The 70,898-nt window shown below is 49.2% G+C and overlaps 2 protein-coding genes across 6 annotated transcripts in view; one reads left to right on the forward strand and one right to left on the reverse strand.

Moving 5' to 3' along the window:
• The first annotated feature begins 21,414 nt into the window (after nucleotides 1–21,414).
• Nucleotides 21,415–56,248, forward strand: Vipr1 (vasoactive intestinal peptide receptor 1). Of its 2 annotated transcripts, none has more exons than XM_008849448.2 (13): nucleotides 21,415–21,495; nucleotides 31,100–31,205; nucleotides 35,901–36,008; nucleotides 41,123–41,229; nucleotides 43,449–43,555; nucleotides 43,971–44,103; nucleotides 47,299–47,452; nucleotides 47,898–47,958; nucleotides 48,189–48,255; nucleotides 48,593–48,684; nucleotides 51,409–51,538; nucleotides 51,792–51,833; nucleotides 52,441–56,248. In XM_008849448.2, the coding sequence occupies exons 1-13, from the start codon at nucleotides 21,418–21,420 to the stop codon at nucleotides 52,630–52,632; spliced, it is 1,377 nt and encodes a 458-aa protein (XP_008847670.1). In that variant the 5' UTR covers nucleotides 21,415–21,417; the 3' UTR covers nucleotides 52,633–56,248. The 2 variants fall into 2 exon arrangements, with proteins under 2 accessions (XP_008847670.1, XP_008847671.1); XM_008849449.2 differs by having other exon boundaries at nucleotides 21,418–21,495; nucleotides 43,452–43,555.
• An 8,667-nt stretch (nucleotides 56,249–64,915) lies between these two features.
• The window catches only part of Sec22c (SEC22 homolog C, vesicle trafficking protein), a 34,438-nt gene continuing 28,455 nt past the window's right edge, over nucleotides 64,916–70,898 (reverse strand). For all 4 annotated transcript variants that reach the window (XM_029554252.1, XM_008849450.3, XM_029554253.1 and 1 more), the window contains one exon: nucleotides 64,916–69,536. In XM_029554252.1, the coding sequence (XP_029410112.1) occupies nucleotides 69,336–69,536 (201 nt within the window). In that variant the 3' untranslated portion in view covers nucleotides 64,916–69,335. The remainder of the gene's footprint in view (nucleotides 69,537–70,898) is intronic.

Below are 70,898 nucleotides of genomic sequence, written 5' to 3' on the forward strand. Positions count from 1 at the left end.
TACCATGAGATTAGTTCTTTATGGCAGAGACATGCTGTCTTGGTTTTTCATGTTGTTTCTGTTTCTGTGCTTGGACTTGCACATCTGGAGTTAGTTCATTGAGTTTTTCTTCTGTATCTTTTATTAAATTCAAGTCCCTTTTTTCTTATTGGTGGTGTTTGCAATGTTCAGTGGAGAACTAAATCACAGTACGGTTGAGGTGTTGTTTTCCTCTGTAGACTGGTATTTAGGGCCGGAGGCTCTATCTCTAGTCTTCTTCTGAGCATCGGTGTTGTCCTGTGCCAGATAGGGCCTCCTTCTTGGATCTGCAGCTTCTGATGTGAGTTGTGGAACTCTCCAGATGCCTGTGAGCCTTACTCTGAGTCAGACCTATTCCCCACCCTGGGACCTCAGCTTCTGCTGAAGCTACTGCAAGATGTGGTACTGCCCTAGCACCAATAGGCCTTATTTAGGTTCAGAACTTGTCCCTACCTTGGGTTTGATGTTTCTGCTGAAGCATCTGGGAGATATGGACCTTCCTGAGGACCTGTGAGCCTAACCCAGAGTCAGATCTGGTCGCTGCCCTAGGTCTTCAACTTCTACTAAGGCTGCTGCAGAATGTGAACTCCTGAAGCACCCATTATAACCCAAATTTGTTTTTAATATTTTTGAAAGCTATGTTTCAACTCATTTTAGTAACTGTATTTTAATTCATTTTCATCCTTTATGTTTTGTTTGTTATGTGTTTAAAATACTATGCTGGGCTGGGCATGTAGCTCAGTGGTAGAGCCCTTGCCCAACAGTTGTGAGGCCCTAAGTTTGATCCCCAGCTAGTAAGTAATATCTTAACCTAAATCCACAAGCCTCAGAAGATCTATGGCTATAAAAGGATCTAGGCTTCTGCAATGAAGACACCCCCAGGAAGAGGGAAGGAGGTGACCTCCAGTTAAGAAGGAACCTCACTCCATCTTTGCAGAGGTGACTAGGGAATCTCAGAAAGCCATGTTCTGGAGCAAAGCTAGGCATGTAGCCTGGAAGTGGACTTTATTCCATTTTCTTTTTTTCTACTCTATTTAAAATATTTATGTGTATGGATGAGTGTTTTGCCTGAATGTATATAAGTGCACCACATGAGTGTAATGCCCATGGAGGCTAGAAGAGGGCGTTGGATCCCCCGGAACTGGAGTTACAGATGGTTATTAACCACCATGTGGGTGCTGGGAACTAAACCTGGGTACTCAGCAAAAGCAGCCAGTGCTCTTAACCACTAAGCCATCTCTCCAGCCCCTCTATTCTTTTTAAAGCCTAGATTTATGGCTTTGACTTCTGCATGTTTCCTCTGTACCCAGCATTAGGTTGGGCAGGAAAAGAGGTCCTGGGGGGAGAGAAGAGGGGAGAGAGCTTGGCAGGCACCAGATATACCTCCCTGGATTGGGTCTGGTGGTAGCCAGGGACCACATGGCAGTCCTTAGTCTCCCAGTGGGAGCCTATAAATGGCAGAGCCCACATCCCAAGGTTTTCCTAGAGGGCAACCATAGGCTGGTGAACAAAATGGAGAAGTGGCCTGTGGGTATCCACTATGGAAAGCTTATTGTACCTGTTCCAGCAAGTCAGTGGCTAACACAGCCTGGACCCCTGTGCTCTAATATATGGCTATGGATAAAAACATAGTTATTTATAAGGCAATTTAATGGGCACATCATGTCCACTTATCAAAACAAAGGCAGTATCCATGCCACTAAAGCCTATGAGCTTTATTAGTAGGTTTTTTAAGTCTCTAACAAAGGCTGTCTTTTCCTCCTGGGAGCTCATACATGGCCATGTGATCACTCACAGCAAGTAGGAGATGAAAATAGACCACTGTGCACTTGCAAGACATCCCCACTAATAGGAAGGGGTGTGCCCTCTTCTTTCCTATGGCCTCTTCCTCCTGACTGGAAAGCAGAAGTAGTGGTGGCCAACTCGGGCCATAAAGACAAGCGTCTTCTCCTGGTACTCATACCCTGTGGAGCTTCCTTCCCCACTTTGGTCTAGGTGGAGGAATCCAAGCCTCCTGCCAACATCCGTGTTAGTGAGTCACCTTGGAAATGAATCTCCCATGACAGCCAAGCCCTCAGAGGACCACTGCCCTGCCATCTACCTACAAACTGAGGAGAGAGAGGTCTCCAGCTGGAACTGCCAGCCAAGTCATCTCTGAATTCCTGTCCCACAGAAACTGAGGCAGACAACAATGATTTATTAAAACCATTAAAATTTAGGATCATTTGCTAAATAAGGTAACTAACTGTTAAGGGTTCAGTTCTGTTCCTCCCAAACACAGTCTTCACTGAGGTAACCAAGTTCAAATGAGATTATAGGATAAATCCCAGTCCAATATAACTGGTGTCCTTATAAGAAGATGATATTGTTGGGCTGGGAAGATGGCTCAATTAGTAAAGTTCTTGCTGCACAAGAATGAAGTGCTGAGTTTGATCCCCAGGAACACACAGAGAAAGGCTGGAAGTAATCCTAGTGCTGGAGAGTCAGAGACAGGCAGAGCCTTGGGGTTCACTGCCTGGCCAGCCTGATTGAATCAGTGAGTTACAGGCAAAAGTAGATATCCTGAAGAATGACACCCAAGGCTGGCCCCTGGCCTCCATGTACACACTCTACATACACACACACACACACACACACACACACACACACACGCACACACACACACACGCAAGGGCATTAGAGACAGACATAATCTGCACAGAGAAAATCCACGTGGCCATGAAAGAAGAAATCAGAATGACTCTTCTAGAAGTCAAGGAACAACGACCAAGATGGCCAGCCTGTCACCAAAAGCCAAACAAGAAACAAAGGGGTCAGGTTGGGGAGGTGGCTCATCAGTTAAAGTGCCTGCCTTGCAAACAAGAGAACTGAAGCTTGTATCCCCGGGACCCACACAAATGTCAAATTGACATGGTGCCTCCAGCCTTGGACCTCCAGCCTTGAAAGGCAGAATCGGGATCCCAGAGCAAGTTGGCCATGGATCCTAGCTATATTGGTGAGCTCTGGATTTGACTGAGAAACCCTGCCTCAAAAAAATTAAGATGGAAGATTCCCAATATCAACTCTGGCCTCCACACGTACACATAGCCATGTGTCTGCATACCTACACATACACATGCATCCACACATATGTGAACACACACACACAAACACATAAAAAGAAGAAAAAGAATTTTTTAAGACTCAGGCCAGGGGAAATGCTAGTACAAAGAAGACAGCCTCTTCATGCTGACCACATGTGGCCTCCATCTGTTTGCCTTGGGGACTCGTTTCCATGTGGGAACACATGTGAGGAAGTTTTAGATGCTGCAGTACAGGAACACAGCTTCAAACACATGTGATAGAGATCAACAGAACAACTTATATAGGCTAGAACTTTGTTTCTTTTTTAAATGTTTTATTTATTTTTATTTCATATGTTATTATTTTTATTTTTTGTGTATGAGTATTTTGCCTGCAGGTATGTAAGTATAGCACGTGTATACAATGTCTGAATCAGAAGAGGGTATCAGATCCTCTAGAACTGGAGTTACAGATGGTTGTTCCCCACCATGTGGGTGCTGGGAACTGAACCCAGGTCCTCTGCAAGAGCAAGTGCTCTTAACCACTGAGGTATCTCACCAGTAGCTAGAACTGTTTCTTTATTCCCAGAGAAGGCCTAGCCAGTAGGGAGGCTCCTGCTGGGATGCTGAGGGCCCAGGATGCTCCTTCCTCAGTGTTCTACTAACTATCCCTTGGATGTCACCGGGACTAGTTGTCATGGTGGGTTGCCAGGGTTGACGTGAAGAACCACAGAGTGGCGAAACAACAGAAATTGATTTTCTGTTAATTCAGAGGGATTGACATCTGATACCAAGATGTTGGTGGCCTGGCCCTGATCAAGTCTGAAAGATGTCATTGCTCTGTCCTTTTGGGCCCTGTCCAGTCTCAGGCAAGAAGAGACCTAGGGACAGGAACAGTCGGCGAGTCTCTTGGACCTGGGGCAGGATCCAGGACAGAGAGGAAGTGACAGAGGAGTGCATAGATGAGGCTATTTTTACCCAGACCTGTGCAAACAGAGGTGCAGGCTGGTCCAGCCAGTTCCTCCCTCCCCTGGCATCCTGCCTAGGCAACTCTTACCAGGTAGACAGTACCTGCTGGGTTGAGAGTCACAGAGGCAGGATGGAGAAGGGGGCAGGTATAGGAACTGCCTCCAGATACCCCAGGGACTCTCTGCCTGGAGGCCCTGGCTTCCTGTAAGTGAGGTGGGCTCAGAATTAGTGACTTCCAGCCAGGACCCAGCCTCATCCTAACAGTTCCCATGTCAGGTATGTGGACTAGGCTGCAGGCAAGGCACTGGGGTCAGAAGTCAGGCTGGACTGAAGGATTACAGTCAGGTGTGGTTCTGAGGTCATGGATCACTCTGGACTGAAAAGCTCATACCAGGATCAGGGGTTAGTCTGAATTGGGGCCTGTGATCAGGGTCGAGGGTCAGGCTAAGGTCAGAAATGAACCCAGAGTCATGGGTAACTGGGTGGAGGCCCAGGACTGGGGCTAGGGATTAGCCTTTAGTCACGAGAGAAGCTTGGCCATGGGCCAGTCAGAGAGAGAGAGAGAGAGAGAGAGAGAGAGAGAGAGAGCTAAGCAAGGAAAAACTCCCAACCCAACCTTTTCTCTTGCTTCTCCACCCTTCACTGATACCCTCTCCGGGCCTGTCATCCACACTGTAAGGCCCCTCCAGTCTTTCCAGAGGGGTGGCTGACTGCAACCCAGAACCTAACAGGACAGTCTTCTCTGAGAGATGTGTGAAGTAAGACCATCCTGACAGAAGGTCCTAACACCCAGCAGAGGCAGAGGCAAGAAGGCCTGAAAATCAGGGCCAGGGTAGGATGAGGAAGGAGCCACAGGATCCAGTGGGAAAGAGTACCAAAGGCCAGATGAAAGGCTGGCTGGACGAGAGGGGGTTCCCCTGAGCTAAGGAGGAGTGAACCATTAGAATCCCAACCCACAGACACAGGGTCAACATTGGGTTCTAGAAAGATCCATCATTTATTTCATAAATACAATTGACCTAGGATAGTCTGACAATCTGGGAACTCAAGTTATTTTCCTGAATTCCGGCCCTCCTGGAGCTTATGTTCCTGCGTGGAGGGGTTGGGAGGGAGGGTGCTAAATAATGAATGCTCTGAATTCACAGATAATTAAGTGGCATGGTCCCTTAGAAGGTGATAAGAGCTTGGAGAAAACTTGGCCAGGGTGAGGGCATTAAGAACTGCAGTAGAGAGAAGAAGCAATTTGTGATATTAAGCAGGGAGGCTTCCAGCTAGAGAAGAGAGAAAGGGAGCCATGGGGACACCCTGGGGAAGCATATTCAAACTAGAGAGGATTCTAGAGAAGATTCTCAGATCAGCCTGAGGCCAGAGTGGCCGGAAGGGGAACAGGAAAGGAGAAGGGGGAAAAGGCAAGCTAAGAAGAGTCAGCACATCACTGACGTTTTAAGATACTCAGTCTGAGAGAAAAGAGGTTAAAGAACACCAGAGAGAGACAATGAGCCAGCTATAACTGTGGCTCTATAAACTGGGGCCCTATATTAAGTCCTAGTGTGTGATGTGTATTTAAACAAAAAAACTGGTTTTTAAAAAGAACTGTAAGGGGCTGGAGAGATAGCTTGACGGCTGACAGTACATACCGCTTTTGTGGAGGACCCAAGTTTGGTTCCCAGCACCTATACTGGGTGGCTCACAAAAACCTGTAATTCTACTTCCAGGGGATCCACAGGCCTCTTTCTGGCCTCTGGGAGCACTATACTCACATGCACATAACACATAATCAAAAATAAAAATAAATATTTTTAAAAGCACTGCAAGGTAAGGAAGCAAAATTTAAAAATTAAATAATGAGTATGTTTCTGAAGCTGTTAAGGAATCTCAGCATTTTGCCAGTGTAGAGAGCAGCATTCTGGTAACTTCTTTACCAGTTCTCAATCTTCAGAGTAAAGCTCCTTAAACTGGGGGTCTCAACCCCATATGGGGTCACAGAACTGAATATGAGGGTCACAAAAATTGGCAACAGTAAAAGTTTATGAGCTGCAATGCTCAAAAGTTAATTCATGGACTGGAGAGACAGCACAGAGGTTAAGAGCACTGACTACTCTTGCAGAGGACTCAGGTCCAGCTCCTAGCAGTCTATGTCAGCTCACAGCTATCCATAACTCCAGTTTCAGGGGATCCAATGCTCTCTTCTGGTCTCTGCAGGCATTGCATACATGTGGTGCACATACATACATGCAGGCAAAACACTCATATACCTAAAATAAAAATAATTTTTTAAAGTTAATTCAAAGTCTAACCTGATGTGAATTCAAGGTGTTTCTGGTAGTGCTCATCTTTGGTTCTGAACACACATGTGCACTTTACACTGCCCATGGTGTCACCCCATGCAGTGATAGTAAACATTACCTAAAAATTTTGGCTCAGATTCAGGGCTATTGTATTTTATGAAAACAGTGTTTTTACTGTGCATGTAAAGTTCTCTGCTCATACAGTTTCATTACAGAAAATGAACACTTTAAATACTTTTCCTTCTGTTGTTCCTTGGAATACATCAAATTAATGTATCTTTGTACTGTACTGTTAGACAAACAAGCACATCTAGCTCATTAGCATCCAAATTTGCTTTCATCTTTAATAAATGGTAAACTAATATATCAAATAATTGTTTTAAAATAAATTTCTTTATGATTTACTATTGGTAAATATAAGATTTGTATAAATACTTGATGTACCTATATCCCAGGTCACATAAAAAATTCTCAAGTGAAAGGGGTCAAGAGTGCAAAAAGTTTAAGAAATGCTGCTTTAGCTGGGTGTGGTGACACACGCCTTTAGTCGCAGCACTGAGGAAGCAGAAGCAGGTGGATCTCTGTGAGATCAAGGGCATCCTGGTCTGCATAGCAGAGTTCTAGGCCAGCTGGGGCTACAGGGAGATCCTGTCTCAAAAACAAAACAAAACAAAACAAAATAAACAACAAAAAATCAGTGCTGCTTTATAGATATATACTTAATACAGATAAAATGATAGCTTCATGATCTGACTCAAAGTTAACTGTGGCTGAGGCAGGGCCGTAAGGAAAGTAAAAGAAATGAGGAGTGGGGGTGGGAGGCTCATATTGTTTGGTTCACTTCATTACTTTAAAGCGCTCCTTAAGGAATTAGAAAACAATATGGGGGCTGGGGAGATGGTTCCATTGGCAAAGTGCCTGCCTTGCAAGCATGAGGACTTGAGCTCGACTCCGCACACCCATGTAAAAATTGGGTGTGATCATACATGTCTAACCCTAGCACTGGGAGGAAGGGGGATCCCTGGAGTTCACTAACCTGCCAGCCTAGCCAGCTGGTGAGCTCTAGGTTCAGTGAAAGATCCTGCCTCACAGGGATAAATCTGAGAGCAGAGGTGTAATACACCAAAATGACCACCAGCCTCTGCAGGCACGTACACACACACGTGTACCTGCATACACACACACCCCAATATGAGTACTCAACCCCAATACTACAATGGGAGAATGGTGTACCACGGAGAAGCCACAGGTTCTCAGGAAGCTATTGTGATGAGCAGAAGAGGGGTGAGAGAGAACATGGTGACCTGGGGCAGGAAGCAGAGGGGGGGATGGGACAGAGAAGTCATCCCCTTCCTCTCTTGCTCCAGTATCTGGCTTCCTCTTGCTGCCCACTAGTTTGTTCTGTTTTTCCCTCTTGAGTTTCCGTCTTCCACACTCCCTCTCTTATTTCCTCTTCCCCAGTACTCCTCCATTATCTCTTTTCCTCCACTCTCTCCATCTCCAGGCCTGGCTCTTAGTCCTGGGGAGAGGTCCTATGCAGCAGCCAGGTTGCCAGGCAACTCCAGCATGGGTTCTCTGGTCCCCACCACCCTCATCCTCCTGAGCCTTCTATCTTCTTGCTGGGGGTGTCCTCCAAAGGAAGGTGCTGGTGGTTACCTATCCTTCAGAACTAAGGCTATCCTGGCCCCACTACGGAGAGTCTGGGGATTAGGGATGTGGGGGTGGCTGGTAAGGCCCAACTTAGCAACAACAACACAAAATGTCTTTGCTGTTCATCTCCCTAGAAATGATTCCTTTGTTAGGCAGATGATCTGCCACCACAGAGGACAGAGGCTTGGGAAAAGCAGAAGTGGCTCAAGGCATTTCCGGACCAGGGGTTTGTTTTGGAGTGCCAAGCCTGGGAACTCAGGAAGAGAAGTGAGGGACTTCTCAGTGATCCCCAATTGCCTCCTTTGAGCAGCACTGGACTGGCTCCCAGCCCCCAGCATCAGGCAGATGACAGCAGGGTACGCAGGACACCAGCCTTCAACCCCACCAAGATTCTCAGGCCCCAAAGCTTCAAGTTTTAATCTTGCCAGAACCTCCCAGCTGGGTTAATGCAGGTCTTGGCACTAATTGTGGAAGGGGCAGAGGGAAATGGTTCCTTACACCAACCCAGTGCAAACCACTCAGGAACCAAGAAAGCTGGCATGTTTCAAGCTCTTTTACTTGGATGCTGGGAATGGAGCTCAGGTTCTTATGCTTGCACAGAAAGCACTGTATCAACTGAGCCATCTTCCCATCCCTGGTAGCACTATCTTTGGAGGTTGTGGAACCTTAAGGAAGTGGGGTCTGGCTGGTGGAAGTGGACTGCTGGGATGGGCTCTAGAAGGTTCTAACAGCCCCTGGTTCCTGTTCTTTTTCTGCTTCCTGGTTCACCATGATGTGAGGTACCGCCAATATACATTCTTACTGCCATGAACTCTACCCTACCTCCCCCATAATAATGGACAATCCTCCAAAACCACAGACAAAATAAATCCTCCCTTGAGTTGTTTCTGTCAGGTATTGTAGCCACCACATTGCCAGGTCATGGCACAAACCCAAGGTTTTGCAATACGTAGAAGGAAGTTGGATGGATGCTCCTACCCCTGCCCTGAAAGGACCAGGAGAGCAGCTGGGCCTAGCATTTTCCAGGGCTGGGCTGGGAAGCCCAGACTCTAGGCCCATCCCTGGCCAGAAACATCTGGCTTATGGATGTCTGCCTCCACCACCATGCTACTCCCTCTGGTCTCAGCTCCCACCTGGAGGATGCCACATGCTTCTGCAGGGATGTCTCCTGAACCCCAGTGCTCTCAGCTCTCCAGGCGTGGCCAGCAGCACCCTCCCTGAAGCCCCTTAGCTGGAGAAGAGCCGCCTAGCCCTTCCCCAGGGAGGTGGCTTTGCCTCCCTGTTGGGAACTGAGATGGTGGTTGTACAAGTCACTGCCCTGGTTGGTGTTTAATTGTTGCTTCTGTGTTTCTGTATGAACGTGAATTAAATTTGTGTTAAATGAATTCATAAGTACATTTATTTATAGCTACTAAATTATAACATGGAATTATGCCTGTCCTACTCTGGCTTTGTTTCAGTTTTCTTTTCCTTCCTTTCTTCCTCCACCTCCTTCCCCTCCCTTTTCTCCATCCTTTCTTTCTGTTATTTTTTAAAGGTTTATTCACTTTTAATTATGCACATGTGGAGGGGGGGTGGGCATATGCATGTGAATGCAGGTGCCTGTGGAGGCCAAAGGGTATCAGATCCCCCTGGAGCTGGAGTTACATAAAGTTATGAGCCACCTCAGTGCTGGGCATTGAACTCTGGCCCTGTAACAGAGCATTACATGCTCTTAACTGCTGAACCATCTCTCCAGTCCCTCTTCCTTTCTTCAAAAATAATTACTTATTCAGGGAGTGCGTGTGTGGCGGGGGGAGACTTTCAAGGGTCATGTCTTACCTTCTACCTTGTTGCTAAGGCAAGGCGTCTCTTGTTTTTTCTGTCACCAAGCACCGTCCTCCAAGCTAGCTGGCCAGAAAGCTTCCAACTGATTCTCCAGTCTCCTGCTCCAGTCTCCAGTCTCACCATAGGTTTACTGAGACTACAGTTGCTTGCCATCCCATCTGGCTTTTTACATGGATTCTGGGGATTGAACTCAGCCTTCAGGCTTACAGGGCAAGTGCTTTTACCTGCTGAGACATCTTCTCAGCCCAGTCCACTTTGCAGGAGAAAATGAAACCAAGATGATGATAAGCTAGGCCTTTTCTTTTCTTTTTCTTTTTCTGCCTTTGAGACCGAGTCTCAATATATAGCTTAGGATGGCTTTGAACTGACCATTCTCACATCTCATCTTATCTCTCTAATCTGGGATTAGAGAGGCCTGTGCTGCCATACCCGGCTTCTTGCTTCATTAATATGAGAGTTATGGTACCTCATGTTCTTTGCTGGTCATCTATGTATTAAAAATTCTCCTATAATACAACCTGAGTCTCGTATATTTTCACAGAGTAACTTTAATCATATTTCTCTAGAAAATCATTCATGTCACCTAAACATTTGCATGACATCAGCATATTAATATTCTCTTCAAGTTTTTAAGCATTCTGTATTCCTGGAACTATACGCCTTTTCTTTTGTGATCCCACTTTTTGTTAGTCCTTCGTCTATTTACTGGTCTGTTAAAGGGAAATTTCATTCATTCAGTCATCCATCATTTTATCTGGATTTCATTACTTTGTATTTTATCTTCACTAATTTCTTCTTTCTTTGGATTTAATTTGTTGTTTCTTTTCTGGTGTTCTTAGTTGTGAACTTGGCAAAATTCTAAGATAGCACCAAGATTCCTGCCCCTAGTGTCTGTGTAATCTCTCTTTGGGCATGGGTGGCCCTGGCTTATGACTTAATCAAGTGAGCTTTTCTTGGTTTTGTTTGTTTTTAGACAGGGTCTCATGTCTCAAGTTGGTCACTGGCTATATAGCTAAAGATGACCTTAAACTCCTGATCCGCCTCCTTTCATTTTCCAGTTGCTCAGATTATAGGCATGTTTCACTAGTTAGGAGGCAGAAAAATCTAGAGGTTCTCTTGTTAGCCTGTTTTTAAAAATATTTTATTTATTATTTTTATTTCATGTGTATGAGTATATTGCCTGCATGTATGTAAATGCACTCATGTCATGCAATGCCCAAGGAGGTCAGAAGAGAACATTGGATTCCTCTGGAACTGGATTGTTAGCTGCCAGGTCCTCTTCAAGTGCAGCCAGTGTTCTTAACCACTGTGCAATCTCTCCAGCCCCACAGCCAACTGCATGTAATTTGGCATTAATCACACATGGTCTCCTGGATTTGGGGAGGGCTAAAGTATACAATCTGGGGAAGGCTAGGAAGAGAAGGCTTGACCCATGCTGGGTAAAGGCTTTCCAGTGTGCCTACCCTCAAGTCATTCATACACCTCATCAACCCCTCAGGTATCTTAGTAAGTAATCTCAATAAATTCATTGGTTCCCTAGTAAAACTTAATCAAGCATTGGTTTGATACTAGAACCTTAAAAGGGAATAAGCATTGCTTAGTATCCCCAGGAAAAGAATTCTCACAACAAATGGAAATTTTGTTAATGTTATTATGTCTCATAATTATTTAAAAAAATGAAAATGTAAAAGATATTAAAAGGATATGGGACTGGAGATATTTTCCAAAATAGACAGAAAAAATGAGAAAGCCTAAGCAAGTGATGAAGGTCTGTGTAGGTTTGTTATGATATATAAAGGATGAGATAAAAATAATATACACGTAATCTTAAATTTTCTAAGGTCATAGTTTAGTCAACTAGTTTAAGGAACAAAATATATATCTAGTCAAGGTTTATCTGAGAACATTCATTTTTTTTAACCAAAGCTTTATCTACATAGCACATGGTAATTAAAAGTACCAGACTGGTGGAACTAACTTTATTGGATGTTTAACAGCCATGGGTTGAGGCCTATATAATGTGGTCAGAGGGACTTAAAGGACAGTTTTTTCCCCTTGCTCTCCAAGGTCCACTAAGTTCCAGGGGACAATGGAACATCTCTCAAAATGTCCTGTAACTGTGATGAGCCACCTGTCCTCTTATTCAGGGAGGCTGTGGAAACCCCACCAGATGGACTTGAACCAGTGTCCAGTCTACAAAGGTGAGGGTCAATTCAGAGAAAACATTTCCTCCATGCTTCCAAGTGAAGCCAGACATGGTCAAGCAGGACCTTTGACTTATCTTCACATAGATGGAACTGGTAAAAGAAAGGAGCCAGGAGCGCCTCCCAAGCCCATGTAACCCCTGAGGAACAGATCCTCAAAGGACCTTAAGTGTAAAAATAAATTGATTTATTTGGGCCAACTGTATGGTCTTAAACACCCAAAAGGAAAGCATAACCAAAGAGTAAAGTGATCAGTATATTTCTTTAAGAGTTTAGGGTATTACACTTCCCAGATATTAGGCTTAAGTCCACATAAAAAGTTATTTAGACAATTACTTCTCATCGATGGTTTTGTTCCTAATCAGAAAGTGCTGCTCAGATGTAAGACTTCAAATCTTGGTCTCCAATACTGTAGTGCCCACCTGTAGCTAAGGGGGACAACCAGCTATTGTTCTAAAATGATGGATTAATTTGTTTTCTCCCCCCATCTAGAAGCCTTTGAGAGGGAACTGACACTGATTCTAACCACTCCAACAGTTATCAAAATACCTGAAAGCAAACCATGAATCCATCACTCTTGAGTCCAGCCTTGGCTGACAAAAGAAAAACGAGGAGGAACCCAATAGAGGGATGTTTTTGGAAGCTCTCAGTAAAAAATTCCAATGGACTTTCATGTGAACATTTGAAATTTGCCCCATTCTGACTTTTTTCTATTTCCCTGTCTAGAACTTGTAATGCTAATTACTCTTGCCTTTACTTCTCCTTCACATCCCCTATTCGCCAGCCAAGGGCTGTCTTTTCCACCTAGAGATAAGAGTCACACAATTTGGGAGTCTTTTAGATAGACCCACTGAAGGGGTACCCCAATCGCCTCACCCTGTGTCCCTGTTCCACATGGAAGAAGCCGGAGCCATCTGTATCCTGATTACCTATCCACAAACTGGGTAACCTCTTCAGAGGATGGTGTGATAAGAATGGGAGGTAGGAAGTGGCTAGGCAGTTAGGGTAAAAAGACCCCAAAGAAAAGTAGCCAGTTTCTTGGCTAAAAGTCAAAATGTCCTTGGGCCTCTTAGCAACATACTCTATTTCAAAGGCCAAAAATGTTGAAAGTATTTGGAAGCTTTTATCTAATCCTTAAAAGATTTTAGGGTTACCTCTTCAGAGAGGGATATGTTAGAGTAGCCAGAATCCCCATTAAAAAATAATAAATCAGGATGGAGAGATGGCTCAGCAGTTAAGAACACTGGTTGTTCCTGTAGAAGACCTGGGTTCAAATCCCAGCACCCACATGGCAAATAACAACTGTCCATAACTCCAGTTCCAGGGGAGCCAACAGCCTCTTCTGTCTTCTGAGGGCACTGCACGACACAGGTGCACTTACCTACACACAGGCAATAAACGCATATGCATAAAATAAAAATAATATAAATAAATAAATCAAAGAAGAACGAGTACATGAAATTATCAGAAAAAAAGTGATGTGGAGATATGGGAGGAGTTGGAGGGGACGGAGTGGGCATGGATTTGATCAAACACCTTATATGCATGTATGAAATTCTCAATAAATTATTTTTAAAAAATAAAAATCAAACATGTCCCCCAAACAATAGAGGCCATTGCCAATGAAGACACTGCTTGATGTGAGTGTGGGAGAGAGAGAAATCAAGCTTGGACTAAGCTGGAAACTCCCTACCACTGGATGGGTGGCTTTCATGGTATCAAAAGGTGATATGCAGATGACTGGAGGAGAATAGTTCCCTATAATTCTCCTCAACGATGGACCCCATGTGTTGCACTATCAACATACCAAACAAGATGTTCCTACTGGTGCAATAGTGGAGTGTCTAGTGTATGTGCAACCAGCAAATTTTTGCCTGGATATAATGCCCGCTCCTAGGGGTGGAACACACATCTGGTACTGTAGACCCAGCCAACCCCCTGTGGCAGAGGAGAATATAGGTCCCAGTGGAAAGCCACTGCAATTGTTTTTTTAGATGGATGTGATGCACCTGCTAAAGTACCGACCAAGCATTTATGTTTATACCCATAGGTTAAGTTACTATAGCAGCCACTGTTAGATGTTCTTGCTTCTTGCTGTTTGTGTTTTTATAGTAGATGGAATCCCACTGAAATGCCTACAGCCCATGGAAAACTCATGATGCAGAGACTGGAAAGTTCAGTGCCTTGCCTACACCTACCACCCACTCCAAGACTCAGGGACTTTTGCAGAAGAGGTTGGTAGAAAGAATTTAAGAGCTGGAGGAAGGGCGGAGTGTTAACTGGAAGTGTCCTCCAACCACTGTACCAGCAAGCTATAGTCACACCTCCTTCCCATGCTCATCAAGGAGTCAAGAGGGGAGCCAGTTACCCTCCCACCCAATTAGTCGATCTTAGCTGTATGTGAGGGAGGGGCTAAGGATATATAAGCCAAGAACACCACAAGGCACTTCTCTTACCATTTTGTGTGGCTGTCGGGAAGTCACAGGGTCTATATTTGAGTGTGGACTTTCCAGTGCAGCCATAAATGGGGGACACCTACTCTTCTGTAAATAAACCCTCACCCTATGCTCTAGCAAGCCAAATAAACTAGTTAGGATTTTCAAAAAACTTTGATTTGTTATTTTTATTTTGTGTTTATGACTGTATTGCCTGCATGTGCGTAAGTGCACCCATTTTGTGCATGGTCAGAAGAGAGCATTGGATCCCCTGGAACTGGAGTTATAGATTGTTATTAGCTGCCATGTGGGTGCTGGGAACTGAACCTGGGTCCTTTGCAAGAGCAACCAGCACTCTTAATCACTGAACAATCTTAACTAAGATGCTGTCACTTGAATTAAAAGTGAATAACTCTAAAAAAAAAAATCAAACATGGTGGACCACCCCAGCAATTCAGCACTTAGGTGCCTCAGGCAGAAAGATTGGGAGTTTAAGTTCAGCTCAAGCTACACAGAGAGACCCTGTCTCAAAAAAGCAACCAAACAAAGGAAGTTAACATCTATGAAGCAGGTCCAGAGGTCAGTCTCTAGGAGCTGATAATGAACCCTACAAGTTGCCATCAGAAGAGTCTTCAAGGGTATGACCTGACAATCCAGAGAAGGTTCCACACAGAATATTTTAGCACAGTGGACTCAATGGGGGTAAATGAATGTGAAGTTGGGTGGATAGGGAGGTTGGGAAGGTTCTGGGAGGAGTAGGAGGAACAGGGACATATGATCAAAGTACATTATATGATGTTCCCAAAAATTAATAAAAAAATTTTTATAAAAAGAGAGAACTGCAAGGATTGAATTCCACAAACTGTCTGAAGAAACTTGAACAAAGACCTTGAGCTGTATAGAACACATCCCTGCCTGACACCTTGATTGATTTCAGCAATCATGTGGACTTCTGGATACAGAATATGTGAGACAATAAGTGGGTGTTGTTGCAAGCTGTTACATGGGTGCTCATTCATTACAGAGCGATTGAAACCAAGTATTGCTTCCTCCAGCCCATCCCCCTCCTCTTCTCTGCAGCATTAACCACTAACATGACTTAGGTGATTATCATTCCTGGACACTTTTTATACCTTTCTACATATTTATATGTCCATAAAAGTCACATAGTACTATGTTGAGGTTTTAAATTCTACCTAAGTAACATTGCATCATACATACTATTTCTGCCTCCTGCTTTGGTTGCCAATAGCATATTTTAGTTATATATACCTCTACCAACATACCACAGATGTAGTTTTAGTTCATTTATTCAGATGGCTAAATAGATCTTTGATTGAAGACTTCTAGGTCTTTCACTACTATGATTCTATATAGATTCTATAGATTCTATATAGTGCACCCATTTTATAATCTTGACACTACAGATTAGATGCACAGGTGTTTGGAGTTCTTATACCTTCTTCACAGATGGGATATTCTAACAACAGCAATATTAATTTTCCTTGTGCTGGTTGGTCTTAATTGTTAACTTGACAAGATTTAGAATCACCTGGGAGACACAGCTCTCTGGTTGTGTTTGTGAGGGCTTTTCTTCTTGGGGAAGAAAGAACCCTTCTCCTCCTCCTCTTCCTCTCTTCCTCCTCTCCCTCCTTTTCCTCCTCCCCCTTCTCCTGTTCCTCCATCTCCTACCTCTTTCTTCTCTTCCTTCTCCTCCTCTCCCTCTTCCTCCTAGTTGTTTGGTAATTATACAGGAATTTCCATTGGACAGCTATAAATTTTTAACACTCACTAATCTCTGATGGCATTTATTATGTTACTGAAACTCCATGTGAGTTTTGTCCAACTTGCACAATCTCCCTCTTCCAGAATCTCTGCCCAAGGTCAGCTGTGCTACAAGTCACAAGAATACAGGGTTGGGACAGAAGGAGATAAGAACTCTGAGATCCCCTGCAGAGTCAACCTGAGCTCTCCCTGGGGTGGGAAGTGGCTGACAGGGGTCCACTGTACCAGAAATGAACTCTGAGACAAAACTTGGTGCTGTCCGTTGCCTTGGGCACTGCTTCTGCTCCTGACCACCCAGAACCTTGCCCCTAAGCTCTACCTCCTCCCAGCATGCACCAGCTAACCCTTCTCTTAGACCCCCAGCTGGGAATAGATGTGTCTGGGCAGATCCCATACCCAAACACAAGGACACGTACTCACACACTGGCACACATGGACACATATAGACAGGCACACATGAACACATATGTGTTTGTATACATACACACTTCAGTGATCATTTGTGGCTGCCAACAGAGAGTAAATTCAAGAGACACCCCTCTCTCTAGCATCTCCAGACTCACTGCACCATGAATTCCATGCCAACAGGCCTAATGGCTGACTGCTGACCCTTGGGGTTTGGTGGAAGGGAGCTCTGAAGTCATCCCTCTGTGTTCAGACTGGGAGCTCTAAGATAGAATCTCAGTATCTTACTCTATTCCCTGGAGCAGGACTGAAGCTCTTCTACTCCCTTCATTTCCCATGCTTCGGGTTCTTCTCGTGAAAGCCAAAGAGGTGTATCACATGAGCCTTCCTCAAGAAAGAACTTGTGGGGATGTGGATGTAGCTCTGTCAGCAGAGTGCGTGCTTACAATGCATGAAGCCCTAGGTTCAATCCCCAGCACCTCATAAACCAGGCCCATAACCTGAGCACTCAAAAGATAGAAACAGGAAGACCAGAAGTTCAAAGTCATCCTCAGCTACATAGCAAGTTTAAGGTCAGTTTGTGTTGCATGAGACCTTGTCAAAGAAAGAAAAAAAGGAGGTGGGAGAGGAAGGGAGGGAGAGAGGGGGGAAGGGAGAACTTGTCATTCAGCTCTGAGGAAAGCCAGAACTTCTAGCCGTATTGCCTTGTGTCTTGCCGTAGTGTGTAAAGTCATATTCTTCCCTGACAATCCTGCCCTCAACCAAGCATGCAGACTTCTATGAAATCTTTGCTCTGGAACCCACAGTCAGGTGGATGAGAGTTTCAGATCTATAGCACAGTCTGAGAATCTCACCCAGCCCCGCTTTCTCCTCCTTTACCTTTCACAAGAACCCCCTGCATCCAATAAACTTCCATTTTCCTAGATCCATCTTTGCATCTGCTTTCTGAAACACCTCAAATGAGACATCCATTGGTGGCACCAGCCCCTCTAAGGCCCAGACTTCAGGACAAAGGATGATCATTTCAAGAGTGGTCCCTGGGCTTTGTTGCTATACCTACCAGTCTGGACAAGGCTTCCCCAACTCCCTCTACTCCACGAACTTTGTTCCTGAGTGGAACTGCAACACCACTATAAGATCCCTCTGTCCCTTGCCAAGCAATGCTAGGCTCCCTAGAAAGCACAGTCCATGTCTACATCAAAATCACAAGCCTTGCCAGGCACAGTGATAGATGAGGGAGGGGGAGATGTATGTATGGATGGATGTCCACACTATCACAGAAGACCCATGAGGGATACTTCTTTAAGCATCTACCCAGGCCTCCCTGCCTTCTACCAAGCCATAGCACAAAGTTGAAATGCATTTGCACCCAGGAAGGACTAGTCCCCAAAGAAGGCACACCCTGAGGAGGCTGAGGCAGCTGTCAGCCACCATGGATATAGACCTAAAGGTATAAGTTCCTTCAACTCAGAGGCTCAGAAGTGCAAAGCTTGGCCCCATCCAAAGGGCAATGTGGATGGGTCCACTGACCAATCCCAGAGCAGTGGCTCCCCAGGGAAGGGTGTTTGTCACCTGGCCTTGGCTTGGCCCCATCACACAGCTCAGAGGCACTCTATGTTCCACAGCCACCCTTACTATTCCAGCAGAACCCACTGGCTCCTGAGCAAGAGCGCAAAGCACTGAATGAGGAGTTCTGAGAGGTGACTGAAGCCCTGGAGGAGGCGAGGGTGGCACACGCAGCAGGGATACAGCAGGCAAGAAGCCAGACAGGCTTAGGATGAGTAACTGCAGATTCTTCTGAGTCTGCTGTCACGGGGGATAACAAGTGACTGTCTTCCTCTCCCTGCTCCCACCTCCTGCATCAACTGCACCCCTGTGATTCTGGCAATAATCGGGGGGGGGGGATTGTGCAAAATCCTAGGAACAGGTTGCAGTGATCCAGGAACTGATCAGTCCTGCCCAAGGAGGACTCATGCAAGAAGGACTTGGGGGAAGAGAGAGCAGGAGGCCCAAGCTCTCCTCTCCAACTGGACCAGGGGCACTTGGGCTTTGGACAAGGTGGGAGAGGCCAAGTAACTGGTCCCACCACCTCAGGCACCTGCTCCCACCACCTCAGGAAGCGTGTCTATCCCACCTCTGCTTCTGATTTCTCTCTCTCCCCTCCCAGAACCCTTTCTTATCTCCTTAATAGACAACAGATGACCTCCTCCTCAGATTCCCCAAGATTCCCCGAGTGAGCCCATGGCTGATCCCCAGTGTCTAAGCACACAGGACATTGGGAAACAATGAATTGAAACATGATCAAGTGTAGCCTGAGTTCAATTTTTCGAGTTTTTGTTTTATTGTTTTCTTGTTCCTGATCCTGTCACTTCTGAATGTGTTTTGTGTCTTTCAGAAGGATAGCTCCCCCAGGGGAACAATCCAGAAAGACATAAGGTAACTTCCACTTTGAAAAATCTGAAGGAAAACTATTCTTCCTGCACCATCTTCCCTTCCTGGGGGGTTGGGTGGGAGGGCACCTAGAGATCCTGCCTGCCCCTCTCAGCTCTAGCCTGGCACCAGCCCTCCAGCCTCCAAATGAAGAGGGATCAGTGTGAACAGGGTAGCCATCCCTGTTGCTGGCCTTTCCTTCCATCCTATCCTACCCAGTCATCTGGTAAGGGTCCCAGGGCAAAATGGGCTCTGGCTCCCTTCTTTCCCCAACTCCTATCCCCCTCAATGCATCCTCAAGTCTCCACATTCTCTGTCCTCTGAGAGAGCAAGAACACTTTAACAGGCTACTAAGGTGAAGTGTTACTGTGTCTTGCTATATGGCCCTAACCATGTATCCCAGGCTGGCCTCAAATTCACAGCAGTCCTCCTGCCTCAGCCTCCCAAGTGCTGAGATCCCAGGCATTGTCCTCCAAGACCCACTTGAGGGTGGGATATTGTTATTCTGGGGGGGGGGGTTAATGCTCACATCTAGGTCTGAGGACACCATGCCATCAGACATGACTCCCCAGAATAAAGTTATGATCCCACTGCCCTGTTAAGGGATGGTGGCCTGAGAGGAGGGTACCCAGGGTCACAAGAAGGGGCAAGCCCTCTGGACTCACAATGGCTTCTGAAGTCCTGATAGCTGAGGAGCTGGCTGGCAACCACTCCTTCCACTGGTAAGTGGAATCCAAACCTCAGAAAGACATAGCAGTGCCATATCTGGAGAAAGCTGTGTTCAGCTAGCCTGCTTTCTAGAAGGAGGAATAATCCCAGGGTGTGCAAGGGTTCCTGAGTCTGCTTACCCACCTCTGTGCTCTAGCACACAGCAGGATTTGGCTCAGGATCTGGACTAAAAAGCGGGGGAGGAGACCCAGGCAGTTACGTTGGGATGATGGGAAGAACTAGAGGAGGGTAGTCAGAAAGTACCCCCCACCCTTCCAACCCCCCACCCCCGCCCCAAGCTAGCATAAATGGAGGAGGGCCGGGGTTCCTTTTCCCTGTTTTCCTCAAGGCCACACCCACAGCCCACATTTCCCCAGTTACAGGTTAGGAAGTTCCAGGCGAGTCCTCCTGAAATTCCTGTGCACCTACTTGCCGTAGGTGCCTGAATTCTGACCTTCTGCAAGCTGGCAGCAAGTCCCACTTGGCGCGCAGAGACACGCGGCCTCCTCCTGTTCACCGACTTCCTCCCCTCTATCCCGTCTATCCACAAGCCTCCTACACCCACGCAGTGCTGGCTTGAGCCCTAGGAAAAGGGACAAGACAGCCATCTGCGCTCCTTCCTTAAGAAGTTGAACCAGGGACTTCTCGCCCCCCCCCCCAGAAGCAAATGATCAGAGCCCGAAGGACAGGCGTTGGGGAGAGCGCAGCCAAAGGCCACCTGTGGCAGACCTTCCGGTGACTGGCAGCCTGGGTCCTGGCCCCTGGGGACTTCAGACTCCCTCCAGTGAAGCCAGGCAGGCAGGAGGAGGATGGGTCTCCGAGCATAGTCCGCGCCCGCGAGCCCCAACAGGCCTGTACTCCCCGCGCGAGGGCGCTGGAACCCGAATACCGCGTCCCTCGGGAGCTGGCCGCGTCCATCTCCAGGCGCACGCATGTGCAGTGCTGGGGCGCTCCCCGCTTGCCGCCCTTGTCCGGGAGGAACCTGCAGTCTGGCCTCTTCGAACTCCCGAGGTCGCGGACCAACGCAGCAGCGCACCCTGCCGGACCCGGGTCAAGTTCAGTCTGAAGCCGGGAAAGCTGCGGCGCTTTCCGTCCAGGAACTTGATCCGCGCGCCTGGGGCCCCCAGGATGCAGCCGTGGGACGCGGGGAGGTGGTGGCAAGGACTCCCGGAGCAGGCGGCTCGGTACTCAGACCTGAGTACAAGCTGCTCCGCGGCCAAGGGCGCCCCCAGGGCCAGAGGACCTGGGGCTGGGAGAGGTCGCGGGCGGCGTAAGGAGGCCATGCTAGGGCTAGAGCGTCGGCGCAGCGAAGCCTCCAAGGGCGCAGGCTGGTGAGCAGCTCCGGACCGCCACCGAGGTGAGCAAAGCTCACAGCATTCTAAGACTACCCACTCACTCCATGGGGGCACCCAGGCTCCGCCCTCTACCTGCACCGAGGCCCCGCCTCCGCTGCGCCATTGGCTGGACCCGCCGCTCGTCAGACGAGCCCCCGCGGCCCGCCCGAGCCCTGAGCTGTGCCTCTTACAGCCGGGTCTCCCGGCCCGCGCCACTCTGCTCTGCTGCGGGCAGTCCCGCGCTGCGCCACCCGCCTAGTCCGGAGCCGTGCCACGCCGCCGGCCGCGGGCCGGGGCGCACTATGCATCCTCCGACCTCGCCACCCACCCGCTGGCTGTGCGTGCTGGCAGGAGCCCTCGCCTGCGCCCTCGGCCCCATGGTGAGTGTCCGCCCAGCCTCCCGGATCCCGGGGATGGGGGTGCCGCGTGGGCGGCGGAGCTGGGGCCATCTGGCCGCTCCTCTGTGTAAGGCCACAGAGGGGGCAGTGGGAACCCCGGGCTCTCCTCTTCCCTCGGTCCGGGACCGGATCTAGCATGGGATCTACCAAGGCGTGGGAGCTAAGTGGCACCGGGTTTCTCCCAGCGCAGCCCAGAGCGCGCACCGCGAGGCGATCCCAGGCAGCGGGGAGGGGTTGGAGGAGAGCAGGAGCCCCAGACTTGCTTTGGGAGGGGTGATTGTGGGAGTGCGTGGGGAGAAGAGCCGTGCGCGAAGAGTCCGGTGAGATGGGAGATCCGGCAGACTGTGGGTGGGAGGGAGATTGTGAGGGTTCAGAGATGTGTACTTGGATGATGAAGTCCCAGCAGCGGACCCAGCGTTGGTGCCTGGGCCTAGGAGGTACAGTTGGGATCTGATGAGTGACGGGAAGTCTCCTTCCTGCACCCTACCTTCAAGGAGCACAGTTAAGTAGTGGAGAACAGGACGGTGGACTGCAGGAAGAGGTCCGGGCTAGTGTGCGGGGGAGGGGGTAGAGAACAGGTATGTATCAGAAAAAGCAGGAGGCCTCCCTCTGCCTCCGACCTCTGCTTCTTCTACTCATGGATTTGTATGTTTGCCCCAGTGTGTGGGTATGCTCTTATGGCTGTTGATGGCTTACCAGGGACACTGGGCAGTTGCTGGGTCACCTCATCTGAGAATGGGAAAGACCTCAAAACTTAGTGTCTACCCAAACCCATTTTGCAGAAGGGTAAAGTGGAGCCCAGGGACACCAAAGCTACCCATTCCTGTTCCTGCCAGTCAGTCTGGACAGAGGCTGATCTGCCCCTGCCCTGGGCCTTGAAAATTGTGGAGCTGTTGCTTCAACAGGGCCTAAAATGTAAGTAGGTCTCTGTCTGGGACCAGATCCAGGCTGCCAGGGACCAGATCCAGGCTGCTGGGAGGAGGGTGGGGAATCTGGTCACCTAGTTGGTTTTATCCCATGGCCACCTCTCATATTATCACTTCCACTGGGGCAGGAACCAGGTCATAAGTGTTTTACCTAGCTGGTTTCTTGCACATTGTGGCTGCAGGAAGCAGCTCATCCCCTAGCACAGATGTAGTCTTCTCAGAGTTGGCAGGTGCTGCTCCTCCTCTTCTCTCCTTGATAGCCCCATCTCCTCATACTCTAAGCTCACCAGCTCTGAACCTTAGTATCAGTCTCCAGGCCACACCAGCAACCCTCTAGCTCTCCCAAACCTGGGTCCTAGCTACTCCTAATTCTTTTGGGGTAAGCCAGAGGTCTTGAAACCTCTGTTGACTCTCTGGTCCTCTGTCCCTGGAGGCCTCTGAGCCCAAGGCACATTTGCCCTCCACCTAGACACAGACTAAGCCCAACTCCTCCAATACCTGCCCTCCCATCTTCCCACATCTTATTCATTCAGAACCTACTCCTCTAAACAACCTTCAGTGATTGCTTCTGACCTCCCACCTGTGATCCACCCTTCAGCCCTACTAGCCTCCCTGGGCTGTTCTGCCCATCTTGTAGGGTCAGAGTCACCATCCTCTTAGGCCAGTGCAGAGCTGGGCCCATAAAACAAGAAGGATCTTAGCCAGAACTGGACAGGGATTCCAGTTCCTGCCCTGTTCTGTCTCTTCCTCCCTTGTGGAACAGGCACCCAGTCCTCTTGCTCCAGCCAGACTTGGGGGTGGGGGGTACATGTTATCAGAGTCATAAAATGGCAGCTGCAAAGTTCATGTTGAAGGCCTAGAGCCTTATCAACTCCGTTTATGGGGCCCTGCCTCAGCCTGGGAAGGGAAATCTTTGAACAGGGAAGCCAAAAGAAAAAAAAAAAAGGAAGAAAACCTCCAGTGTTACAGGAGGAAGTGTCTTCCAAGCCCTTCCTTCCACAGCTCCCACCTCCTGGGCAGCAGACAGATGCCCAGTGCCACACTGGGGTCAGGCTGGGGGACATGAAGAAGAGGGACAGTCTGAGATCCTACCCTGGGGATATTGTCTGCAGGAGGAGCACATCATACCCAGTGACCCAGGAAGAAGAGCTCAGGGAATATGGGATACAGCCTCCTAGAACTGAGGGACAGAGTTGCTCTGTCCAACAGCTCCTTGTGGGAGGCATGACATTGCCCTGAAGAGTTTAGCCACATTGGCCAACCTTCCACCCCAGGCTGTAAAATAGCCTTTGCTAGCCTGATTCTAGAGAGTAGAGGGAGCCCCAATTTCCCAGCTGCCCTCAGACTCTAGATGGCTGGGATGAGGCAGAGTGTTGAGGGGTCAGGGGAGCTGGCTGCTCTGACTGCTTTCCTACCTGACCCTGAAAGCATCACCTTACCAGAAGTGTCCTTCCTGGACACCACTCTCAGCCTTACTAGGGTCTGTCCACTTCTGACCTCTCAAAGGCAACCCTGTGTGCTTTAGGAAACAAGGCTGCCGCTGGGCCAGGTCATCTTCTGAAGTGGAAAGACATCCTCTGTTATGCCTGCCCAGGACTCCTGGGGACCATGCTGAGCAAAAGGGCTCTCTTTCTAGAAGTTTCTGTCTTCCTAACCTGGAGCCCTAAGACTCAACCTTCTCTGAGGCTTCTATTCTGGAGCTGCAGCTTGGGACAAAAGTCCTGGTCCCCGCCCCACTGCATAGCCATGGCCAGCTGCCCTAGGGAACAATTTTAATCTCTGTGGAAGGCCCCAGTTTCCTCATCTCTGAAGGAATGAAAAAACCCTTGGCCCAGTGTGAGGAAGGAGTGGGAAGGTAGGACTGGGCTGGAGTCAACTTTACCTTTTCCCTGGGGCCTGATCTTCCCTGAGCCCCCAGGTCTACATGAAACAGGGCTAGCATCCAGACAAGACCTGTGTGAACTAAAGAAAGAGAGAGAGAGAGAGAGAGAGAGAGAAAGAAAGAAGAAAAGAGAGAGAGAAAAAAAGAGTGGTGAAAGTACTGTGGAACCTGTGTGGCAGGTCATCCCTGCCCCTTGGTCCCCCAGTCTTATCTAGCCATGGCAGGCAGGATTCATGTGAGTGGGTGGGTGGGTATCCCTATGAAGAATCCTCAACAGTGTGACAGAGCCTCTCAGAGAGAGGGTAGTGGGTAGTGGGACATCTTACAGCAAAGGCAGCCTTGGTGAGAATCCAACCTGTGTCCCACCAGTCTGTGGTTCCAGCCACCTTCCTGCCATCACCAACCCCTCCATTGTGCTCTCTTGGGTTACGGATGAAGGATGGAGCCTGAGAACTAAGAATTAAGGGAAGTCTTGTCCTTTCCTCCCAGTGTGTTTGCTCAACCTCTCTCTCAGATTCTGCCCTCCCATTTGGCTTCTCAACACAGAAGGTTGACATTGCACCCAGGAAAGCTACAGTACACATAAGCTCTCATACATCTTAGAAGTACTTCTGGAAGAAAAAAATTAATCTCTCCACAACATGTACAGTTAGGTTTTTTTCAACTGTAAAATATTTCAAACACAGTCAAATAGAAACAATAGCATAATGAAGCTGTGAGTGGTGGGTCATGCCTGTAATTCCAGCACACAGGAGGACTGAGCGTTCAAGACTAGCCAGGGTTACCCAGCAAGGTACATGCCAGCCTGAGCTACATAGTGAGAACTTTTCTCAAAAAAAAAAAAGTAAGACTAGCCTAATGAACATGTGAATACTTACTAAATCTGACATTTGTTAACGTTTACTATTTACATCGATGGCTTATTTTGGCTAAAGCAAGTTCAAGTCAATTACAGACATGCTGACCTTTTACCTCATAGTGCCTCTCTGAAACCAAAGAATATTTTCCTGTGTAAGGACATTATTGTCAGACTTAACACAATTTGAACGTTAGTCTCCCTCATATCCAATATTCAGATACTTCCGGACCACACTTAAGCATCACAAGGTGAATGGTGTCATTCTTTTTTTTTTTTTTTTTTTTTTTTTTTTTTGTCTTTTTGAGACAGGGTCTCCCTGTAGCCCCAGCTGTCCTGGAACTCACTATGTAGACCAGGCTGGCCTTGAACTCACAGAGATCTGCCTGCCTCTGCCTCCCGAGTGCTGAGATATGGTGTCATTCTTAAGGGTTTATCTCATCAGTGGTTGCTCCTGTCTGACTGATGGGACTAGGCTGGACAGTGAGCTGGCAGGTGGGAGGGGGGCATGTGCAGAGTGCACTGGCAGCAAGCATCGAGGAGGGCTTCCCAGGCAGGGCCAGCCCTCCATATGGTCTATTTTGTGTAGCTTAAGATATAGAGAACAGCATCTCTCAGGAAGTGCCTTCTCCTAGCTCCCTTCCAAACAAGTTCTTCCTGCATAGCAAGTCACTGGAAGAGAGGATGAGGTCACCAACCTGCATCTGTAGCTCAAAGACTCCCAGCCCAAGGCTCCTCAGCTGGCATTCAACCTTCCACGGTGATGCCAACTTCCGTATCACCACAGACACTGGGTGCGCTAAAGCCCGTTTCGCCAGGAGCACCCAAGATGACATTGAAGGGGCAGAGAGTTTGCATTGAATACAAGCTCTGAAAGGCCCCTGCCAATTTCCTACAAGTGCCCAGAGATGCATTGGGCTAGATGTCTCTTATGAGATTCTACTAATTATGAGAGCCCTTGTCCTGACACTACTATGAGCCCTGGGAAGTTCTATGGGTGTGTGTGTGTGTGTGTGTGTGTGTGTGTGTGTGTGTGTGTGTGTGTTTTGTTAAAAAGAGTAAGGTATTTTGTCACACACCTGTATCTCAGCACTCAGGAAGCTGAGGCAGAAGGATCACAAGTTAGAGGGTAAGCTCTGGCTACATAGCCAGCTCCTGTCAAGAAACAAATGAGAGATAGTAATAAAAGTGTGTCTGTGTCTGTGTCTGTGTGTGTGTCTGTGTGTGTGTGTGTGTGTTTAAAAAGAACTGGGCATGGTGACAGACACCTGTAATCTCAGCTCTCTGGATGTTTAGCCAGGAGGATTTCCAGGAGGCTGGTTTCCATTTGGGGCAATTACACATAATCAACCATATACATTCACAGGAAAGTTTTCCTATAAGCATATATTCTCTGCTTTCTTGGATAAATGTGTAGACTGGATAGTCAGATGTGTGCCATTACACCTGGCTTTTACAAGGGTGCAGGAGATCCATACTCAGGTCCTCATGATTGCAGAGCAAACCCTTTATGGACCAAGGCATCTCTCCGGCCTCCTGGAAAATGTTTATACCCCCAAGACAAACCTATATCCTGATTTCCCCCTTCTTCCTCACTTCACCTGAACACACACATGCCAGTTCTCTCTCTACTCATCTCACTCAGCCTTCCCAAAGAGGAACCATGGTTTGAAAACTGTGGATTCTGAGAGAAGAAAACTTTTTCTTCTTGGGAAAGGGGCATAACAATACAGGGAAAGGGAAGAGAAGACAGATGTACTGCGGATGAAGGGAGAAAACAGGCTCAAGACTCACCTCAGGAGGTAATGGCTGCTACTTGCCAGTGAGTAGGGCATTCAGACTGGGCAGCTACAAGGCATTAAGGCTGGGGCAGGCCCAGCCTTGCATGAGGACTGGGCTGGGGCTTTGGCAGTAACTGTTCCCTCTGCCACTACAGGTAGTAGGGTTGGTGTCCTTTGAATGTAACTGTCGGCAGGCTCTTAGAACTTGGTGCTGCTACTGTTGATCTCATTGTACAGATGTGTTTGGGTAAATTGCCAAAACCATCCAGCCAAGAAGTAGCAAACAGTCTGATCCAGAAATTGTGGCCTTCACCAGGCTTTGCCACCTCACCATAATGCTCCTTCTTCCAGAGGGAACTTGGTGTGCCACATGCTGCCCTAAAGTGCCACAGATCTCAGTGAATTGTAACCTGTGTGCACATTGTTGTGGCCACCACTCAGGTCAACATTCCTGTCAGGCTTCCTTGGGCCCTCACCATCAAGATGAGGTCTTTGTTTAGTCTTCTGCAGAGCTGAGGACATGTGCCTCCTCTATCCAGGTCCTCAGCTTCCCTCTCTGCCAATTACCATGTGATTTGGGAGTAGAGGGATTAAATAAATCTTGGCATGTGCTATGGTTTCTGTACAGGGCTAGAGAGATGGAAAATCGGATCACCCTGGAATCCTACCAACCACTGCCAATCCACCACCTCCTCTGATGGTCCCAGGTCCTATGACAAACCACAGCAGCACAAGGAATTCATGGTGACTCCCAGTAATTGGTGCCCTGCAGGCAGGACTCTCCTTCCTGCCTTTCATACTCCCCTTGGAAGCCAGCTATCCGCCAGACAACTTTTATCCCCTTGCACCCCACCACCTACAATATGGCAGGCCTTTGCAAAATGTGTATGTACCCTCCACCCTCATCCTCTTGGTCCACATCTTTGAATGTCCCCCATAGCCTAGGAATCAAAACTGGCATTCAAGGCCCTTCCCAAGCCAACCCCTACCTGCATCCCCTGAATTCTTACCAAATGCCCCTAGAACTCCTCATGGTAGCCACACAAGTCTTCTTGCAACCTTGAACATGGTGGGGATTTTCATGTGCACACCCTGGGATGCTGGCTCCACATTGGTTATCTAATTCTTTCCCATTTTCCTTGAGCTTTCTCTGTGACCCACACTAATGCCCCCTTTCCAGCTTGATCCCACTCTGGAGCTCAGCCAGGGATCAGCAGACTTGGCTGTGTTTGGCCAGGAAATTTTCCTATATCCTCTGTGTGCCTGGACTCCAAAGGGATAATGAGGATGTTTAGAAAAAGGAAACTAGTGGGAGAGGAAGTCCAAAGTCTGCCTGAATTCCTCAGTGATAAGGCTAGAGGGAGCACCCTGGTTCTGTCCTCCAAAGAGCCATAGTTGATCAGATGGCCAAAGGCAAGGGCCCGGCAAAGGATTGATGCTATGTAGACTGGGGTCAGAGATATGGGTCCTCTCTAGGAATGTGATTTGCTGGGTGGCCTTGGGTCCTTCTCTAAGTCACTATTTCCCTATTGCTCAACTAAATTTTGGCAAAGATAGTTTAACTTTTGCATGCCATACTTCCTTTTGATTCAGAGCTACCCAGAGCTCCTGATTACCCTGGGGGCTCTTGGACCCCATAACTCTCTCCTCCACCCCAAACTGAACTCTGGGGCTATGCTGCTGGGCAGACAGTCGGATGGTGTAAGCCAGTGTTCTCCTGTCAGATAGTGGCAGGAAGAAGTGGCCAGGAACTTACATGTCCCACAGTGATTCAAAAAGGACTGTCTTAGGCTAGGGCAATGACTGAGTTGGTAAGGTGCTTGCATGCATGAGAACTTGAGTTAGACCCCCAGAACCCATGTGGAGAAAAAAAAAAAAAAGGCTGGGCGGATAGTACAAGCCATTGATGGGAAGGCAGAGATGGGTAGATCCCTAAGGCTTGCAAGCCAGCCAGCCCAGCTTATTTGGTGTGTTCCAGGCCAGTAAGAAACCCTGTCTCAAAAAGAAAGGTAGGGGCTAGGCAGCCGCATTCAGAGACAGAGGCAAGTGGATATCTGTGAGATCTAGGCCAGCCTAACCTACATAGCAAGTTCCAGGCCAGCTAGGGCTATAGGGAAACCCTGCCACAAAAAAACAAACAAAAGAATAAGGTAGATGGCACCTGAGGGGCAATGCCTGAGGTTAGTCTCTGGACTCCACATGTGCACGTATGTATATGTGTATATACACACATACACATATGGAATACCTCTTGGCAATTCATGTGGCCATCACCCTGGCTCACAAGGACCCCAGAAGTGAGGACAAGTGTTGTCTGTCCTTAGATCACAAGGCTGGACACTTTGGGTTATAAGATAGGAAATTTAACTGGCTTAAGCCATAATCAGAGCTATTGGCTTGGGTTGTGGGAAGAAGAGCTGGCTTCAGGCAGAGCTGCCTTCAGGGGCTCCATGTCAAGCAGATCTGTGTTTTCTCCATGTCTGTCATGCTTTCCACGGAGTGGCCTTCATCTTCCTGTTCTGTTTGTCAACAAGATCACCAGAGGAGCCCCAGACCCTGGTCCTTTGAGGTTTCTGGTCCAGTAAGGAGAAGTAAACCCACTTGCCTTCTAGCTTAATCCAAAGTCCCAGGAGTGTGAGCCTTCTGGCTCAGAGGAGTGTGATTTGGGCCATGTGCCAGGCACTGAGACTGGGAATGCTCCGATCGCCTTAAGTCTTGGTCATACATGTCCCCTACCAGAGGGTTCACCGGGAGCAGGAAAGAAAGAGGATTTTAAGATGAGAACTGGGCAGTAGAAGAGAGTAGAGTGGAGGGTATGGGTGAGGGGTGGGCAGAAACAGCAGGTACCACACTGCCCACTGCTTTTGTGCCAGGAGAGAGACTGTCAGGAGAACCCTGAGAGGCTGGGATGGGACCAGAAAACAGAAGGAACCGGCTTCTGGTAGACTGGGAGAAGGAGAAGTGTGCTTTTAGACAAGCCAGATGGAACAGTGATGGACACAGTCAAGGGGCCACCTCTGGGATCCCTCTTGGCCACCTCTCTCACCATACTTACCTAAGGATGAGCCAACCATGGATCCCTTAAACCATATCACCACAAGCATTTCAGCTGAAAGAGGGGAAGCCCAAAGTCCCAAGGAGGACACAGGCACAAAGTCTCCTTCAAGTCACATGGCTGTTCCATGCTCTGCGATGGTCCCACATTACTTCCTATATGTCAAGTTGTCGGCTAGCAAAGTTAATGGTCTAAGATGGGACCTATGTTTGCTGTATAACTCCAGGCCATCAGCCCCTATGCAGAGAAGACCTGGATGCTCAGATAGTGTGAATGAGGTGGCCAACCCCTGGGCCTGGGCTACGACAGCCATGGTGCTAGCTGCATATGGAAAGTTGGACCACAGGTGACCACAGGAACAACAAAGCAGCTAGACTCCTGCATTCTGCCCAGGGCAGAGCCTGGGATCTGCAGGCCAGGATCCAACTTAGCAGAGAAGCACTAACAGGGTCCCATCCATGCAGGGAAACTGAGGCAGGGACAGAGTAGTGGAACCTAGTAGTAGGCTCAAGACTCTAGGTAGAGGCCCTTTGACCTCTGCCTGGGGCTATGTCCGTGTCTCCCCCCCCTCCCCCCATCAGAGTCCTTATAGCAGCAGCATTACTCAGGAGCCAGGTGGCCTGAGAGCGTCCTCAAGGCAAAAGCAGGGGCACAGTGACAGCGTTTGGGGCCTTGCAGGTCAGGATTGGGGTATTGCCTAGGGCTAAGGTAGAGTACAGCCTGGGGTTGGGATGGGGCTAAGTCTGGGCCTGTGATAGGTACAGACTGGGGCTAAAATAGGGATTCAGTCTAGGACTAGGATGGACATTCAGTCTTGAGCTAGTATGGGGTTCAGACTGGGATTGGAATTCGGGTTCAAATCTGGGGCTAGGATGGGAACTCTGTATAATGTTAAGATGGAAGTCCAGTCTGGGGCTGAGGTAGGGTGCAGATTCAGGCTAGAATGGGAGTCCAGTGTGGAACTCAGATTCCCTGGGTGAGAACTGGTTCAGTCTGGGCTGGTCCTGCTTCCTGGGCTGGCCTTTTGTGGCTCCCTGCTCCTGGAGTCTATGCATGACAGCATCCCCTTTCTGTCTCTGTCCGCAGGGTGGCCAGGCAGCCAGGCTGCAGCATGAGTGTGACTACCTGCAGTCGATCCAGGTGCAACACCAGCAGTGCCTGGAGGAGACCCAGCAGGAGAATGAGACCATAGGTGAGGCCCCTGGGAAAAAAGGAGCCCCATGTCCACTCAGGTCTAATCCAAGCCACATATCTTCACCTTGGCCACTCAGATGGGGATCACAGGCAGAGATCACACCATGAAGCTGCCCGGTCTGAGGCGAAGTCAGGGGACAGATAGAAGGGGATTCCATGCTTTGCTGACCCTGCCCCGGGTCTGGGTTGCTCTCAGCTTTAAGCTGAAAACAATGTGCTAAACTAGGACCCTGAAAAAGCAGCCCCCAGCCAACTCTGCCATTGCGGGTCCAGGAAAAGTCAAGATGATTCCCATGGCTGCTGGCCCATCCAACATGGGTGGCCTAGGGTATTAAGTGGTAGAAATTTACATGCTGGCAGGGGGCTGGGGGCTCCCAGGCCCCAGCCTCCCACCATGGAAGCACTCCTGATCAACTTCCTCAGTCCCTTACTTAGGCTGGAGTCAGAACTAGACCTGGCCCCTGAACTCCATGCTCTGGGATGAGACTGTTGTACTGTTAGTATCTCAGAAATAGGGTGCTCATTTGCAAAATGTCACCTATCACAAGGGACCACACAGAAGCTCAGAACCATGTCGGCATTCCAAAACAAGGAGTAGGCCAATCTGAGTAGGTCTCACCTAGAGGGGAAACTGAGGCCCAACTGCTTCTCAACCCAGAGTTCTGCTGCCACGACTCTCAGAGGATAGAGACAGAGGCACATATAGATGCCAAGGCCCATGTGAGCAAGTACATATGGTATCCACAGGCACACACAGTGCACATGCACCCCTAAGTCATATGGTCGCACTCTGATCTTCTCTTCCCAACCAACCTTCAACAGGTCAGGAAGTGGAGGTCAGCCTTGGAGGCTGAGCACATGAGGGTTCCTACTGCTCCTCTTTGGTGGTCTCAGGGTCACACAGCCTGGCAGTATGAGAGCTGCCCCCAGCTGCTCAGATCCAGCAGCAGGCTCTCAGGACAACTGTCAGCACCTTCTACTTATCTTGGTGGCCCAAGGTTGAGCAGATTTGGAAAAGTGGGCAGGTCTGGGGAGGCAGAGAAGCTGGGAAAGCGGGAGGCTCAAGGCTAACTGTGGTAGGGAAGAGCTAGCATGGAAGGACAGAGACAGAGAGGCAGCTGGGCCTCCTTTGGGCCTCAATCCATCTCCTGAGGCTGGGCTTACAGTCATGCAAGGGGATCAAGAAGCACCTGTCCAGCTTGCTGGCTCCTGGGTCCTGACACCACTATGAGGCTGTTATGCAACCCCTTTTGGGGTACTCCTTGACCCTGGGGCCTGGCCCTAGTCTCCTGTGCTCAAGAGTACATGTGGGTATGTAGCCTCTCTCCACATCTCATGGAAGGGTGACCCCTGACTTCTATGGCCCAGAGACAGAGGCCTGGGTGCCTATGTGCCTACTATGTGCCCCACCCTACCCTGCCAAGACTACAGACTTCACCTATAAGTACAGGCCTCAAGATCATGGGGAGGCCTAAGAAGCCCAGACTCTAGACCCTAGACCCTACTGCATTGCCTGTGAACAACCCTCCAGGGGGATAGACAAGCCACCCTCATAATCCTAATGAGGTCAGTGCTGGCACAGGGTGCGTGTGGAGCGTCATTCCCTGTCACTCGGCAACCAGCCTGAGATCTAGAGGAGGGCAGGCATGGGTCTACAGGCTGTGAGTCTGCCCTGACTTCTGTTGGAGCTCTGTGCGTGTTCCATGCATGCAGGTGGGTGCTCCAGACCCATGTCTATCTGGGACTGTCTGGGCCTCTGAGGTCTGTCACTCTGTCTGCTTCTGAGTGTCTCTGTGATTTGGAGGCCTATGTCTCTTTAAACTGGAATGTACCTGGTGTGTTGTGTTCTCGAGTGTCTGCCTGTAAGTGTATCTGTGTGAATGTCCACAGTCTACCCATGTCCGTATCTGTGTATCTCTCCATGCATGCCCATGATTGTGTGTGTGCATATGTGTCTGGGGTCAGTGTGCCTGTGAATGTGTATATCTTTGTATATAGGAAATTCTACAAGGCTGATTCACTGGGAGCTTCTTCCCTCCCTGTCTCTCCGTTCTTCACCTTAGCCTCTTGGCTGGGTTTTCCTGTCCGGGGTCCTAGGCCCGAGTGGGCACATGGGAAAAATTTCTAGACCCACGGGTACCAAGCATTTTTGTGACTGTCATTCCTCCATGGCTTTCTGACTCTGCTGCCCCAGCATACCCCCTCTGAGTCGCCTCCTGCAAGGTGCCTCCCCACCCAAAGCCCACACAGCCCCCTTCCTTGACTCCCTTGCCTGCTCTCTGTCCTGCACCCAGCACTAATTCACAGCATGACCTTGGCTGTGCTGAACTTCTCTGAAGCTAAGTGCACCCTCCCCCAGGGCAGGACCCAGTCCCCTTCCCTTCTATCCCACCTCTGGCAAAACTTTGCACAGGGCCAAAACCCACCCCCACACTCCAGCCCAGGCTGGCAACTCTGAGAGCTCAAGGTCTGGCGGGAATCCAGATACAATAGCTGGCCTGCAAAACAGGGTGTGCCCAGCACTGTCAGCAAGGGTACACAAAGTCCAGCAGCAACCAAATTCCTAGAGAAATACCACCAAGCCCTGCAGACCAGGAGAGGAGCATGTGACTAGGTGAGAGACTTACCAGCAAAGTGACTCCGGTCATGCCTCATTCTGCCACCTCTGTTTCCTCATCTGTGAAATGGACTGGTTATATAAGCTACTGATTTAGAAGCTAGAATGATTTTGGAACATTCCAAAGCTGGTGCTTGCTGATGTTTTTAAAACAGGGTCTTAAATCATGAGCAGGATTTGCTTGGCCTAAGGGGCACCTATAGGTCCTCCTGGAAACAGAAGAGAGACTGGAAACCAGAGCAAGACCATGGGGTTCTCAGGGACATTTAAAATGATGGGGCCCACAAGAAGAGAGGCTGCACTCTGAGGCCAGGTGTCTTCCTCGGCCTTCAGCTGTAGGTGCCACGCAACTGCTACAGCCCTAAAAGTTCCCTCCCCCTGCCACCTCCCTCCCCTTCTCTGCCACCCCACCTCACCAGCATTGAGAGTCTCGAGGTCCTTTCTGAGTGGGTGCATCCATCCCTCCTCTTCCCAGGCCCCTTTCTTGGGAACTCAGGAACCTTCAGACCTGGGCTGGGCTGGGCTCAGCCCAGCTGGCATTGACTTTGGCTCTGGGGTTGGTTTTCCTGAGCAAATCTATGGAGCCGGCAGTGTCGCAAAGAGACAATTAAGCCTCCCTGAGGAGAGGGATCCAGAGGTGTCCTCATCTCCCCCAGGAGGGCACCTGGCTTTGCATTTGGCTAGTAAAGCAGACCTCTTGGAGACATCCCTAGGCACCCTCACCTGCCAGTCCCTGAATGCTAATAGATCTTTGCTCACAGCCCACCTGAGCTGGGGACCTCCACACTGCTTTACAAGTTCTGTGAAGAACTATCTGTCCCTAGAGTGCTCATCACCCCCTTGTACCCAACATCTTACAACAAATATTTCCAGTACTGCCTTTACTATTATAAAATGAAATTCAGAAGGTGCATACTCATGTTTTAAAACAACAATGATCTCTAGTATATCCTCTTAGGATGAGCCTTGCTTTTTTTGAATGTAGAATAATCACCTTGTTTGTGTCAGGAACAAGGGCTTGAACAGCATGGTGAAATTGCTCAAAACTGCTGCTGGTAATTTGGCAATATAAGATTTGGAAATCTAAATGCCTGTTTTACAAATCATAAAACGAAGGCCACTCATTGTGCTGCCAGAAATATATATATGATGTTCTATAAAAGAAAAAAAAACAAAAAGGAGAGTGGTTTATAATCGAATGCCATGTCCATGTGCAGGCGTGATGGCAGTAAAAGATAACAAGAGGCAGTATGAAGGTTGTGCCTATAAATATCAGCACTGGGAATGAGAGGGCTATAAAGGCAGATTGAACTATACAGCCTGTACTTGTCACTGACTTCACACAGCGCTGCTATAAGTGACATAAACTTCCAAAACTTTTAACAATTCTCAATGAAGTTCAGAACAAAATGAAATCTAGGCTTCGGGCAATTTTCAGTGATATATTCCCAGAAAGCACCAAAGAGCTGAATCTTCTACTCTGAGTACCTTGGGTTTATTAATAAGATGGAGCCAGAGCCTCAGCTCTGGTCATTCCAAAAGAGTGACACCTGTACAAGTGCTCAGTGGCACATCCAAAAATCAGTCAGAATGAGAGACAGTTCATTATCAGGCAGAACCAGCTAGGCTACCTTCCTGACATCTCTGGTGCCTATCTGTCAAATGCCAGTTGAGGGCTGGGGATGTATCTCAGTCAGCAGAGTGCTTACCTAACATGATCCTTGGGTTGGATCCCCAGTACCACATAAGCTGGGTGTGGTGGTACATAAGCAGTACATAACTATAATCCCAGAACTTGGGAGGCGGAGACAGGAGGATCAGGAGTTCAAGGTCCTTCTTAGGGCCAGCTTGGACTACAAGAGACCCTGTCTCTTAAAAAAAATATATATGTGAGGCCCCAATACTGAGGGACCCTTCATTGTTCATGGAGGAAGGACCTCTCTCCTCTCTTCATCAGCACGGGACCTGGGCAGGCAGAGACTCTATGAGGACAGAAACCCCTCCAGGCTGGGCCTGGCAAGAGTAGGAAGAAAACAGTCACTGTGCTTATCTAGTGATATGTCCTTACCCCCACAGGCTGCAGCAAGATGTGGGACAACCTCACCTGCTGGCCAGCCACGCCTCAGGGCCAGGTAGTGGTCCTGGCCTGCCCCCTCATCTTCCAACTCTTCTCCCCAATTCATGGTAAGAGCCCTGGGCTGAAGAGCAGAAGCTGAACCATGTGTTGTGCATGGGGCCAAGAGAGGGGCTTACCATTCAAGGAAATGAGAAAGCCTGGGCAGAGAAACCCGGGGCGGGTGGCAGCAGTTCCCTGGCCAAGGAGGCCATGGCATTGGGTCTTTGGAGGGATTTGATTAGCGCTTCACATAAAGATAAGTGTGTGGGAAGGGCTCACTAAATATTTGCTCAGCAATTGATAACTGATTGACTGACGGGTCTGATTGAGTTATGGCTCCCATGTTCCTGTTGTCTTGGTTGTGATTCAATCTGTTGTGGCCTGGAGCAGATGACCTTTGGGGCCCTGGGAAACCACCACACACATTTGCTGACACACCTTGTCATGTTCTATTTGAGTAAATGTTCACATATGAGACCAAAAGGAAAGGGAGCCCTGTAGGATTTGTAGGGCATGCTCAGTCATTTATTTAGTCAGTGGATAAGTACCTCCTGTCACACCAAGCACACACAGTGGGAAGAAACCTTGGAAGCTGCCACCTGCCTGCTCTCTGGGAGCCCTGGTGCTAGCTGGAGACACATTTAGTGAGACAATGAAAAAATTTATCATAAACAGGCAGAGGTGCTAGGAGGAGGAAGAGGAAGGTAGGGACACCATAAGCAACCATTTACACAATAGGTGGCGGGCCCTCTGCTGGTCTGAGTGCCTGAGGGAAGGAGGGACCACTAGCACAGATCCTGTGTCGGGGCAAAGTGGGGAACTACAGCCCATGGAGCAGCATTTAAGGATCCCAGCAAAGGAAGGCTATGTGCCTGGAGCTCAGGACCTCCAGGAGGAAAGTAAGGTGGGCAGAGGCCAAACCCTGGGCTCTGATCTGAATGGAGTTGTGTTCTAAGGTGGTGAGGGAGGACTGATGAGGAGCAGGAGGATATAGGACTGATGAGAGGAGGAAGATGGGGAACTGATGAGTAGGAGGATGGAGGACTAATGAGGAGCAGGAGGGTGGGTGGTAGGACTGATGAATAGGTGCATGGGTGGGTGGGGAGGAGTAAGGGAAAATCCGGACTAGGTGGGAAGGAGTGGTGAGGAGCAGGACCCACCCAGATTTGAATCTCCAAGTGAGCAGAAGAATTCTTGGGCATCTCATTCCTGGTTGATCTTTTCCTCCCTAGATCCTAGCTTCCCTGGTGATGAAGTGGGGACAGGAGGTGGGCCAAATGGACCTTTTGGGGTGGCTAAACTGGCTCCTATACTTGTGATCCACATGGTAAGGAACAGATCCAGCCTCCCTCCCAAGGGGTTGGGGAGCAGCCAGGGCATGCCTCAGGGGACCCTCCTGGATAGGTAGCAGGTGAACCTCCAGTAGGTCCCCAGCAGCTGGCATCAGGCATCTCTCCCATTCCGGGAGGAATCTCCCAGGTCAGCTCTTCCTTCTGCCCATGTTGGAGTAGGTCCAGACAGCTCCTCTGTCTAGGAACCCATACTTCAGTGCACCATCTGGTTAACCCCAAGGCTGATGGCCTCAGTGGACTCAGTCTGGAGCCTTGTGCAAACCAGAACCAGCAGTTCTTCCTCAGACACAGTCAACCTATCCCCAGAATTCACCTGAATATGAAGTAGATTTGAGCCCCCATTATCCAACAGCCAGCTGCCTTTGTGCCGTGAACAACCGACATGACTATACTCAGTGAATCCAGTTCTGAAGATGATGGAGAGAAATAGAAAACTGTGGCCTGGAACTGAATATGCATGAAAGAGAGTGGATGAGGAGGGTGTAAGCAGCTGGATTTCGATTCCAGGGAGAGCATTTGTAAGAGTAAAGATGTTAAGCCAACTCCCACTCCTGCCCTTTGAGGTAGCAGGACTGAAAGCATGCCCCCCAAAGAGAACCTGGTTCTTTAGGAAAAGCTGAAGAAATCTTATGGAAGATAAAAGCCACAGAGGAGTAAAAGGAAGTCAAATAAATAAATAAAACTCAGACTGAATAAAATACCTGGAGGAGGCTGGGGTGACGGCTTAAGTGGGTAAACTACTCTTGTTGTACAAGCATGAGGACGTGGGTTCAGATCCTGAGAGCCTATGTAAATCTGGACATGGTAGAATGCATATATCATCCCAGAGCTCAAGATAAGAGAAACCCTGGAAACTGGTGAGCCAACTAGCTGGGCATGTGCAGCAGCAAACAACAAAGAGCCTGTCTCAAAGAAGGTGGAAGGTGAGGACAAACACCAGAGGTTGTCCTCTGACCTCCACATGCACACTATGGGGGCACACTCAATTGACTGGGCAAGAGATTTCTCCTCAGGGGATCAGAATGTCTGTGGTAGCATGAATTAAAAAAATTAGGGCCTGCAAGATGGCTCAGTGGGTAAAGGTACCTACCAACCAAATCTGACCTGAGTTCAATCCCCAGGACCCACATGTTGGAAGGAGACAACTGACTCCTGAAATTTGTCCTCTGACCTTTACATTTATGTCATGGCACATACATACATGTGAACACACACACACACACACCAACTAACTAACTAACTAAATAATTGTTTGGGTTGAGAAAATACAGTCTGTTAGCAATGCCTATGGCTCTATGGGACACGCCTGTCCCCACCACCTACACCAGGATGCTGTCAAGAAATTCTTGTCTTTCTTTTTATTGTTGTTGCTTGTTTGTTGAGACTGCCTCAAGTAGTCCAAGATGACCTTGAACTCTCTGTGTAGTTGAGACCAGCCTGTACCTCCTGATCCTTCTACCTCTACCCCCCAAATTCTGGGATTACAACCACTGTCCCTAACTTAAAATTATACATTTTTTTCTATTACTGGGCATTTTACACAGGCCAAGCAAGCACTATATCTCCAGGCCTATGAACAAGAAATTCTTGATGTCAGCCTAAGAAATCTACGCTCACTGGTTGCCCTAGGCAGATTTCAGCAGGGAAACTCATGATGGGGTCTACATGCTAGAACTTCGTGTACAACTGTCTCAGGGTTCGAAACTGGTTGGAGTCAGTAGGAAGGCAAGGAGATCCATCTGGAAGCTTCTGCCTAAGCCAGGGGAGTTAGGATGGTGATGGCATGGAGGAAAGGAAGCTGGGACAGGACTGGTGGCTGCTGGGGACAGGAGAGACGTAGGGAGAGAAGGATTTCCCGATGTCTGCTCCAGCTTTAGGAGACAGAGGACCACAGAGCGGGGAGTGATTGTCTTGAACTGTGGTAAATGAGAGGAGACTGAGAGAACAGGGTAACCCCTCCCACTCCACCACCTTTTCCCACTTCACTACTACCCCGTTTCCTCTGAAGGCCCAGAGCCAGACTACAGGGACCTGGCTACTTCTCAGAGTTTCAGGGTGGTGGCTTTGAGGTCTCCTCAAGAGCAGCTCCCTCTAAGGCCTGAACTACCATCCCATCCCAGGGTTCCTGAAAGAGGCTATCCAGCCTTGAAGATGGTCCACTGTACCCTCACCTCCCTCACCATCCAAGACAACCAGGGCCCCAGGGCACAAGGTACCCTTTTGACTGCTGTTGGAAACCCAGAAAGATCTGGAGTCAGGCTGGCCCAGGGCCACATCTCTAGCCTGAAGCTTCATCACTGTGTGGCTGCAGACACATCACTTAACTCCTCTTTGTCTTGAGATCCCTATCTTTTAGCAGGACCCACAGAACGCCTAACCTTACAGGTGTCCATGTTGATATCTGCCCTGTCTCTCACACACGCACACACGCACGCACGCACACACACACACTCCCAGGGCGTGTGATGTTGACCTTCTGCAGTCTCCCAGACTTGACAGTATTATTCATGACAAGAACTTGTGCCTGCCTATCACAGGGCCTGACCTCATTTGAAGCCATCAGGATGATGGAACCCGGGCCTGGGAATGCAGCTCAGTTAGGTAGAGTGCTTGCCTGGCATGCATAAGGCCCTGGGTTCCATCCCCAGCTCCATATAAACTGCGTGTTGGCACATGCCTATAATCTCAGTCCTCAGGAGGCAGAGGCAGAAGATCATGGGTTCAAGGTCATTCTTGGCTACAAAGCAAGTTCAAGGCCAGTCTGAGCTGCAAGAAACCCTGTCTGAAAAAAATGTGGTAAAGCTGATGATGGTGCCAGAAACAGACTGACAATTCCTCTTGATGGCTGATTGTTGGCAAACATGGGCTCTTTTATTCCAATCTTTATTATTAACATTAAGTAACTCTCAGGTCACAATTACACTTCACACAGGTATATACATGGAAGTTACAGAATTGCTACAAAGGGGTTAAAGAGGCACAGAATTCAGACTCCTGACCAGAAGCAGAGCTGACACAGAAACAGAAAGAAAGTAAGGATCCCAGTTGGAGGACTCCCAGAGGCACAAAGCCCAGCCACAGAGTCCATCCCAACGTAGAGGTGCAGGACCTTTGAGGGAAAGCATAGGACCAGATGGCCAGATGGGCAGGTGGATGGATATACAGATGGATGGCAGTTTGAATTGGCTGTGCCAAACACGGGACCATGCTGAGCTGCAGCTGCAGGACCAAGAAATTGTGTGCATGTCAGTCTCTTGACACACACACTGGTGGCCAGATGACAGGTCAGTGGGGCCATCCTAGAGCTAGATGTCCTGCTCTTTATGGGGTCCAGGTGAGGGTGTTACATGCTTCATTGGTTTGATATGTTTTGTAAGTTTTGCCTGGTTCTTCTGACATGCTTTTTTTTCTGACATGCTTTTAATACCCCTATGGGCTCCTACTTTCCCAATCTACTTTGATAAATGTATAATATGGCTCCCTTTTGTTTGTAGAAATAAGTTATTCATCATCCTGTGCCTCGTGCTTGGTGCTGGACAGGTGGTGGTAACTATTACACAAACCATTTGCACCCAAAATGGAGCCAAATTCTGCTTTGTAAAATGGAGTCACGGGAATGTCTGCTCTGAGTCTGTTACCTAGGCAACAGGGCCCTCAGCAACCCTGTCGGGGTTTCTCCCCTCCTCAGGGGTCCCCAGAGTCTTGGTCAGGTCAGCTGGAGACTAGCAGCATCAGGAGCTGGGGAGAACAGGACTAAGCTCTCTGGCCCATGCCCTACCTCTCTGCTCCAGCCTCAGCTCAGCGTCTCTGCTTTCTGCACCTGTTCCCAGGCTACAACATCAGCCGCACCTGCACAGAAGAGGGCTGGTCACAGCTGGAGCCAGGCCCTTACCCTATCGCTTGCGGCCTTGATGACAGAGCATCCAGTCTTGATGAGGTAAGGGGGGCCTTGTGCCCCTGTGTACCCCAGAGTCCACCTTCCTCATGACTCCCTCTCCAGTTTGCATCTCCAGAGGCCTATCCCCTGGCTCCCTCCACAGGGTGCACACAGGGCTTTCATGGGGATCAGACCCAAGGAAGCATACCCAAAGCAGCCAAAACTGAAGTAGCACCCCAAGTGGGTTTTCTCTGCCTGGTGAGAGCTGAACTCCAGCATGTAGGTGGCAGGACAGACAGACACCATCGCCCCTACCCCCTCCTGAGAGGATATTGAGGGAGGGAATCAGCTTCAGATACCAACAGCAAGTCAGGGTCAAGATGGGGCCTGTTGGTTCCAGTATGGGGATGAGCCCTGGGATAGGTTTCTAAGGACTTGGGGAATCATTGGGGTCTTCAGCTAGGAGCCCCTCACTGCTTTGAGTGTCTGTCCATCCATCATTTTTATGGCATCTGTCCCACCCCCAAATGCCCTTCTCAGACTGGGCTTCACCTCTTCTCAAGGAAGCACACCTCAGAGCCCCTCCAAGCTCACTTGAGTCTTGGAACCTGACTCCCTTAAATCACTGTTAACCAGAAGCCTCTACTCAGGTACGGAGTCAGAGGGGAGAAGGTTCCCAGTGGCTGTAGCTCTGTCTACCTGTCCACAGGGAGAGTGCTTTAGCTCTTTTTCTACTTGTGATAAAATATCTGACTAAATCAACTTAGGAAGGAAAGGTTTATTTTGGCTCACAGTTTGAGGGTGCAGCCCATCATGACAAGGAAGTCTTGACAGCAGGAGTGTGGCATTGCTGGTCACTTTGCATCTGTATTTAGGAAGCAAAGAGAGATGAATGCTGGTGCTCAGCTCATTTTCTCCTTTCTTATTCATTTTGGGACCCCAGATCATGGGATGGTGCCACCCACATTCAGGATGGGTCTTCTCCCCTCAGTTAAACCTCTCTGGAAACACCCTCACACATATACCCAGAGGCACATCTCCCAGATGATACGAAATCCAGTGAGTCTGACAATGATTGGCCATCACAGAGAATATTGGGAGTGGGAACCAAGAAAAAAGCCGTTGGGGTCCAGGTTATCCAGTCCCCTACAAAAGCCTTGTTAGCCTCCACCTGTTGACCCCAACTCCTGAGAGTACCATCGTGGTCTTTAATGTTCCTGGCCACACAAAGAGCCTGGGTGAGGCTCTGAAAGGCCACCAGTTTCAATGCCCCAGAGTGCTAAGTCCAGAGTTGGCTCAGAAAATGAATGGGCCATAACTCAGTGGCTAAAGAACTTGCATGAGTTGCCTGAGTTTGATCCCAGCATGCATGTAAAAAAGCAGGGTGTGTGGTGGTATACGCTTATAATCCTAGCTCTGGGGAGATAGAGGAAGGTGGATTCCTGGGTCTCACTGACTAGCCAGCACAGCCCAGGCCAGTGAGAGACCCTGTCTTAAAGCACAAGGTGGAAGGCACCTGAGGAATAATATCTAAAATTTGACCTTTATCCACATGCACATACACATGTGCGTGAGTAACTGTGTGCTGGATCTTTCTCCCTACCACCTCCCACCCACAAGACAGAAAAGAAAAAGAATGAGTGAATGGTCAGGTATGGTGGTATCACCTGTAATCACAGCACTTGGGAGGCTAGGACAGAAGGATCATGAGTTGGAGGCTGCATGTCAAAACTCCTGTCTCAAAATTCTTTTTTTTAATATTTTATTTTTATTTCATGTGTGTGGGTGTATTGTCTGCATGTATGTGAGTGCACCCATGTCATGCAATGCCTCGGAAGTTCGAAGAGGGCTTCAGATTCCCCTGAAACTAGAGTTAAGGAAGGTTCGTAGCCACCATGTGGGTGTTGGCAATCGAACCCGGGTCCTCTGCAAAAGCAGTGTTCTTAACCACTGCACTGAGCCATCTCTCCAGCCCCTCAAAATTCTTCAAAATAATAAATTAATGACTGACAAGTAGAAGGTCTGGGGCCTCTGCTCTTTTTCACTCTGACATCCCTCATCCCATCTCCTCTGGGTACAGCTCCATCCTGTCATGGAAACCATGGTGTTAAGGGTATTGAGGACTTGGTGGGTACCACTCAGCTGCTCTTGGGAACCCTGGGCCCACCTTCCTTTTGTTAAGCAGTGTTTCTAGGTAGAACACATAGCCACCTCCCCCCCATCAACAGCCCCAAGTTGAACTCTCCTCCCCATCCAAGATCTTCTGCTCACCCCCCCAGCAGCAGCAGACCATGTTCTACAGCTCTGTGAAGACTGGCTACACCATTGGATACAGCCTGTCCCTCACCACCCTCCTGATCGCCATGGCTATCTTGAGCCTGTTTAGGTGAGGTTCAGCCCAGACAGCAAACACGGAAAGTGGCTCTTTTTGGTGGAGCCCAGCTTGGCCCAGGTGTGGCCTGCTTCCTCCACTGTCACACCCTGCTTCCAGGCAGCTCTAGTCCCTGACCTTGTCTCTGCCTCTGCCAAGCCAACTCCCCCTGGAAAGCAGGTGGCTAAGATGTGGTCTCTGCTGCAGTCCTGTCGCCTTGTCTGTGGATTGAGCACCAGACATAAGGGCCTACGAGACACTCTGTCTGCACAGGGGGGTGGGGGCCTGGGGATGGGTCACCTTGGAGGCAAAGACTGTACCCTGGAAGCCACAAGTCTCCTATCTACCTTGCCCAGAGCATAGTACTATGCCAGCCAGGGTCAAGGATCCAAGGCCCCTTCAGCCTCCTAGATGTGTATGCCCCTTGCAGGAAGCTGCACTGCACTCGGAACTACATCCACATGCATCTCTTCATGTCCTTCATCCTGAGGGCTACGGCTGTCTTCATCAAGGACCTGGCTCTTTTCAACAGCGGGGAGATGGACCACTGCTCTGAGGGCTCGGTGAGGAGCTGCCTAGCCTCTCAAGTATACCTGAACCTCTCCCCCTCCCCCTCCTCCCCAACTCCTCCCTCTTCTTTCTTCTCTTTCCTTCTTCATCCTCCATCCTATCCATCCATCCGTCCCTCCTTCCCTCCCTCCCTCCCTTATGATGGAATCTCTTCTTCCCCTCCTTCTCCTCCTGCTCTTCCTCCTCCCCCTCTGGTTCCTTTTCCTCCTGCTCTTCCTCCTCCCTGTCTGGTTCCTTCTCCTCCTCCTTCTCCTCCTCCCCCTCCTCCTCTTCCTCCTCCTCCTCCTCCTCCTTTTTCCTAAGTCACTGTCTCTGTCTTACTCTCTCCCCTTCCCAACTTCTCTCCTCCTCTAGGATGGAACCCCCCTACACACACACACCTGGCCATTTCTCAAACCCCACTCCCCTCCCAGCAGCAACAGCAGGTTGCTGAGCCACCTATGAGCTCACAGCCCTGCCCCTTTTGATGAGAAATGCAGGTAGACACCTCTCAGTCACAATCCACAGTCCCATCCTACCTCAGCAGTAGCTTCCTATGTGACCTTGGGCAACTCCTTGTCTCAGTTTCCCCATCTGCAAGGCCTTCCCACATTCCTCCCAGCTTGACCCTCTGTGCTCTACAGCCAGGGCTCTGTTCCCCACACCATTGCCCTTCCTCCCCACCTCTCCTTGCTGACCATCTCCTCTGAGACCTTCAGTCTAGTCCTAGGTTTTTTTAGGGACAGGAGGCTCAGGGAGCCTCTGAAGAGTTCATTATGAGGTACAGGCCTTGTCTTTGTATTAGTTGCTTTTCTCATTGCTGTAACAAAATACCTGACAAAAGCAACTTAAGGAAGGAAGAGTTTATTTTGTCTCACAGTTTTGAGAGTACAGTCCATCATGGTGGGAAGGTGTGGCAGGATTATGAAACAACTGGTCACATTGTGTCTATAGTTAGCAAGGAGAGATGAATGCTGGTGCTCAGCTCACTTTCTCTGTTTTATTCAGGTCAGGGCACTAGCCTGTGGGATAATGCTGCCCACAGTTAAGGTGGGTGTTCCCTCCTTAATTAACTAAATCTAGAAACTCCCTCACAGACCTGCCCAGAGGCTTGTCTCCTAGGTGATTCTAGCTCCTGTCAGGTTAACAGTATTAACCATCACAGTCTCCAGGTGACTCAGAGCAGCCCCAACACTAGGACAGAGCTTGAGACAACCCCAGCTCCCTCCCATGCTTTGTGCTGGGGATGCACAGCTTCCCAGTGACAGGAGAGATGCAGCATATTGCATCAGGAGTCATAAGTGCCTCCACTCCAAAAAAACAGGCCTATGGTGGTGGGATCTCAGGTAGCTCAATAAGGGGAGGGAAAATGCAGGGTCATTATAAGCTGAGGCCAAGTGCAGAGCCGAGAAGCAGCCAGCAGCCTCTGGCAAGGTTGTCTCACATCATGGCAGAAGCCAGCTTCCGAATCTATGCCAAGAGCAGAGCCTTCTTCCTAAGGAGGAGGAAGCACAAACAACTGTTTTCTCAAAGAGCTGAGCATTCTTGTAAAGCTGATGAAGCAGGCCTGAAACTGGAGGGACTAATGTGTGACCCAGGAAAGGCCTTTCTAACCCTAGGGAAGAGAGGAGAGGCTGCTCTTTGAGGAGGCCTCAAAGCCAAAAGCCTAGAGGGAAGGAGGAGGTCTGGGTTCTGGGTACAGAGAGAGTGGAAACTGGAAGGAAGGCAGCGTGAAGCCCTAGCTCACAAGCAGGCTCTGGAATGGTGACTGTTTCTGGGAGGAGGCAGAAGGCCCAGGAGACTTTCAGGTTGTTCCAGAAAGGCCGCCCCTTGATTACCCTGTTTTGAGACTCCATGAATCCCCTGTTGTCCTCACTGGACTGGGTGACCATTCTTCTAACCAGTAGCTCCAGACCCCATGAGAAAGAGCCACCCTTCTCCCTCCTCTCCTCGACCCTCCTCTCAGCCTCTTTCACACTGCCTCTGGGTTCCCTCCACAGCCTCAGCTCATACCCCCCCAGTCAGGGCCTCTCCTATAGACTCCAGCAAGATCTCACCCTCCTACTTCTAGCTCCCCGCATCCTCACTGGAATAAGATGGTGGGCCATCCATGGGCTGGTTCAAGGGTAGAATACAAAGATGTTTGCAGGTCTGATTGGGCAGAGAGATGGCTAGACAGAGGAAGGAAGACAGGAAAGTTAAGGGGAGCATGCAGGTGGGTATACAGCAGGACTTCATGAGTGGATTAAAGGTGGATGGATAGATGAATGGATAAATGGGTGGCTAAGTGGGTGCGGTGGTCAACAAATGGAGATTGGGTATAGAGACAGCTAGGTGAGTGAGTGGAGAGATGTATAGGTGAGGAGTAGAGAGATGATTAGGTGCGTAGGTGGAGAGATGGCTAGGTGAGTGGGTGGGTTGATGGCTGGGAAGATGAACAGATGATGAATGGATGACTGGATGGTAGATGAATAGATGGCTGAGTTGTCATGTGTTGGAAGGTCAATAAATGGATAAACAGCCAGGCATGGTGGCTCACATCTGTAATCCAGCACACAGGAGGCTGAGGCATTGCTGTGAGTTGGAGGGCAGCCAGGGCTACATAGTGAATTCTAGACTAGTCTGGATTACAATGTAAAACTAACACACACACACACACACACACACACACACACGGACAAATGGCTAGTAGGTAGGTGGGTGAGTGGGTGGGTGGTTGGGTGGGTGGTGGGTAGGTGGATATACAGGTGGTTACGTGGTGAGTGTGTCCAACCTTTTTACCTTTTGACATGGTGCTGTCTATGAAGTCCACTCTGGGGAACCCCACAATCCAATTACCACAAATACCACATGCAAAAGTTTCAAGGCATTTTAAGTTAGTTTACAATTTTGTATTGGGCCAAGTTCATAGCCATCCTCAGCTCTGTGCAGCCCAGAGACTGAAGACTGGGTGTGCCCAGAGATAGTAGGATATATAGACAGGAGATGTATAGGTGATATGCTGACAGATGGATAATTAACATCATCAATTTATCTCAAAACACCCAAGGATGTAAAGTCAGAGATCACAGGAAAACTCACTGTATGCATCTCAAGAAACTGATGGGGAATCAGCAGAGATGAAGCCACAGCTGTGTCTGTCCCCCAACTGGAGGTTGGGCAGTGAGAGACCGGCCGGGACTGAGCCTCCCCTTTGCTCCTCACTACAGGTGGGCTGCAAGGCAGCTGTGGTCTTCTTCCAGTACTGCATCATGGCCAACTTCTTCTGGCTGCTGGTAGAGGGCCTGTACCTGCACACTCTGCTGGCAGTCTCCTTCTTCTCTGAGCGGAAGTACTTCTGGGGGTACATACTCATCGGCTGGGGTATGGTACCAGGGAGGGGGCAAGGCTGGGGGAATCCCTGGGCAAGGGAGGGATCCTAGTTCTGCTTACAAGGGTCTCTATCAACAGTGATTAAGGTCCCCGGAATGAGTGGCCCCAGGGTTAGGGACCCTGGTCTGCAGCTGCTCTGTAGGGCAGAACCTGAGAACAGCCATTCATTTCCCCTTCCAGTCCTGACACACAAGGCCAAGGCCCATCTATAAAGTGTCAAAATCAGAAAAAGACTATCCCTCTAAGTATACACTGTCCCTCAGGCATAGAGCCTCACTACCTTAGTGGACATGAATAACCTATGCAACTTTAAGGTGGCAGCCCTGAGCACACACCATTATCTCTCTCTTTCCCTCTCTAATTCTTTATCCTGACCCTTTCCCCTGTGCTCTCTGCCTCTATTTTCTCCTCTTTCTCTCTCCTTTGGCCCTAACAGGGGTACCCAGCATATTCATCATGGTGTGGACCATCATCAGGATCTATTTTGAGGATTATGGGTAAGCTGTTGTCCCATCCCCTCCCCCTGACTGCTAGCATTTGAACAGAGTCCCTGGGTACGATGATGCCACCCAGGCTTGGCAGGTAGACAGACCATAGCACCGGGTCCAAAGCAAGAGACTCCTAGGGAGATGGGGGAAGTAGCAGACTCTGGGCTTGGGGGTGGATCCAAGGACGCTGGGGGATGGCTGACTCTCAGACTGAGGAGTTCTCTCCCCACAACCCTCAGGTGCTGGGACACCATCAACTCCTCACTGTGGTGGATCATAAAGGCCCCCATCCTCATCTCCATCTTGGTAAGCACCCCCGTGACCGCAGAGTGGTTGGGCAACCAACCTCAGGCCACACGGGAAATGAGTGTCTAGGTTAGAATGGAAACCCAACTTTCCATCATTCTACCCCCATGCCTCCAGCTCTTCTTCTAGAGCAAGTGGGGTGGGGGAGGGGTCCCCAGGGATGCATAGAAGAGTTCCCAGATGACTTTCTTCAAAGGCAAGAACTGGTGAGAGATACTATAGGGAAGCAGTAGGGCCCTGGGGAAGAAGATGGCCCTGGGGAAGAAGATAGCCCAAGGGACTGGACACCCGGTCTCCCTTCTCTGAATAACCTACTTTGGGGGGCCCCATCCAATAGGTGAACTTCATCCTGTTTATTTGCATCATCCGAATCCTGGTTCAGAAGCTGCGGCCCCCTGACATTGGGAAGAATGACACCAGCCCATACTCGTAAGTGTGGGTCCAGTGCCCCAGTCCCCAGATCCTGGATCCTCAGATCACCCCACCCTATGCCTCCTAGTGAGACCCCCTTGCCCCACACCTCCAGACTTCCCAAAAGCCAGGAATCACTCTTGCTCACCTCTACTCCCATGGCCAGGGCCAGCCACCAGCATCCCTGACATCAGCCGCCTTCACTAGACTGCCCTCTGTACCCACATCTGCCATCCCTGTACTCACTCACCCAGTAGCCTTATGAATCTCCTGCCCCCAGGGAGCTTGAAAGTGCACAAAAACCTGTGACTTCATCACACACTGTACCCAGACCCTGGCCTATACCTGGTAGAGAAAAGGGGTGCAATAGGTACCCAGCAGATGAGTACCCTCGAGAGCCTCAGTCCACTGTGAGACAGCCGTGCTCAGTATTCCTCAGTGTTACATGTGCAGTTTTCATGTGGCACATGGGCCAAGGGTCTCCATGTATCAACTCATGTCACTCTCAGGGTCCCCTGTAAAATGGCTCCCATTTTGCACAAAAGACAGATGTCCATTTCTTCTCCCTCTAGGATTTGGAGTATACCATGTCCCTCCCCTCCAGGGTTTAAGGCACATCATCATGGGCAGGAAGAGAAGGATATTAGTTGCTTTCCTTGTTTCTATAACAAAATACATGACAGAAGCAACTTAAGTCAGGAAGAATCTATTAGAGAGAGATGAATGCTGATGCTCAGCCCACTTTCTCCTTTTCATTCAGTCTAGGACCCCAACCTAGAGTATGGTGCCACCCACATTCAGGGTGGGTCTTTTGACCTCAATTAACACTGTCTAGAAACTCGCTTTCAGACATGTCCAGAAGTTTGTCTCTTGGGTAACTGTAGAGCATATCAAGTTGACAATCAATATTAACCATCATGGGGGGCACAGTGTTCATGGGACAGCGATTATGCTCCTTGCTTGGGAAGGGCGTGTTCCCTGTGCTGGACACTGGGAGGAGGAGCATGCTTCTATGGTAGCAAGAGCTTACAGGTGGATGAAAGAAAAATAAACTGTGACCAGGGGTGCCTATGTGAAGGTACACAGGGCCTGCGTGCTCACAGATGGGAATAAAAAACTGAGGCCCTAGATCATGCAGACAGACTAGACTGACAGTCCCACAAGGGCCTTCTGGTCCTGTGATGCTAGAATGTTCTTGGGCTATTAGGGGAGTCTGTGCTGTGGTTGGAAGACTCCCTGCTAGAGAGTCACGAGCTGCTGGATTTGGGGTTCTATTCTGGAATCCTGTGATTGTCGGCTGAAACTGAGGTTCACTTCCATTATATGACAGCACTCCATCCCCAGCTGGTTGTGTGGGCATAACTTCCCTTTCTGGTCCAGAAGGAAAGGCCCCATGAGCCTTGCTCACTGCTGAGGGGCAGCACTGGCCCGAACACACTCATCCTGTCCTTTACCTGGATGACCTTGTTTCCCAAAGTCCAGTGGCTACAATGGGCTCCAGTCTGAGGAAGAGAACCTAAGCCAAGCATGGCCATGTCTGTGTGGGTGAGATGGAAAAGGAACAGCTGTCACAGGCAGAAGGGGTGGCAGGAGCCTGAGCTGGCAATCCCCAAGGAGGGGCTGTCAGTTCCCACAGTTCAATTTAAAGAAAGCCTCCATCTGTCAGCCTTGGCGTGTGAGATGGGTTCACAGTCAAGGCAGCGTGGGCAGCACTAAGGATCCTGGCATGGCTGGGAGCCAGGTCCGGGGCGGGGGAAGGAGCCAGGGCACGTCTGCCCAGAACTTGGGGTGGGACCACAGGCTCAGAGAGCCAAGGCAAGAGAGGCAGGAACAGAGACATGCCCCCAGACCTCTTCCATGCCAGGGAATCATGGAATTAGTGGTCCCCACTGCCTGGACCAGCTAGGAGGTCAGTTGAGCTGAACCGTGGAGGAGAGATTAAACCCTAGAGTGAATGCTGGCCCTGCTGGGCTTCATTCATTCATGAGCTGGTCCTTTGCTGCAGGATGGTGTGCTGAGGTAGGGGAGGATGGGGGTCTCGTGGTAAGTGACAACTCCAACTCCTAGAGACAAAGCCACAGTGGGACAGCCAAAGCTATAAGGTAGCCTAAGTTACAAAGATGCACAGATCAACCAGGTGACCAGACATAAACCCGAGCACTCACCACCCTCCTGAACCCTGGGCATCTGTGGTCAGTCCTTCAGCTGGGAAGACTTCTTCCCAGAATCCCAAAAGGAGCTAGTCTCTGTCTCTCTCTCTCTCTCTGTCTCTCTCTCTCTGTCTCTGTGTCTCTCTCTCTGTCTCTGTCTCTCTCTGTCTCTCTCTCTCTCTCTCTCTCTCTCTCTCTGTCTCTCCATCTCTCTGATGCACCAAAATCTCTTCCAAGGTGACAACAGGCACCTATGTTGGGCATGCATTTACCCCAATATGTAGGCTGGAGAAACAGACCCAAAGGAGGGGGGCCAGGAAGTCTCACTTCCAGAGAACAGAAGCTAAAGTCACAGTTAGACTGCTCCTCACTGTCCTCTCTCCTTCAGAACAGGGAGAATGCCCACAGGCGAGGAGGTAGGGGGCAAGTGCAAGCATTGGCAGGTGGGGGACAGAAGCAGACATGAGCATTGCATGGAGGGGAGCCACTGTCCATCTTTACACCTTCCCTTACTATCCCCATCTGGTGTGCCCAGATGTGTGGAGATTTATATATACATAATCTCTATCCACCTGCCCTTCCCTGTCCCCAGGAGGCTAGCCAAGTCCACACTGCTGCTGATCCCCCTGTTTGGAGTCCACTACGTCATGTTTGCCTTCTTCCCTGACAACTTTAAGGCCGAGGTGAAAATGGTCTTCGAGCTTGTAGTGGGATCTTTCCAGGTATGAACTGTGAGCTCTAGGCAGGTTCCCTCCCCTTAAGGAATTCACCTGGGGCTGGCATGGGCCCTGACCCTGGATTCCAGTTTCTTGACATGAATATAGATTAAGCATGCACTTTGTGCTCTGTGCTTCCTTAACCAGGGGAACTGAGGGACTGGGGTCAGGGTACACAGACACAGACACGGGATGGGCTGGGGGAAGCTGGGAGTGCCTAGTGTCTCTGCCTCACTTTTCTTGCCCCCTTCCTCTCCAGGGTTTTGTGGTGGCCATCCTCTACTGCTTCCTCAATGGTGAGGTAAGCTCCTCCTGGCCTTGGTGTCAGAGGATAAGAACTCCCAGGCTCAGGTTCCACAAACACTAATGGCATAATTGAGAGCAAGGACCGTTTATAGAGTGCCATTCCAAGTGTGGTCCTCAGACTGTAGCATCCCGGTTGCCTAGAATCTCATTTAAAATGCAGATCTGAGAGCTTCATAGACTTGGAGACTTAACAGTCTGCACTTTAACAACCCAAGGGTGTGGTTGGGGGAGGGGCTCCTGTGTCCCTTAGCTAGAAACTTCTAAGAGGGTGCAGGCTGAGCTGGGGGTAAGGCATCGAGGGAAGGTGCAATTGCTCAAGTGAGCTGGAGAGCTGGGATGAAGAATCAGGACAACTCCCCCTCCCCCAGCCAGCCTCTCTAAACTGCATTTTGTGACTGTCTACCCCCCACCTTCCTCCTCTCCCAAGATCCTGAGTTGACCCTGGCTCTCAGTCCTGTCCCAACTCTACCCGGAATAAGACAACATCTGGGCATCTCTTTTGGACTAGGGTCTATCTGGCTGATTTAGCGCCCTCCATAGAGCAGCGATGATTGCAGAGAACGCTTCACCACATCCAACCTAACCACCGTCCCCGCCCCTAGGTGCAGGCGGAGCTGCGGCGGAAGTGGCGGCGCTGGCACCTGCAGGGTGTCCTAGGCTGGACCTCCAAATCCCAGCACCCGTGGGGAGGCAGCAACGGCGCCACGTGCAGCACGCAGGTCTCCATGCTGACCCGGGTCAGCCCCAGCGCGCGCCGCTCCTCCAGCTTCCAAGCCGAGGTCTCCCTGGTCTGACCACCAGAGGCCGCCAGGCCCCTTCACACCCACCCCACACTGGCCCCGGGAGCAGAAATCGCGGCTTCGCCAGCTCTAGCCGGGATCAGGACCCCTGTAGAGCCGGGAGACTAAACCCTGAAGAATGCAGGGAGGGACAGGCATCAGACTCCGCCTCCAAAGGACCCTCTGCCAATCACGGACACAAAATCTGCATACTCTTCCTCCCCGGGATGCCTCCTGACCAATCGAAGGAGAGCAACCGCCCATCTTCAAAGTTTTTGAGCTCTGAGAGGTGGAAAGTTTCCGCTTAGGTGGTTGGTGGCTAGAATTCCACCGTCTTCACCGGCTAGTGGCTTTGGGGTAAGCGTTACCTGTCAGACCCTCCCTGAGGATGCAGTCCGCTCCCGGGGTGGCCTGCTCTTATCTGCCAGCTCCTCCAGGTGGGTGAGTTTCTCTACCTCAGGCAGATAATGGTAGTGACCTGGAGTTTCAGCGTGGGGATCACAGCTGCCTTGTGAAGATCCTCAGGGTGGAGTGGTCCCAGCGTCCGTCTATCCACTGACTGAGGAGCTCTGAGAAGAGAGAAGATGGACCCAGCCAGTGCTCACGAGCAAGTAGAATCGTCACACCTGCCTTATGCACAACCAAAGCAATAGAGAGCTGCCCTTCTTGGGTAGTCACCTACGTGCCAACTATTGCAACGAGACTCAGAGACTTAATCCTCACATAAACCTAATTTCACAGGTGGGGAAACAGTCTCAGAAACAGCAGGAATCTCCCCAGCATACAGACAGGACTTGGACTCAGATCCTGTGGAGACACAAAGACACAGACACTTCCTTTGCTACCTTTTTATATATTTAACCTGCTGGACTCTTCTGGGGTTTCCATATCACTACTGATATTACTGCCCTTATTCCTTAGTCCCTGTGCCCCCTTGGCAGGTGGCTGAGTGTGTCATTAGTATAAGAGCCTGATGGTCAGAGCATCTTGTGCTTCCCTTCACCCTTATGGACACACAGCTTCCTACACAAGCCCCTGTCAGCAGATCCTCTTGGAATGGCACCAGGCTCGTATAACAATAAATATTGGCTCTGACTGGCTTGGTTCTCCTGGCAGCTGTGGGTCTCCTGCTTCCTGTGAGCAACTACGTCCTCTCTACTCCAATGAGAAGTCCACTAATACCACCACATCTCCACAAGAGAAGCACAAATCCAAGAGCTTTCACCACACCTTCTGAGTGTGACAAAGTTACAACAGGCCCATTGTGACCCTCAGTTCCTAAATCCAGCCAAGAGGAGATGGTCCAGCCTCAGACCAAATAAAACAGCTTGATAGAGCTGTCAGAAACAGTGATTGTATTTCTGTGTGGCTGTCAGACCAGCCGTTCCTGGGAACAAGGAGCAAACAGGGAACATAAAGACCAGGTTGCTGTTGCCCAGGGGCCAAGAGAATCAGATCAGCACAGATGTCCCAGTGTAAGTCAATGAGCAGAGGCAGTGTGACTAATGGAAAGGTTTAGACACTGCAGTGTGGCAAAGCAGGTGACATTGAGATAGTGCCCAAGCATTTGTGCAAACTCACCTCTTTGGTTTCACTCTGTAAACATGTGGGGTTATCTTACTAGACAGGCCAGAGATGGATGCCAGGCTGTTAGAAAAAGGCCAGGATGAGCTAGCAACAGCTCAGATCCTCCTTCAAGCCTCTTTCAAAGGCTTCCACTATTCAGTACCATCCCAGGACAGATCACGGACCTCCTGAGATATGTAAATGCCAGAAGGGACCCTCATACCTAGCCAGACTGTCCCACCCACCATGGTACCCAAAGTCCCTCTGGCAGTAGTGTGTCATAGCTTCGGGGAAAAGCACAAAGCCATGGGAGGAGAACAGTTACCAACCAAGAGGACAGGGATTGAGTAAAATTAAGACTCATGATGTGTGTGAGGAAGGAAGGAGAGAGGTAGGGCATTGCTCAGAGAGCATTCAGGAGTCTTCTGCTCAGTGATGGGCATTCTGAGATGAGGACAGACCAAGAGAATTTAGGTAGACATCCCAGGTTAGTAATAGTCATAGATAGGGTAGCCACAGGCAGGCTTCTCCTAGTCCCCTCTCCTTCCCCCAAACATCCAGATCTCTCCAGGCACTGCCAGACACCTATCAAACCAGTCCAACTCATATCTGTTGCCACCTGGTGGACGCTTGGAAGGATTTCACCAAGGTTGACCACCTTAGGGCTCAACACCCTCACCTAGGTCTCAGTAGGGGGCAATGGACACAGAAGGCAGGCCTCTATTCGGAGCTCTAAGAGTGAGATACAAGAGAAGTGGACAGGCCATGTGCTGGTGCCCAGGGTCAGCCCCCACACCTGGCACTCAGATCAAGCCCCATATGAGCCCTGCGTAGACCCAACCAGAACTTGCAGCACAGAGCCCAGCCTCTGGGGGTGCCTTTTAAGAAGCCCTGCCCACAGTCCCTGAGAGTAAAACCCAGTTGACTCAGGTGGGTATACCCTGGGAAGCTAAGGACAGGGAGTCCCACCATCCCAACTCAGAAAGGCTCTGTGGGGAAGGCCAGAATGAAGGCAGCCCTTGCACTCTGAGGCACAGGCTGTCCAAGGAGGGTGGCTCCTTTACTAGCAGAATGACTCCAAGGACTCTGAGGACTATGAGGGGTCTTCAGGTCCCAAGGGAGCATGTTGGGGGCTAGAGACAATCCAGGCGAGTAGATGCCAGGGGCTTTTGCCAGACGAAGAGGAGGCCTCTTAGATGAGGCTGAGGGGTGATGGGGATTTAGTGCGAAGAACTCAGGGTATAGGCCTGGAAAGGATGCCAGCCCATCAACAGGAAACAGAGGAGGTCAATTGGTGAGACAATGGTCTGGTTTGAGACGTGCTGAATGTAGTGTTTGCGGGTATCTGAGAAGAGACCCCAAGGCTGTTAGAATTGTGATCTAAAGTGACAGAGGGTGTGGAGACCAGGGCAGCCCCTTGGGGTAACAGTGGGTGGAAGGTTGTGTCCCCACACACCCCCGTTGGGTGTGCTGGGCACTGTGGGGTGAGGAGTCTGACTCAGGTCCTCCATCCTGGCCCACACAGAGCCTGTTTTAATGAGTAGTGGCCCAGCCCCCCCCCCATGTGGGAACAGGAACTGTTCTTATCTCTCCAGGGCAGGGAAGGGGAAGAAGCCAGAGCCACAGCTGGCAGTCATTAAACACCCTGCTCAGGCCGGGGATGGCCAAGATATTAATAGCCAGGAGTGATGGCCCTGGAGACACAGCCTCCCAGGAAAAGTAATCTCAGCAGGCCAGAGGCATGGGTCAGGAGACCATCTTGGCAATGCCCAAGTCTCCAGGAACGACATATAGGATAGCCAAAGGCCAGAGAAGGGAAGAGGTTGGCTTGGGGGTCACCAAGAAAGCCTGACCTTAAACCCAGCTTCCAAATCCCAGCCATTCTATATATTGTCGGAGATGGGGTCATTCAGGCCTGCCCTGTCTGTGTAGAGACACAAGAAGAGCTGATCTAGTTAACAATCCTGATTCTGCTGTACCTAAAATCTTGACATCTTGTTCTTCATGTATTTTTGCATTAATTTTGATATTTTAAAATACTGCATTAAAATGCTATTTACCTTGATTTTTGTGTGGTTTCGTGTGTCCTCTTAAATTCTACACCCACCCATGACACTCTAGTCCTGATCCAGATCCCAGGGGTCCCAGTATCCCTGAGTTCCAGGATGCCAGTGTGGGAGAAGCATTGAAGAAGTCTAGGATGGCCTCTTTGTGTGGCCCCTGCTTGGATGATGCCCACCAGAAGTGACAGCTCAGTGATATTATAGCCCTCAATGTTTTCTACCATCCTCTCAGTCATGCTTTGGATGTCCCTGTCCTCCTCACACTTACCCCCCACCCATGACTACAAGATGACTGCCAGTGAACCAGGCATCCTGTTATCAGAACCCCATCCACTAGAAGAAAGGAGGATACCATTTTATCAAGATCAATAACCCTCCAACACCCACCTTCTGCAGACCACAGGAATGAGAAGGACAGATCAGAAGGCCAGCTTGTTAATGCCCCACCCCTACACAGGACAGAAGGGTTAGCAAATGTCATGAGAAGGGACTAATCCCAGCTGTAAGAGAAAACAAGGCTTTCATAAGCTGATCTACTATGGAGTGTGGCCCTCTGTCTCCTGTTGGTGGTCTCTGGGGACATGTGTGACCTCAGGTCTCACCTCAGCTGCTGGTGGTGTATGTGACAGAACTGAGGGAGCCAAGTTAGCCATGGCTCAGAACAGAGAAATGCTGTAGGCATTTCATGCAGAATGAGAGCTCATGGAGGGACTGAGGAGAATAGAATTCAAGGAATACCTCTGTATTCACAGTCACACCACCGGACTGTCACCTTGCAGAAAATTCCTGCCAGCATCCCAGTTATACATCTATCAAACAAGACAGCAGGAGTGTGGCACTATGCTGTTGCCTGCCAGTCCGTGACTGCCATGTTGCAGCAAGAACTGCCTCCACCTCCCAAAGGCCTTCCAATCCTTGCCAGGGCTTTTTTGTAGCAGCACTTAAGATGCAAAATCTGGGAAGGGTTCTCTAGAGCCTTCCGGCCCCTGCAGCACATGAGAACAGAAAGGGGGCTAGAGAAGAGGTGAATACCATTTTCTAACCCAGAAGTGTGAGTGGCATTGTAGCTCAAGTTCTCAGAGAGTAAAGCCCACAACAAGAACCATGACAAAATGGAGTGAAGCTTGAAGTAAAGAAAGTTGGTATAAGGTGACTGACTGCACCAGTCACTGGCAGGGCAATGGGCACTCATTGCCAGTGGGACTCTGAGGAGCTGGCAGAACATGCCTGAGGGGCAGGAAAGAGAGTGCCAACCACTGGTTGCCATTGCCTGTTGCCCAAGCTGTACCCATGCCAACCCGTCACAGTTCCTGGTTAGGCCTCTGTATGAATTACTTTGCTTGTTGCCACAATAAAATATGTGACAAAAGCAACTTAAGGAAGGAAGGGCTTACTTTGGCTATTTAAGAAGTGATATGGGGGGTAGGGGTGGGGGCAGAGCCAGACAGATGGCTCAGCAGTTAAGAACATGACTCACAATCCCCTGTAACTCTGACTCCAAAGGCTCTGATACCCTCTTCTGGCCTCTACAAGACATCCGCACACACGGCATTCACACACACACACACACACACACACACACACACACACACACATAAAGATAATAAAAACGAATCTTTAAAAAAGAAAGAACACATTTTCGAAAACAAATATTTAAAAAAAAAATTTTTTACCACACCAGGTGTAGTGACACACATCTTTAATCCTAGCACTTAGGAGGCAGAGGCAGTTGAATCTCTGTGACTTCAAAGCCAGCCTGATCTACATATCGAGTTCTAAGTTAGTCAGGGCTACATAGTGAGACTTGCCTAAAAAAAAAAATTTTTTTACGAAGGGATACAGTCCATCATGGCAAGGAAGGCATGACAGCTAGAGCATGAGGTAACTAGTCACTCACTGTTAGGAAGCAAGGTGCCAATGGAAAGTGGGGCAGGGCTATAAAACCACAAGTTCTGTCCCCAATAACCCACTTCTTCCCATGAGGCCCTACCGCCTAAAGACTCCACAAGCCCTTTCAAAACAGCACCACGAAATGTTCAAACAAATGAGCCTGTGGGAGACAGCTCACACTCAAACCACAACAGCCTGCATGAGTACCTACTGGGTCCCTACAGATCCCTCACACAGTGGCTTCAAGGGACTCAGGCAAAAAGTGCTTGCTTTCCCTGTGGCAGAGCTGAGCTTCTGCAGTGGGAAGTCAGCAAAGGTAGGCAGGAGGATATGCAGCCGAATCTGTTAAGGTGGACTCTGGACAGAGAAGAATCTGGCACTGAGGTCCTTTGGCAGCCAGAGCCCAAGGGGTGTTCATGGGCCTTCACCAGCCTTGCTGCCCAAGTCTGTGGCTGCTGCTCACTGTCTGTTCTTTTGGAGGTTCTGCTCTAGCCAACCAAGCTCCTCTGAGGCTCCTCAGACCCCTCCAGGCTTAGCCTTGCCTCCAGTTCCAAGCTCACCAGTTCCAATTTCCTCATGCCCTGGGGCTCCTGGGAGCTTCCAGGCCTCTGGAAGCCAGTAAGACTTGGGTTTTCACTTAGACTCTTTTTTTTTTTTAATTTTTGGAGGTGGGGAGTAGTGAGAAAGTGTTTCAAGGAGACCAGGCTGGCCTTGAACTCGCTACATAGCTGAAGATGACCTTGAACTTCTGATCCTCCTAGGTGCTGGGATAATAGGCATGTACCATCATGCCCTGTTTATGTTGTGCTGGGAATTGAACTACGGCTTCGTGCATACTAGGCAAGCATTCTGATAGCAGCTACATTCCCAAGGCTTTTTAAATTTTAATTCAGGGGATGAAGGGATGGCTCAGAGGTTAAGAACACTGGCTGCTCTTGCAGAGGACCCAGGTTCAATTCCCAGCACCCACATGGCAGCTAGCAACCACCCATCAACTCGTTTCAGGGGATCTGATGCCTTCTTCTGACCTCTGCAGGCATTGCACAACATGGATGTACTTACATACATGCAGGCAATACACTTATACACATAAAATTTTAAAAATTAAATATTTTTTTAGTTTAAAATTTTTTGAGGAGTCTCATTACGCAATCCAGGCTGGCCTTGAACTCACTCTGGTATCCCAGGCCAGTCTCAAACTTGCCATCATCTTTGCTCAGCCTCTCAGGTATGTACCAGTGAACTTGTCTTCAAACCTTCTTGCCATGGACTCCATAACTTCCTTTTGACTCAGGAGGGCCCCTGAGGGCTGCCTGAGGGGTTCTCATCCCAACTTAGACTGGAAGCCATACTCTCTTTTATCAGTTTCATTTTTCTCCTCTCTCAAGATTGTTGTCCCAGGTAATGAGGTCAGGATCTCTGTCAGTGCCCTTCCCCTCCCCACCAAGCAGTTCTCAGGTGCCTCCTCCTCAGGTCTACCTTCCTCTTTCCAGAGATGGCAACCCTTCTCCTACCTTTCCCTGGGGCAGAAAAGTGCAAGTGCTTCACAGAGATAATCTCAGGTATGCTGGGATGAGCATCTCAGCTCTTTAATGCTTTCAAGTAATTACAGCTGTTCCATTCATCAGAGAACTGCTGTGTTAATTACTTTTCTTGTTACTATGACAAAATACTTGGCAAAAGCAACTTAGGGGCTAACTTTGGCTCAGTTTGAAGGTACAGTCCATCACAGCAAGGAGATGGTGGAAGGAGAGTAAGGCAGCTGGTCACCTTGTATCTGCAGTCAGGAAGCAAAGAGAAATGAACGCTGGTACTCGGCCTGCTTTCTCCTTGATATTTGGTCTGGGATGCCAGTCCATGGAATGGTGTTGCACACATTCAGGGTGGGTTTTCCTACCCCAGTTAAACCTCTCTGGAACACCTCACAGAAGTGCCCACAGGTCTGTCTCCTCCATGACTCTAAATCCAGTTAAATTGCAAAAAAGACTAAACCATCACAGTTGCTAACCACTCATTGAGTATAAAGCTCTAAATACTGAGGTGAGGCTGAGACCCATTCCCAGGAATGCTAATGATGGAGACGGTAACTGAGGAAAATAAGAGGGGCTGGAGTCAGGGCTGCTCTGTCAGATGCATGGTCCCATGGCCTCCTGCACACACTGCTAGCTGTGACAGGCAGGCCATTCCCCTGTTCTGATAAGCAGAGTGTTCCAGGTCACACGCATCAGAACTGGGGTCCAGATACCTCAAGGTAAAGTCAAACTTTCCAGTCCCTCGATTCAGCAGCCTAAAAAAATGTCTGAGGAGACTTGGGGAACCAGGGTTGGGATCTCAGCGTGGCCTCAACCTTTTCTCATGGGGCTCAGGTACATGCTGCTTTCCCAGACATTGGGAGTGGGAAATGGGGCTTGTTTCTGAGGCCCTCCATTGCAGCAGTGACTGGGAGTTGCAGACTCCATCTGGGTGTGGGGACCACAAGGTCCCCCACCCCAGTTCAGTGTCCTCTGTGCCAAGTGACAGAGAACAGGCAGCTCTTGAAAAGACTAATATTTACTCTTCAAACAGGAGCTGGCATGAGCTGTTTCCTGTGACTGGCGTCTGGCTCACCCGAGGATGGACACAACAGGAGGCACTTTGGGAGATAGGCAGATGTCCCCTCGGACACCAGCAAGAGGCAAGAGGATGTATGTGATGGGGACAGTATGTTCTGAGGTCCCCTTGCACCTAGCCCCTCTCAGCTTGCACACCTCCAGGACAGCAAGGTCCCTGCCATTTCGAGGACTGTTGGACAGCCCCGTGAGAAAGTTCACTTTGACTGGCCCTGCGTTCCTTGCCTCTGTGTTCCTTTCCTCTGGCCCTTGAGCTGATCCCTAGGGCCTTAGAAAATGTGCCTGGAACAAGCCCCCAGGGCCATGGTGGTCCTGGTCCCCTTCACCCCACCCCCACCACCCTGCCTTTACTTTCCTGGTTTCATACTCTGGGTTCAGGCTATTTCTGTTTTAGGAGGAAGGGCAAGCTCAGGGGCACCTCTGGCCCCCTGGAGCTGTTTCTTGTCCTCATGAGAGCCTTTCTAGCGCAGTGCCTCCTGTGGGAAAATCTCAGCCAGGAAACTACTGCTCAGGCCGCCTGGATCTGGGAGGACAGTCCCTGAGGGATTAACTGACTGCCACCGCCTGCTCTCTCTCAGATCCCCTCCTCTCTGCTCCTCACTTTCTCCTCCCCCAGAGGCCCACCCTGACCACTACAGCCCATAGACTCTGCTTTAGTTCCTCCCTGGCCCCAGAGGAAGCCAGGGACACTCAGTCTGGAATGCTAATCTTTATTTATTTATTTTTGAGACCAGGTCTCATGTACCCCAGGCTGGTCTTAAATGTGCTATGTGGCCAAGGATGACCTTGAACTTCTGATCCTTCTGCTTCTACACCCCAAGTGCTGGGATTAAAGACAAGTGCCACCATACTCAGTCAGTTTATACAGTGCTGGAGAATCAAAGTCAGGTCCTTGTGCATACTAGGCAAGCAATCTTACCAACTGAGCTACATACCCAGCTCACGTGCAGATCTTTGGAGTCCCCCCATCCTCAAAGCTTGCCTTTTCAGTCTTGTCATATCCAGGGTTGGTGACACCATTATAAAATTATCCAAGTGGAGCACAGGTTCACCTCATTCTTCTAGAGCTTTTAGATCTGATTGCAGAGTCCAGCAGTCTTCTTTTTAAAAACAAAAATTTTAAATTACATTTAGTGTATATATACATGCATGTGCACATGTAAGGGTCAGAGGACAACTTACAGGAGTTGGTTTTCTCCTTCTACTTGGGTCCCAGTGACTCAGGTCATCATGCTTAGTGTCAAGTGCCTTTACCCACTGAACCATCTTGCTGGCCCTTTTATTTTTTAAAATCCCCTAATATCTTTACCCTTAATATCCTTGCTTCTGGCACCTGCAAGCAACCATTCAAATGTATTTATTTAACATGCTTTTAGATATTTTATTATTTTTATGTGTATGTGTGTATTTCCTGCATGCATGGAAGTGCACCCATGTCATGCAATGCCAGGGGAGGTCAGAAGAAGGCATCGGATCCCCTAGAACTGGAGTTACGGACAGTTGTTAGCTGCCACATGGGTGTTAGGATCTGAACCCAGAACTTCTGCAATAACAATCAATGTTCTTAACCACTGAGCCATCTCTCCAGCCCCTTATTTAACATGCTTTAAATAAATAAATAATAAATAAATAAATAAATAAATAAATAAAGACAGGTCTCACTATGTAGCCCTGGCCTCTGGGAACTCAATATGTAGACTAGGCTTGCCTGGAACTCAGAGATCACCTCTGCATCCTGAGGTCCTGAGTGTGCCACCATACCTGACCCATTTAGGTTTTTTTGTTTGTTCATTTTTGTTTGTTTGTTTGTTTGTTTTTTGAGACAGGGTCTCCCTGCAGCCCCAGCTGGTCTGGAACTGCTATGTAGACCAAGTTGGCCTCAAGCTCACAGGGATTTTCCTGCCTCTGCCTTTGCCTCCCCAGTGCTGGGACTAAAGGCGTATACCACCACACCTAGTTCAGCATGTTTTTTTTTTTTTCATTTTATGTGTATACGTGTGTTGCCTGCATGTAGGTCAGTGCACCCGTGTCGTGCAGTGCCCGCGGAGGTCAGAAGAGGCTGTCGGATCCCCTGGGACTGGAGTTATGGACAGTTGTTAGCTGCCATGTGGGTGTTGGGATTCTAACCTGGGTCTTCTGCAAGAACAACCAGTGTTAACCGCTGAACCATCTCTCTCCAGCCCTCAGCATGGTTTTCTTTGCATGTGTTCTTACAAAATAGTTTATCATTTTGTGCACATATATAACAATGATATAAAAGTTATTTTCTACCCAGGCCTAAGTTTTGAAGGCCTGAATCATTGCAACATGTCAACATAACATGTTCCTGCCTGCTTCATAGTGTGCCAGGGTGAACCTGCACAATTTACCTGTTCATAACGGAGCTAGAGATTGCTTTCCACAACAGTAAACAATACTTCTACCAGTGCTGTCCCCATAAGCATCTGTGCAGGAAGTGGAAAGAAATGTCCACATCCAGGTGTGTGCCCAGTGTGGGTAGTTAGACAGTGTTGGTCTGTAAGGTTGCTGTAACAAAACTACCACAGAGGTTATTTCCACATGATTCTGAAGGCTGGATTCTGACACCAGGGTGTCTGATAGCTCCTCTCCTTCCACATGCTCGTTCCTGTGCCTGTGTCCTCAGTCTTTGCTGGATTTGGGCATGGTCTCGTTTTTACCTTAATCACCACCTTGAAAGGCCCTGTCTCCAACTACAATCACATTCCGTGGTCTACAGCACCTGAGTGGGGAGCACAGGCAGCACTGCTCTGCAGATAGACAGGCACTGCCATTCCACTCACAACAACAGCACCCAAGGTCTGGCTTTCTTTTCTCTTTCCTTTTTTTTTTTTTTTTTTTTTGACAGGGTCACCTCACAGCCCTAGCTGGCCCCCATCTCACAGAGATCCACCTATCTCTGCCTCCATAGTGCTGGGATCAAAGGTGTGCACTACCATGCCAGGCTTTATTTATGGTAAAACAGAGTTTCATGTAGCTCAGGCTCATCTCCAACTTTCTATGTAGCCAAGGGTAACCTTGAACTCCTGATGCTTCTATTTTAATCCTTACTGATTTCAAGCTCTGTAACTATCTCCTCTCATTCTTTTCACTTTGCCCAGGAAGTCTTGTCATCAAACTTGTCCATAATTTCAACAGTTATGCCTATGATATTTAAGAAGTACCTCCCCCTACCTCAGGCCAGAGAACCTTCTCTATGGAGCTCAGAAAACTCCATAGACTTTGCCTTATCCATCTGATCCCCTGTCCTCTGACCAAAGGCACTCAGGCAGGGATGTCCTTCTCAGCCATTCCTCTTCTGGGACGACCCAAGCATGCTTGGCTACTGTTACCAGGTCCCCTGCAAGGGGAAGGCTCCAGGAAAAGGCAGGCTACTCATCAGCCCAAACTCCACAACCAGCCCTCCTGACACAAAGAGGGCATCTTCATGACCCCAGACTGTCATTTATCCTTTGTGGGTACCGTCCTATGGGGGACAGTCCCTCCTTCCAGGCCAGGGGACAATCTCTGGGCTCTCTTGTGACTGGCTGTCTAGCCCAGGCCTGGTTACCTCATCTGAGCAAGATTTTGCCAACCTTCAAATCCCAGAATCCAGATGTCTATTTTGAAAAGTGGCCTCTGCTTTCCTGCCTCTGGGAGTCAGGACAGATGGGAGATACAGAGAACAAGCATGCCAAAGGGGTCAGGAGGCTGGTCCAGAGAGGACGCCTTTCACCCCTTCCTGGGAATTTTGTCAGCTGCTTCAGGAGCAGCCTTGGGAAAAACGCAGCATCCCTGGGCTGGGACTGGGTGATGTGGACAGCCTTTGCGCCTCCTGGTGGCCATTCTGTGACAGGGATGACCCTGGGAGATGAAACCTTTACCCTTTATAAGCCAAAAGCAGCCCAGAAACCAGAGCAAAAGTGCCTGGGGGTGCACAGCAGGATGGTGGCTACAGAGAAGGCAGAAATCAGCCCAGGGGGGCAGCCCTGCATCTGCCATTTTGGTTGGAACCCTGTGTTAAAGGCTGGTCCTCACATCTGTCCAGACATCACTAGACAAGGGGACCAGAATGCTACTTCTCCCAAAACCCCTCCCACAATATCAGGCCTACCTGAGAACAAGGAAAGAGAACCTTAACTTGAAATCGTTCACACAAGTACCAACAGTGCATTAGTAAACACCTTAGATTTATTCTTTACACGCTGCTGAAGCTGCCTCCTGTCATTATTATATACACAGTATATAACAGCTGTACACTATCCGTACACTGACACGTTTCAGTTTACCAGTATGTGAAAGTTAAAATGTACCCACCATGTACTTAAAATAGATGTTTGTTGTCACGTGAAAACAGTAAGATGCTTGTACACCACGGACAGCCAGCACTAGAGATAAGCCTGGGGGTAGACGGTTTTGTCTCAGTCTCAATATTTTATGCTCTTAGTAGAAAAAGTCCATTAAACAAAATTAAATCCTAGGGGCTAAGCCATGTGAATAATTCATTAGATAATATTTCTGAAGCAATCAGAAGATTGTATCAATGTAAGGGTTAAAGGCTGCTACATGTATGCAGCAAACACGGGTCATTGGCAAAGAATGGGCTTAATTTTACCCTAAAATGAAGGTTGCTTGTGAGCCACAGCTCTGCCCACTGCTCCCTGTGGGAAGGTGTTCCCCCAGCCTTCCATTTCCAAGTATGAATGGCAGAACCCTTCCCACAGCTGCCCTGCTGAGATTTCCCCAGCAACAGCAGGTGACAGCGCCATTCACAGATAGGAGGACAGAAGCTCCCCTTGATTGGGTTGAGGATGGACACTGAAGTTTGATCCAACAAATAGAACGAGCCTTTTTGGATCCCAAAGCAGGTCTGGTGCTGACTCTATCAGAGGCTCCATGGGTATAAAATATATCAAGGACTAGTCTGGGAGAGAAGGAAGCTGCTTCCTTTCTGGGATGAAGGCACAAGACCTTGACACTACAGCAGCACAAAATGCCATCTTGTGAAGGCTGGAACATGGCCATGGCCTGCTGTACATATGAGGGGACCTTGTAGCCCTCTCTTACTGTATACACATGATAGTCTCCTCCATGACCACTTGCAAATCTTCACAGCAGTATGCTTGGATTGAAAACCAACATTCTCACCCCGTCCCAGGTGGAAACACTGAGGCAGAGCACGCAGGACTTCCACTGTGAAGCACAACTGCGTGGAGCCAAGCCCTTCTCCAGGCCACTGGCTTAGTTGGCCTGTGAACTCCTTCTCCCACTTGGGTGCTCCAGGGTACACCCACCTTTTCTTTCTCCCCCATGCTAAGCCCTCACAGCACACAGGTAGAGCCATCCCTGATCTGGGTGAGTAGAGTTCAGCAAGGTTTGCTGGGCACAGCTGAAAGCAGTGGCCATTCCTGGCCCTGCCTGGCCTCACTTGTCATTGTCAAGCATACAGAAGAGAATTCTGAGGGCTGCTGTCCTGATGTTGCAAGGAGCAGCTGTCTCCTTCAAAGAGCAGCACTCTCCAGGCCTGGACGAAGGTGCGGCATGCGGTCCCCCGAAGCCAAGGGCAGCTGCTGTTGTCAGCAGATAGGCAGCTCCACTTCTGTTCCCCACCACACACCTTGCTTCCCATATGCCAAACAGCTGCTTCCTCCAGTCTGCTGGATGTTGACTTTGACCCTGAGCACCAGAGTGTGCTCCTCCTGGGCACTGAGCCCAGGCAGGGCAGAGGGTGAGACCCCAACACAGCCAGCTTCCTCTTGGAAGCTCTTCCACCTGTCTTCTCCATCACAATTCTAGGGCTTCCCATCTCTCTGAACTCTAGTTTGCACCTGCATCCCAAAGGTGGGGTGGAAACAGGTAGAGGAGAGGGAGAACAGGGCAGCTTAGAAGGTAATGTGCTCAGGGTGCAGTCTATGGTGACGCCTGTGCTAGTGCTTGAGCTTTCATCCCAACACCCTTCCCTATCCCTTAAAGACCTTGATGCTGTTGGCTCATGATGCATGTCCACAGAGTTCCAGGACAGCAGAGGTGCAAGACCAAGAAGCAGAAGCAAGAACTCACAGCCACACTGCTCACATGAGTCAGTGGGGCTCCTGAGATCAGAGGGTAAGCTACCCCAAAGGAGACCCAGCTGTCTTTATCCAGGAAAAGGAAAGCCTATCACAATAAGGCTCCTTAGGGGAAAAGTAACCAGAGTCATGCTTCCTGCCTAAGCACTGGGCCACACTAGCCCCCAGCATAACAAAGAAATGTAACACTTTCCAAAGTCTGCCATTTTGCAGCATGTGATCTGGAAGGTGCCTTTAAGGTCTTGTTTCCAACACTGTCTCAACAAGGTACATCTAACTTGTTTAAAGAGCTAGAGCAGCAGGGAGTGCATGGTAGACCAAGAGGTGCTCCTGAATCAGCTTCCTGGCACCAAGGATCACAGGGCATCTACCAGCCTCCAAGCTTGAACCAGGGTCTCCCTCAGACACAAATCCCCAGACCTTCTTTCCTGTCCCCAGTCTCCTCCTCAGGTTAGGTAAGAGAGGCCGCTCTTGGCGGGATTCTAGTTATTCTGTATCCGTATTCCTGTTCCTACTGCCCTTCTAGGGCATCTTTTCTCTTCTGTCTGCAAAGGTCAACCTGGAACCCTGTCCAGATGCTAACTCATGGATCACATCAACCATGTGTGGACAATGTCCACACTCGCACCTGGGGTAAGAAGCATCTGCCAACAAGGGCTGGCCCTCAGGGACCACTTCTTTACTGCTGGCTGACTGACAACCAGGGGATCAGACCCTAGAGCTAGTGGGATGCACAGCTAGGGCAGCACAGTACCACACAGGCTTAAGAGGAAAACAATACATTTTTCAACTGATTTCTTCATACCAACTCTAAAATCTTTTTTGAATGTGTGCTTCAATTTGAAAGGTTTTCTCTCCTCACCTCTGGCTTCCTTCTTTTGCCATTTCCTCAAAATTCTCTCTCAAGAAGAGTGAACAGTCACCTGCTAGGTATGTACAAAATTATGCAGGTGTGAAATCAAGGGAAAAACAATGCTGAAGTTCATACCTGAGGATGTTTCCAATAAGATGCTCATACCAAGACACTGTATATTTGATTAAAAAATAGAAAATTCTATTATAAGAAAATAAAATTACTGTGGCAATACTTTCCCAATCCAGCTCTGAGTCACGTAAGCTTGTCTTTCCTAAATGACACCTGGGTGCCTCACTAACAATATAGTACAGGTAACAGCCAAATATGACCCAATTTTCTAAAGCTACATTCTTGCTTTTCCCACTAACTCTTAGAATGGTTTTCTATTTTAAAATTATCAAAATAGAACTTTTCATCTATTGAGCATGCAATTTCACCCAATTGTGAATGAACTATTCAGACTACAGACTTCTACCAAGAACCACTCAGAGGGTAAGCCCTCACGGTGACTTCCTGAGTTCTTCCAGAAACCTACCCTGGAGACCCAGGGGCCTTAGGAGAAGCAGAGCTTGGAAAACTGTGATCAATTTTTTGATAATGAAAAAAAGTAACTTTCCAAAGCACATGTCCACAACATAAAGCTTTAAAGAGTTAACATCCACTTAACACTTGGTCATAAGAAAAATGAGGCCCTTGATGCTTAAGGAAAGTGCAAGGAGTAATTAATTTGGGAGGCCTCTCTGGGAAAAGGTACGCAGGGCCACATATCTGTCACTGCTACCGTGATAGGCACTCGGCTGCCCCTGTGCAGGCTGATGGCTGCAGCCTCTCCTCAGTCTGTCAGGGACTACTGAATTCACAGCATTTCCTGTTCAACTCTGCCTCAATCAAAGGACCCCGAACTCCTCACTTCTGTTCATGCCCCTACGCTAATGATACAGAAATATTGGTTATCAATCTAAAGATATTCAGATATACCCTGCAAAGAAATACAAACCATTTCTGTGCCCATACAGTCCCACCACCATAAAAGGTAAAGGAATTCAGATTTCTTTAGCATTTTCTCAGCTTCAGTTTGCCTTCATCCTAAATGAGGTTCAGATTATAACCAAAATATATTTAAATATTCCAAAGGTATACTGAACCCAAGTTATCAAAAATGTAAACAAAATTTACCTAGCTTATATTTATGAACCATATTTTCAGGTTTTACTTTACCCTGGACTGATACTCTGAAGAAAACTGACCAAAGTTCTACAACCCTGCAAGCTGATTTTGACTTTAAAGTGTTTCCTTGCAGATAACTGCAAATTACTAAAACTAGCATTATGGAATCCAGTGGTTTACTGTATCATTCAGTTTAGAAGACCAAAGTACCCCCACTCTAATCCATTAGTGATGCTCTCTGCGTGAGCACCAGCTTTGCCCCCCCACCCCCCAGCACATGCTTAGCTGGTGGTTGGTTCTGCACAAATGCTCCACACAGACCAAGACTAGGAATCAACAGCCTCAGGACCTCCAGAGGCACCTGCCAGAATCTGTGATCTTGGGTTTTAGTCCAATTTGGCTGAAGGGAACTTCAAGGATGGAAACTTGAGGTGAAGTGGAAAAGCAGGAGTGGAAACGAATCAAGGAGAATCAAGGATCCATCCAAGGTCTGGTGCCATCCTCACACTCCACAATCAGACTGCTTCTCCTGAAGCTGCCTCGTCAGTATCTGATGTGAAGACAGAAAAGCCACTCCTATGTGGAACAGGATTTGCCAGAGGTTCCTCAGTCCATGCAGGTACACATTGCCCAGGCAGATGAAGGCCAGCATCAGCAGCACCTTCACAGTCCTGGCTGGACTGTAGAACAGGTACAAATAACACTGAAATGAAACCACATGACATGCAATCAGAGATTGGCAGACAGCCTCAAGATCAGATGCAGGGTTCCCCCTTCCAGCAATCAGAAACCGGGTCATCTGACACCCATTTGCTTATTAACTAAATTCACTATGATGAAGCTGGAACCCAGTGGTCAGATGGCTGCTAATCACAGGATAAACAGGAAGATTCCAAAGAGATGAAGCAGAAGTCACAGGAAGAAGAAAGCAAAAGACCATAGACAGATGCCCAGGCTGGAGGTTGCAGACAATGGAGGGATGCAGTCTAGGAGCAGGCAGTCAGGCAGGAAGCCCCTCCCAAGATTCAGTGACCTCCCAGCGAAGGCCTTCGCAGGGAACTATGCCAGGAGAGCAAGCTGCAAGGGACAGTCAAGCTTTTCTTTGTGCTTCTCCTGAGTCACAGTCATAGAGGACCATAATTCCCTTGGGCTAGTAGTGAGTGCCACAGTTCTCTTGGGCCACTGAGTACTACAGTTCCCTTGGACTACTAAGTGCCACAGTTCCCTTGGGCCACTCTGAGTGTCACAGTTCCCTTGGGCAACCTCCCAAGTCTTCAAAAGCATCTCTGTCAAGGAAGGTCTTATAGCAGGGAGAGGGAGTGGCGCTGTGTGCAAGGCTACCACCCAGAAAGGGCTCCTCCTGTTCTCCAAAAGCTAGAGACAGACTTTTGGCTCATTATTGTTTTAAGCCACTCTCAGCACATGGAGCAATCCTGCAAAGGTAGCTACAGAGGGAGAAGAGTCCCTCACAAAAGGTGCTGTCCAATAGGACACAGCTTTAAAAAGGAAGGCAAAACTGAAGGTCCCTGCAATCCTGACACCCAGGCTAAAAAGGTGCACCAGCTGTGCCCATGGTTTGAGAGACTAGTTCTATAAAATAAATGTAAGCCAGGCATGGTGGCATATGCCTTCAATCCCAGCACTCGGGAGGCAGAGGCAGGTGGATCTCTGTGAGTTCAAGGTCAGCCTGGTCTACAAAGCGAGTTCCAGGTCAGCCAGGCCTACAAGGAGACCCTGTCTCAAAAAGACCAAATAAATAAATAAATATAGAAATAAGTAATTTCCAATCATGGGTTGAAAACCTGTTGTTAGGTAATTCTGTTCACTGGTTTTTGTTGTACACAGCTAGAGGTCCAATTTATATGTTCCAGCCTTGAGCAGCAATCCCCACACCCAAACATATACACAATCATGTATTCTTTTGAAGAAGCCATTCTAAGATGCATTTGGAAGAGTAGTAGCACTCTGAGAACAGGACATTTGAAAAAAAACCTTCAGAAGGGGCTATTCCAGCCCACAGGGGTGGGGGGTGGGGGCAGAGAGCAGGGGTCTACCAGAATTATCT

This window comes from Nannospalax galili, unplaced genomic scaffold, assembly GCF_000622305.1.
Source record: "Nannospalax galili isolate Female #2095 unplaced genomic scaffold, S.galili_v1.0 scaffold443, whole genome shotgun sequence".
Classification (NCBI taxonomy): Eukaryota; Metazoa; Chordata; class Mammalia; order Rodentia; family Spalacidae; genus Nannospalax; species Nannospalax galili.

Bases quoted from the DNA above. Each gene is read 5' to 3' on its own strand.
- Vipr1 (XM_008849448.2), top strand. From the start codon at position 21,418: ATGCATCCTCCGACCTCGCCACCCACCCGCTGGCTGTGCGTGCTGGCA. The intron at 21,496-31,099 runs GTGAGTGTCCGC...CTCTGTCCGCAG, and splicing joins CCTGCGCCCTCGGCCCCATG to GGTGGCCAGGCAGCCAGGCT. The intron at 41,230-43,448 runs GTAAGGGGGGCC...TCACCCCCCCAG, and splicing joins GAGCATCCAGTCTTGATGAG to CAGCAGCAGACCATGTTCTA.